This window comes from Budorcas taxicolor, chromosome X, assembly GCF_023091745.1.
Source record: "Budorcas taxicolor isolate Tak-1 chromosome X, Takin1.1, whole genome shotgun sequence".
In the NCBI taxonomy this organism is placed as follows: domain Eukaryota; kingdom Metazoa; phylum Chordata; class Mammalia; order Artiodactyla; family Bovidae; genus Budorcas; species Budorcas taxicolor.
In genome coordinates, this window is record NC_068935.1 from 57,391,066 (window position 1) to 57,463,154 (window position 72,089).

The window sequence follows — 72,089 nt, forward strand, 5'->3', positions numbered from 1 at the left end:
TAGTAGAAAAGACAAATTTTTCTGTTTTGTCATTTACTGGCTATGTGAATAGGTCAGATAGCCTTTCTGAGTCTCTGTTTCTAAAATGGAATACTCGTATTTTGTCATGCAGTTGATGGTGGGAGAGTTTTCATTTCTTGGCCCTTGTCTGTCCAGCCAAGGTCTTTCTCCATTGAGATGCCAGCTCAACCCCCAGGACACTTTGGGGCATATTTTAGACAGAGGGAAAAATGAGTCTTAATATTCACCTCATCTCTGGAGTTAGAGAGCGGAAGATAATGCTTTAATAGAAAGAGCATTTGAAGGAGGAGGAAGATTCTGATTAAATTGAGAATCCATCATATTAAAAGAGTAAAAATGATGTTACCTATGAATCTGTTTCTAGAAGATTAAATCATTTGTTTGGCCATAAACAGAATTCTGGGAGAGGTGTCAGAAAAGAACTTGTGTCAACAGCCTTTTGCATCTGGGGAGAGCTTACCAGGTGGTTTTATCTTCTTTTAGATAAGAGGTTTGTTGCTATTTCTTGTCATCAAAGAAAGCTATTTTTTAGATTCAGATTAGCATCAATATTAGTTTTCCTCTACTGTTTCAAATTTATGAAAAATCTTCAAATAGCACCCGTTGAAACACTGAAATTTCCGCTCTTCTTGGCACTTATTTTTAAAAAAGGAAGAAGCCTGCTAGTCATATTCTAATCTGCCTTGAATATCCCATGAAGTTAGAGTTTAATGAAACTCCACATGGTCAGTTCATCAGTAGTTGGCTGTTCACACTGCTGTCATTTATATAAGGCTTTATATTTGCAGATTGCTTTCTCATACTGTTTTCATAGCTCTGAAGTAGGTATTCCTTTCTTATACAGACAAAACAAGTTAGTGAGTTTTTCCATAGGCCACAACCTCACCATCTGTGAAGCAAAGATAGTGCCCACCTCACAGGGTAGGAGAGGAAGTAGGTTAAAATGCACAGCACTTTTCAGGTGAAACTGATTGTGTGGAGAAGGGTTAGTGTGAGCTGCCGCTGCTGTCATTGCTGCCATAATCATTGTCTCCTGAAATGACAAATCTGAGGGATTTCAAGATCAAGCCCTTAGAAAAGCTGAAATGACAGCAACTAAGTAAGACAGCTGAGGCTCAGGCATTGGTATTTTGCTAAAGGTAGTAGTGAGGAAGTTCAGGGTCAAGAGCTTCTTACAGTGGAAGGGTCTCTGATAGGATACCCATGGTCTGTCCTCCCTAAAATGTCAAAGATGGGGTCTAAAGGAGGACTCCTCAAACTGTAGCATATACATACATGAGAACCCCTGAGAGCTTTTTAAAACACAGATTCCCGGGCCCCAGTCTTAGAGACTTTGATTCCATATGTCATGGATGGGGCCCAAGACTCTGCATTTCTGTGCAGTTCCAGGTGATGCTGATGCTACTGGGACATGGACCACACTTACTCACACTGGTCTAAAGGGCCTTAAAAGTTTGATTCCCTTCAATGTCAGAAAATTACTGAGGCCAGGAGTCTACCTGGTGTTCTGTTTGCCACCTCCATGATGGAAGGACAAACCGAGATGGAAGACCATGAGTATAAGAACTTTATTAGAATTAATAATACTGGAAACTTCCCCTGATTGGTTTCCACAAAGTAAGTAGCAATTGAAAAAGTCGTGAGCATTTGAAACACAAAGGGTCCATGGCAGCTAACCTACTGATTCTCTGTTCATCCCCTGTCCTCTCCGTTTTGTTCCAGTCTACACCTTGGAGGCTGCCCTCTGGATGTTCATCACTAGGGCTCCCTCCATGTGGCTTTGGTTTGGGTTCAGTCAGTGGAAGGCCAGGGGAGGAGTGACGTCAGGGGTGTGTGTCTGTCCCTTCTGCTGCTTCTCCTTTCCATGTAGTGCCGGCAGTGCCTGTGACTGTCTATTACCAGAGTCAACAGGGCAGCCTCTCCTCCATCACTTCAGCTCTCTCCAGTCTCCAGTAGAGCTGTGTCTTCCCTTGTTCCTCCTGCCTGTGGCTGTTAAAGGCTTGTAATTCTCCTAACTCCTGCGTTCTGCAGCCTCTCCTGCTGGGTCTTGGAACCTCGCCTGCACAGCTTTGATAGGCTGTCTTTTGAGAGGACCTTGACTGATACCAGAGCATAAGAAGGGCTCCAAAAAGATGGAAAGATTGATGGTAGAAGGTGTAGCCTTGGATGAAAAGAACATCATGAGTGGAGTGGGCATTGATGGTGAAGTTTTTTTTTTGTCAAGGGGTTCCAAAATCACAGCCTATGGTGACTGTAGCCATGAAATGAAAAGACACTTGCTCCTTGGAAGGAAATCTATGACAAACCTAGACAGTGTGTTAAAAAGCAGACACATTACTTTGCCAACAAAGGTCCATATAGTCAAAGGTTTTTCTAGTAGTCATCTGCAGACATGAGAGCTGGACCACAAAGAAGGCTGAGTGCTGTAGAATTGAAGCTTTTGAATCCTGGTGCTGGTGAAAACTTTGTTGAGTCCCTAGGCCAGTCCCTGGTGGCTCAGAGAGACCTGGGTTCAATCCCTGGGTTGGGAAGATGCCCTGGAGAAGGAAATGGCAACCCACTCCAGTATTCTTGCCTGGAGAATCCCATGGATGGAGGAGCCTGGTGGGCTACAGTCCATGGGGTCGCAAAGAGTCGGACACAACTGAGCGACTTCACTTTCACTTTGCACTGCGGGAAGACCAAACAAATCAATCATAAAAGAAGGCAACCTTAAATATTCATTAGAAAGACTGATGCTGGAGCTGAAGCTCCAATACTTTGGCAACCAGATGTGAAGAGCTGACTCATTGAAAAAGCCCCTGATGCTGGGAAATATTGAGGGCAAGAGAAGTGGATGTCAGAGGATGAGATCATCAGATGGCATCACTGACTCAATGAACATACATTTGTGGAAACGCCAGGAAATGGTGAAGGACAGGGACACCTGGCGTGCTGCAGTCCAAGGGGTCACAAAGAGCTGGACATGACTTGGTGACTGAATAAGACAAGAAGAGGTGAGGAGTGCAGGAAAGGGGTCTAGTCTTTAAACTGATTCTGAATTAATCTCGGAAGGTCCCGAGAGTTCCCTGGGTGAGAAGCTACAACTGCTAGAGTGTGACCCAAGCGTAAACTGGCACAGCGAGGGTTCAGAGTCAAAGGAGCTTTTTTAGGAAGAATTTACATTCCTCTTTGACAATTGCCTAAAAGTTTGTTTATTTCTTTCCTGCCCCTGCCATTTCCCCAGACACCCCTTAGTGTTGTTAGTCTCTACACAGGAGTCATAAGGTGTTTTTGCAGCACTTTGATCTGGCTCAATTTTGTCACAGTATATTGAACATATTCTGAAGTGCCTGCCAGAACTATATTCACAAAGTAACAAGTACTTGAATGGAATAATCACGCCTTCAGTTCCTTTGCCCATGGGTTCCAGTGATGGGCATGTCAATAAGATGAAAAACGCTGTTCGTGGTTTTGGTACACAGCTACATCACCCTCTGCAGTACCCTCACCATGAAGCAGGACCATCGCATAGACTCACGCCCACTCTGTTTATCGGTTCTTTTATATTGAAATGTTATACCCAGGTTGAAACTGTTCAACAGCTTTTAGAGATCTGTTTTTTCTGGTGTTGGTGGGTAGTTAAAGGTTGTCTTAATACTTTGTCTTAAATGTTTTGAAGATAAAACAGGCCCTTGATCTCAGATTTTGTATTGTTACAATTCTTTAGGAAGAAGAAAAGTTCTCGATGAGGAAAAATGGTTTCTGGAATTTTTTCCCTCTCTTTCTGCGTTTCATATCCCTCTGTGTCAGAAAACATGACTTTGTGAGGGAGTTGGGTGTGTGACCTTATACAATTGAGGCAAATCATGGTGAATCACCTCATGTTACTGTGGCACAGATATCATGCACATGAGCCCTTTGTTTCTGCTGAATTTTCCATCCTTTCTGGTTATTTATCCTGAGAGCTTGGTGGCTGTACACCCTGAGAAGACAAGCCACAGAGAAGATCCTGAGTCCACCAGGAAGGCCATGGTGTCTTCCTGGATGAAGGCTGCCTTGACGTGGTGATGTGTGAGTGTCAGCTGTTAGCGGAAATTGACTGGAGGGAATAAGGGGATTCCTAGTGCAGATGATCCTCAGAGAGGCCATATCCTGTCCAGGGAAAAAGGAGGAGTCAGGCATGGAGGATGGGGGCCCCAGTCATAGGCTTCTATTCCAGTCTTGGATCTTGGGGTGAAGATGGTTCTTGCTGAGCTGCTTCATTTCCACCTCCTAGAGTAGGGGTCCTCCCTATCCCCCTCCCTGGGGAAAGAGCCCTTCTCTTGCTAGTATCTCCATCTCTGACTTGGCCTCAGGAAATCTCTGGGAGGCCTTCTCCTGGTGTTTTGAGGACTCATCTCCTTACTCACTTCCTTTGGAATGAGCTATCCATCTTCATTACTGGTTTGGTTTCCTTTGGCTCCACAGTGCCTGTTTTTCTCTCCTCCTCCCCCAAGCTTTGTTCCCTAAGGCTGTTCTGGTGGGCCGCTTTCCCAGCTCATCTTCTGTGAATCAGCTCTCCCTATTGTCTGCTCTCCTTGTTTCCCTGCACAGCCCTCCTTGTTTCTTCATCCTTTTACCATTTACCTGGCTCAAGCTGAGGGCTGTTTCATATAGACAGGGATGCTACAAGCTCCTTTTAGAAGTCTGGCTGATTCAAACCCACTTTTACATGTTAAAGGTCCCCTCTTTTTTAGGCGATTTAAACTCTTACAGCAGTTATATCTGCCTCTCTTCTTTTACTTCCCAGGAGAAGAACTTTTGCATGGGCTTGGATAACCACTGTCTCACTGGTCTGCACTGGGGGATGCAGAGTTTACAAACACTGATTTCTAATTAGTTTTACATTTTCAAAACCATCCCCTTTAAATAGAGACTTCTATCTTAGTCCAAAAGACGCGTACAAGAAGGTGTTGCTCTGGAGAGAACTATGGTTTTAAAATGCAAAATCAATTTCATTCCCTAATGCCGCTAATAAATGTAGAACTTTCATTTAAGTAATTAGTTTTGGGAGTACAAGGCTAGACAGATGAAAAAATAAAGTAGATTAATGATTTTGTTAATCAGTTATTTCAAAACAGGCAGCTTCATAATAATATAGCACTTACCCATCCCATCCCCAGACTGCTGTCCAGTGAGTCATCCTCACTTTTGCATTTCCTGATATCTTTTCTTCCTTCTAAAAATCTGTGTAAAGTACCTATCATCTGATTTGTCAGGATAGTCTAGGTTTTGCAGCAGTAACAAAAATACCACAAATTATTTGTGGCTTAACACCATAGATGTTTATTTCTTACTCACTGAAAGACAGTTTTGTGTCTGGGTGCTCATCATGGGGAGCTGTCCTCCATGTGGTGTCTCTGCCTCCATCATAGGACATTTCTGCATCGTCATCACCTTCCACTGTGAGTGCGAAATGAAGAAAGAATGGAGAACTCCACAAGGGTATTTAAATACACCTCTCTGAAGGGTGTGTTGCTGACATCTGATTGGCCAGAGCAAGTCACATGACCTCATTAACTTCAAGGCATAGGGGAAGTGTCTTCTTCCCAGGAGCTTTGAAGGAGATAGGAGGCAGAGATACTAGGAATGGCTACCTCAGGCTCCAGAAACTGAGAATTCAGAAATGAATAAAGGCATAATCCCAGTCTTTCAGTCCAGCTGGAGAGGTAAACAGGTTCATAGTATTACGGTATAGTCTTATAAAAATGTACAAATTACAATTTGGCATGGTAATGACTGTGATAAAACAGAAAGCACCTAAGAGCACAGAGAAGAGTGGGGCATCTACCTCCCTGGGCTGGAGATGAGGGAAAACCCTCCAGCGGCAGTGACATCAGGGCTGGGCTTTGTTCGCTAGCTTGAGGTCTCCTTACCTTGGTGAGGCTGGTATCTGGCCTTATCTTATGTGCTGCATCCCAGGGAAACTAAGGTTTGGAATAAAGCTCCAAGAAGTAGGCTTATCTTTTCTTTAAGATCTCAAGAAAAAAGTGAAAGCAGGCTGTCAGCAAGAGAAAAGATCTGCCCATTCCCGTGAAAGGTGACACACAGTGTCCTTCTAACGGAGACTTGCAAGCACTACTCTACTTCTCCTAAGCTGTTATGCTCCTGACAGTTCTTTGATCTCAAAAATTAAGCTTGCTGTTACAGTAGGAAAAGAACAAAGCAAGTGTAAAATAACAATCAAGGTTAGTTATTAGGCAGCAAAGGTTGCATGTACCGTACTTTGATTTGCCCAGAGATTCTGACACACTTTACATTAGATATAAATGTGAGTGATGTGTTAACAGTGCAAAGAATTTGCTTTATAGATGGAAGGAGATAGGCTTGTCCTCAGGTCTGATAAAGCCACATCCTTACCCTCTTTCACTGTTCTAGCTCCACTGGGCTTGTTGCTGGTTGTCCATCACAGTGGGCATCCTCCCACCTCAGGGCCTTTGCATCTGGTGTTTTTCTTCGTCTAAAGTCTTCTTTCTCCAGATACCTATTCACCTACTTCAAGTCTTTGTACAAAGGCCATTCTCTTGATGAAATGTGTCAGGCACCCAATTTCAGGTTGAGAACCACTCCGTGCAGTACACATACGGGTTTGGGGACAGAATAATGTGGAGACTATATGTGGATGGGATCTAACAGTTAAGGTTGCAGTCACCATCTATTGACACAAACATTTCTTAAAGTTTAGTCTAGCTGTATGGGGTACAGAATGGAGAAAGGAGAGGTTGAAGGAGCAGAATCCATTGGGGGCTGTTGTCCAGGTAACAGAAGCCGAGGGCCTGGTGTGAGATGGAGGTGTTGGGAGTGAGAGGTCTGAGGGTGGGGGAGGTCAGGATGCTAGGATTCAGTGATTTCCTTTCAGTTTTCATGGGGAGCCAAAAATTAGCAAGAACTCAGAATAAGTTTCTGGTGTTGAAAGGAATATAACTGTCAGAAGTACAACCAGAGGTGGTGTCTATTCTATATGGAAGGACTCTTAGAAATTATGAGAATGTGTGTGTATGTGTTTGAATGAAAAATTGAGTTTATGTCAGCTTTTGTGATGAAAAAAAAGAGGAAAGGGGATTCTTTTAAAATGACTAAGTAGTAGTGTGTGTCTTCAGGACATAGTTTGAAATTTCCACTTCTTGGTTGGGGCAGAAGAGCTGCAGGGCAGACTGCTTGCATTCTGCTCACATTCTGCTGGGTCTCTCAGGGTTGCTCTTGCCTTGTGACCTCGGGCAGATGGAAATGGGGGCCTCCTTGCCTCGTCTCCCTCCCAGCATTGACCTCAGGCTGCATCTGCTCAGCGCAAGGTCTCCACCTTCAGTGCCGGCTGAGCATTGTGCCAGCTGCCCTCCGACCCCACCTCGGGTCAGGCGGAGGAAGGTGAAGTAGGAGAGCATAGAAAGAAGAGTATATCCTTTAATCCTGCTTGTTTTCAATTCTTAAATTTCTCTGTGGAGTCCCAGAAATTGTGGCCTCAAGATACCCATAGCTACTTGTCTCAGTAGACTCAGGTAGAAAATTGTAAACGTTTTCAAAAATGACCTCTCAAAATCCACCTGGTTAACGTTGAGAAAAACAAACACCTGTCTTGCTTTCATAAGTTTCCTGATAGCTCCTGTTTCTTACCCTGTAGGATGAGAGTTTGGCTTATTGATGTGAGCCCCATAAATATGCGTACCCCGCCTCCGAGCCTACCTCCCTCTCACCTTGGTCCTCAGTTGCTGAGTTGCTGCTAGGCCAGAGTTCGGAGGAGCCTTTCGTGTTCACTTAAACTTGACTCTGTAATTGGATTTGGGACCAAGTCAATCGGGGTTTTGATTGCATACAAGAGAAACCAACTCTGAAATTATGAGGGCGTGTTGTAGGTCATCCTACAGAATTATTGGAAGGCTGGAGAGGTAGGCTTCTGATGGGGCAGGAACCAAGGATGTTTCCAGAGAAGAAGGCATAGAATGTAAACAATCATGAGCATGAATGGGGACTTCCCTGGTGGTCCAGTGGTTAAGACTTCACCTTCCAATGCAGGAGGTGTGGGTTTGATTCCCAGTCTGGGAGCTAAGATCCCACATGCCTCATGGTCAAAAAACCAAAACATAAAACAGAAACTGTCATTGTAACAAATTTAAGAAAGACTTTAAAAATGGTCCACATGAAAAAAACCTGTAAGAAAAAAGGCATGAATGTCAAGAACAACCAGCCTGTGTCTCTCTGTCATGTGCCAGCTAAACAACTCTGGACACATCTCTTAACCATTCTATGTCTCCGAGGATAGTTATCAGTGAGAAATGCATTCATATTCGGAAGAAGTAATTAAGCAGTCACTGGCAAATAATAAGCAATATCTCAGTGTTTGGTGAGTATGTATTTCTAGTTGAGGTTGTGCATACCTATACATATATTTTGGCTTTTAGCTGGTAAATATAATTGCTCTCTGGGCTGCAGGCTTTGCTTCTGTGCCCCCAACTGCTTCCTTGCTGGAACTAGTTTCTCCCTTATCACTGATGGCCAAACATTTGTTCAAGGACATTGTTTCAGTTCTTTGTGGTTCCCTCAGAACCATCAATTCTGGGACATTATTAACAACAGAAGCACATAAAAATCAGGGTCTGGACATTTGGGGCTTTAGTTTTACTCAGCCACCCTGAGTGATAGTGTAGTCAACGTTTTTCTGCCAGTTGTCTTCTTTTGTTTGACATTATGTTTTCATGGTCATTACTAACATCCTCTTTACTCTTTCCTCCTGTTATTCTGTTCAGAGAGAACAGCCAAAATGAAGATTGTCATAGAGGATGAACCATCTTACCTCTGAGAATGGTTTAGGAGTCCTCTCCCCTTTCTAAGTGTAGAATTAATATTTAAACATTAATAATTAGCATAATTGCTTATTAGTGTTATTAATTATTTTCATACTAAATATTTTTTAAAAGTAGCTTCCTGTGATACTTACTCTTTTCCCTCTTTGATTTTGTTCAAAGACAATTATATCTATCTATTCTTTTATTGAAAGAATCTTTCCTTTAAAATTATTAAAGAGTGTTGGTTGCTTTGGCAAGCTAGGGCATAGTGCATTTACAAAGGAACTTTACTTAAAAGCAAAAAGTCAATGACCTGGTGTAGTCCATGTGTTGAATATGCTGTTTTGTGTCCCAGGTTTAGTTGGTTACTCTCTCTTTCTCCACACAAACAGACAGATAATATCTAGGTATATGGTCATGCATTTCAGCCTGATTTTGATTATGTAAATATGTTAGTACTCAAATATTTATTTATTGAACATTTTAAATATTTAAATAGCTAAATAGTCCTTTCATTGACTCTTTAACATGAGCATTTTAGAATCGTTTTAATGAAATGTTAATATTTAATATGAATATATGTAAAATAACAATGGGTTCAGGTTTGATCTCATTTGGCACGCTGTATAAAGAAGATGATTAAATGTGTTTTGTTTCTCTTACATACAAATACACCTATGTTTATGTGACCAAGGCCACCACATAAAATGTACTGCCTACTGTGGATTGTAGTTGGAAAAGTTTAAAAGGCAATGATTAAGCAAACAAACAGCCACAGCTTATTCCAGTTTTGTGTGTGCTCACCTTGTAGTGGGTTGCTCCCTCCGGCACAGAAGGGTGAGAAAGAGTTGAAGAGAAGGTGGGTTAAAGGGAAGGCATCACCCGGTGCATCATAGCCCGTGATGGTGGTGAAGTGTTGGTTGTCCAACTTGAGATACACAGGACCTAAGTGAGAGCTATGCGAAAGGAATTGCCTGCCATGAGTCTGGAGTGAATTTGTAATTGGAAAGCTTTCAAAAAGAAGTTTCCCTCTGTGTGTCCAATGTAGTTGGCAGTAAGAAATAGGGAATGACTTTGAAAACCTTCTCTTAGTATGGACTGTTAACTACGGAAATGTGGGCGAGTGGAGAGAGTCAAGTTCGGTTCTCTGCAGGTGGAACATTCCTGGTTTTCACCTTCCTATTTAAGGCTTTATTTACACCAAGGACTCTGACGACTCTTGTGATTCACCGAAATACATTTATAAGAGCACACAGTTGCAGTAATTAAGTTCTGAAGCTTCATTTGCTTGAGATTACATTTCTAACATTGCCATTTAAAACCTCCTTAAAATTAAGAAATAGGTCTGTCAGGGTGTTGATTCACCCCAAGGCCTGGAGGCTCAGGCAATTCACAGGCAAAGTTAGAGCCCAAGAAGATCCTTCAACTTCTTTGTATGGCTTTAGTTATGTTTATTTACTTAGTTTTGATGACAATCATTTTTAAGTAAATTTAGAATTTCAAAATCTATCAAATATGGTTTAAAAATAAATTTTAAAAAATTTGTTTGTTTTTGACTGCTGAGTCTTTGTTGCCGTGCAGGCTTTTCTCTAGTTGTGGCGAGGGGTGGGGGCTACTCTGCAGTGCACGCTTCTCTTCACATGCTCTAAAATACTGGCTCAGTGGTTGTGGCACTCAGGCTGAGTCACTCCACTGGCATGTGGCATCTTCCCAGATGAGGGATCGAACCTGTGTCCTCTGCATTGGCAAGCAGATTCTCTACCACTGAGCAACCAAGAAAGCCCTAATTTTTTTTTTCTTTATTGTGGTAAAATACATGAAATGTGACATTTACCATCTTTACCATTTTTTAATTTTTTAATTTATTTTTGGCTGTGCCAGGTTCTCATTGCTGCACAGGTTTTCTCTAGTTGTGTGCTCAGGGGCTACTCTCAAGTTGTGGTGGGCTTCTCATTGCTATGGCTTCTCTTGTTGTGGAGCACAGGCTCTAGGTGTGCAGGGGCTTCCGAAGTTGTGGCTCCTGGCCTCTAGAGCACAGGCTCAGTAGTTGTGGCACATGGCCTCCCACATGACTCAATGGTAAAGAATGCCCCTGCCAATGCAGGAGTCACAAGAGATGCAGGTTCAATCCCTGGGTTGAGAAGATCCCCTAGAGAAAGTAATAGTAACCCACTCCAGTACTCTTGCCTAGAAAATTTCGTGGACAGAGGAGCCTGGCAGCCAATAGTCCATAAGGCCATGAGGAGTTGGACATGACTGAACGACAGTACACACGCATGGGCTTAGTTGCTCTGCAGCATGTGGGATCTTCCAAGATCAAAGATCTAACCTGTGTCTCCTGCATTAGCACGCAGATTCTTTACCACTGAGCTTCCTGGGAAGCCCATCTTAACCATTTTAAAATATACATTTCTATACTGTTAAGCACACTAACACTGCTATGCATCGAAACTCCAGAATCACACATGGGTTTGAACCCAGAATGGTATAAGAGCTTTAATGTAAGTATATTTTACTCTAGGATTTTAACAATGTTTTAGTATTCTAAGTTTTTCTGTTACTCCACCAGTGTTTTCTAATTTTTGCTTCTTAAATATGTAATAGAAATAGGAGGAAATCCCTGGTTACTTGCTCACTGCTATGCCCTCTCTGAATGCACTCCTTTCTTGAAAGTTCTTGGTCAACTCAGTTTCTTTTGTGATTATTTTTAAAGTAGTCTTGATCTTTTATTTCAGGCTTCCCACGTGGCACTCAGAGAAGGCAATGGCACCCCACTTCAGTACTCCCATGGATGGAGGAGCCTGGTAGGCTGCGGTCCATGGGTCGCTACGAGTCGGACACGACTGATCGACTTCACTTTCACTTTTCACTTTCATGCACTGGAGAAGGAAATGGCAACCCACTCCAATGTTCTTGCCTGGAGCATCGCAGGGACAGGGGAGCCTGATGGGCTGCCGTCTATGGGGTCACACAGTCAGACACGACTGAAGCGACTTAGCAGCAGCAGCAGGTGGCGCTAGCAGTAAAGAACCTGCCTACTAATGCAGGAGACTTAAGAGACATAGGTTTGATCCCTGGGTTGGGAAGATCCCCTAGAGGAGGCAGGGCAGCCCACTCTCATAGTCTTGCCTGGAGAATCCCATGGACAGTGGAGCCTGGTGGGCCACGGTTCCTAGGGTCACAAAGAGTTGGACACAACTGAAGCAACTTAGCATGAAAGCACACATGACCTTTTATTTCAAGAGACAGGCAAAATTTCAGACTCAAAATGGTGTGGAAATATTAATACTTTGTTCTGTAGGATTTGAGCATGTGAATGCATTTTAACATAAACTCTTGTTGCTGTTCAATCCCTCAGTCCTGTCCTACGCTTTGCAACCACATGGACTGCAACACACCAGGTTTTCCTTGTCCTTCACCATCTCCTGGAATTTGCTCAAACTCATGTCCATTGAGTCGGTGATGTCATCCAACCAACTCGTCCTCTGCCATCCTATTCTCCTCTTGCCTTCAATCTTCGCCAGCATCAGGGTCTTTTTAGGCTCTTAGCTCATGGCCAAAGTATTAGAGCTTCAGCATCAGTCCTTCCAGTGAATGTTCAGGATTGATTTCCTTTGGGATTGACTACTTTCATCTCCTTGTAGTCCAGAAGACTCTCAAGAGTCTTCTCCAGCACCACAGTTCAAAAGCATCAGTTCTTCAGCATTCAGTCTTTATGATCCAACTCTCTCATCCATACGTGACTACTGGAAAAACCATAGCTTTAACTATACAGACCTTTGTCAGTAATGTAACTTCTCTGCTTTTTAATATATAGTCTAGGTTTATCATAGCTTTTCTTCCAAGGAGCAAGCATCTTTTAGTTACAAGGCTGCAGTCACAATCTACGGTGATTTTAGAGCCCAAGAAAATGAAGTCTGCCACTGTTTCCCTTGTTTCCCCATCTATTTGCTATGACGTGATGGGACTGGATGCCATGATCTTCGTTTTTTGAATGTTGAGTTTTAAGCCAGCGTTTCCTCTCTCTCCTTTCACCCTCATCAAGAGGATCTTTAGTTCTTCTTTCTGCCATAAGGGTGGTGTCATCTGCATATCTGAGGTTATTGATATTTCTCCAAGCAATCTTGATTCCAGCTTGTGCCTCTTCCAGACTGATATTTTGCATGATGTACTCTGCATAGAAGTTAAATAAGCAGGGTGACAATATACAGCCTTGATGTACTCCTTTACCAATTTGGAACCAGTCTGTCATTCCATGTCCAGTTCTAACTGTTGCTTCCTGACCAGCATACAGGTTTCTCAAGAGGCAGGTCAGGTGGTGTGGTATTTCCATCTCTTGAAGAATTTTTCAGTTTATTGTGATCCACACAGTCAAAGGATTTGATGTAGTTAATAAAGCAGAAATAGATGCTTTTCTGGAACTCTCTTGCTTTTTTGATGATCCAGAGAATGTTGCCAATTTGATCTCTGGTTCCTCTGCCTTTTCTAAAACCAGCTTAACATGTGGAAGTTCACGGTTCACGTATTGTTGAAACCTGACTTGGAGAATTTTGAGCATTACTTTACCAGCATGTGAGATGAGTGTAATTGTGCGGTAGTTTGAGCATCCTTTGGCATTGCCTTTCTTAGGGATTGGAGTGAAAACTGACCTTTTCCATTCCTCTGGCCACTGCTGAATTTTCCAAATTTGCTGGCATATTGAGTGCAGCACTTTCACAGCATCATCTTTCAGGATTTGAAATAGCTCAACTGGAATTCCATCATCTCCACTATCTTTGTTCATAGTGATGCTTCCTAAGGCCCACTTGACCTCACATTCCAGGATGTCTGGCTCTAGGTGAGTGATCACACCATCGTGATTATCTGAGTCATGAAGATCATTTTTGTAGAGTTCTTCTGTGTATTCTTGCCACCTCTTCTTAATATCTTCTGCTTCTGTTAGGTCCATACCATTTCTGTCCTTTATTGAACCCATCTTTGGGAGCCAATAATTGTTTTGACCTATTTCATTTATGTTTCTGTAATATGTCAGTGAAGATGAAAATGTGTCTTAAACAATTTTGAAGGAAATAATATTAAATGGCATCCAGGGGTTATTTGGTTCAAAATGAAAAAATTCTTACTGATAACTGGCTACTCACTCGAATATATTGCTAGGGAGGTTATAGAGCTCCTCCTTCTCTGTAAACTTGATAATTTAGACCAGGATTGCTGAACTTTTCCTGTAGAAGGCCAAATAATAATTTTTTTCATCAGGAAAATGGCCAGAGGCCGTATGTACACATGTGGCACAGCTGTGTTCCAATAACACCATATACCTGGCATGGCAGCTGGATTTGGCCTGTGACCCCCTGATCCCTCCTGCCTCAGATAAAGGCTGTGGAATGGTCTGGAGACCTCCAGGTGTCCTTTCTGGTACTGTATTTCTAAGGTGCTCTGTATGGCTTGGGTGAATCATTGAAAAATAAAAACTTGAACTCGTTTCTAAGTCTTCCTTCTGCCAGAGGACTGTACATTATCACCTTTGTTGTTGTTGTTGTTGTTGTTTTTGCAGCTTTCAAAAACTTGTTTACAAATTAACAAGAAACATTAAAGAGACTGATTTATTTCCTGAGCCAACAAAGAGAAGATACCTACTCCAGGGTATGTTTCTTTTGCACATTTCTGACTTGGCAGTTGTGTAGGAAAGGAAAAGTGAATGTTATTTTCTCTTGAAGACTCCACATAAAGTAACTTATTGAAGTCTTTTCCACTGCAAAGATATAATTGGCATTCAAGTGGATCTTGAAGTTTTAAAGCAAGCACATATATTATTCAGTGTATAAAAATGTACTCTGTATATGTATATATGTTTCATATATATGTATGTGTGTGTGTGTCTTTCATATGTAACCACTTACAACAGAGTTGAGAAAATTGAGAAAGCAAGCTGGGAAGGATAGCAGAGATGGTGGTGGGTTTCATAGGTTTTGAGGGGGTGATATCCTGCCTTATTCCTTGGCCTGGGAGTCTGGGTCACCAGGTTATATGGCAGTGGGGGGAAGTCACAACTGGCTGTCTGGCCCCTGCTGTGCTCTGTAGAAGGTCCTAGATTGACAGAAGGTGAAAGTCCCTCTGGGGGTCTACGAGACTGGTTGAGGAGAGATGAGCTACAAACGCAGATGGAGCCAGGAAACACATCAGTGACAAATACTATGTGTTTAGTGGAAGAGATCGGTCACAGGAAGCTCAAGGCTAGGGTGAGCTTCACACAGCATTTGTGTGGATCGAAGGAAGGGCAGGATGCAGAAACAAAAAGAAATACGGGAGTCAGAGTTCATGGCAAGGGCTTGGGCATGGAGGTGAGAATGCACACTATTTGCAGAGTAAAATTGGACCAACTGTCTGGCTAGAGTGGGGACTTTGCAGAAGAGACAAAGAGCCAGGATTATGTAGACACTGAGAGACTGGCCACTTGGGTAAAGTCTTAGAATATTGTCTGTTAGTGCATAAGGAGCATAAACTATTTTAAAATACATGTTATTTTAAAATAATGAAGTGGTATGTAAGGAGGCGTTTTAGGGAGGTTAATCTGACCTGTGTGAAGGTGTTAGAGGCTAGAGTCGTCAGGGGGCCAGGAGGGTCATTCTGTTGGGCAGCCCAGGATGATAATGTTACAGAGAGAGCAACTTTTAGTACAGAAATAGATACTGTACTTGAAATAATATTTGAATGGTTTTTGAGGCTTTGTTTGTGGTGAGGAAAGAGCTTATTACTTAAACATTTTTTATTTCATTTTGAAATGATTTCAGACTTAAGCATATAAATACTACAAAGAAAGCCTTATAACCATTACCCAGCTTCCCCAAATGTTAACATTTTATGTAACCACAGTGCACGTGTCAATACCAGCACTGACACTCAAAGTAGCTCAAATACAGACCTCATTCACTTTCTTCCAGCTGACCTACTAAGGGCCTTATCCTTGTCCAGGATGGCACTCAGGATCAGATTGTCTTTCCTTGTCAGCTTCCTTTGTTTTCCTCCAATCCAGAATAGATGCTCTGTTTTTCTTGGTCTTTCCTAACCTTGACTATTTTTGCAGAGTACGAGCTAGTTATATTGAAGAATGTCCCTCAGCTTGGAGTTGTGTGATGCTTTCTCATTAAATTATGGTATGCATTTTGACAAAAAGTACCCTGAAAATGCCTTTCTCAGGGTATCATATTATTAATAGCAGGCAAGTGATGTCAAGTCTTATAATTGGTGATAACTTTATCACTTAGTTAAGATGGATCTGCTGAGCTCCACTGAAAAGTTACTGTTCTTTCCTCTATTCCTCAATAGCTTGTGGGGAAACACTTGGACACTATGCAGATGTCCCGTATCTCAGTCATACTTTTGTTCTCTCGTTTTGGCATCCCTTGATGATTCTTGCCTGCAACACTTAGTTCTGTGTTCTTTGCCTAATGGTGGTATTCTTTGCCTCTTCTTGTTACATTTAGTAATTGAAAGAATTCTGTTAGGAAGAGCTGTTTCTCCACTGTGCCCTCTGCCCCATGTTTGTTTATTCAGTGATTTAGATCAGTCTGGACTGCTGGGTATTTATCCTACTGGTATAATGTAATACTTGCATTGTTTTGCTGCTCAAGTCTTAGATTGGGCAGGTGGGGGCTTCTTCACATTGGCTGCAGAGAAAAGGGTTCATCTTGGAGCCCAGGTGTGACTGGGGGTTGATGTTACTACAGGTAGGGAATTCAGTGAGAAATGGAGATATGTAAGCTGCCAATTTAACTGCTGACCCAAAATCTTTAGTCACCTGCTTCCTAAACGTTAAAGGCCCTGTTAGGCAGTTTGTTTGTACACACAATGAGAAGAAAAATACTTTCCCAAGGAATGAAAAAAAAAATCAAGTTGATGACACTTTCCATGGTACCTATTGTATATATTTTCCCAGAAGCTGCTGCTTCCTGCCAACTTATCTCCCTAGACAGGCAAGATTATGAAATATTTAGAAGTATTCCTAGGCCCCCAGATCAGGAAGATCCCCTGGAGAAGGGAATGGCAATCCACTCCAGTACTATTGCCTGGAGAATCCCATGGACAGAGGAGCCTGCTAGGCTACAGTCCATGGGGTCGCAAAGAGTTGGACACGACTGAGCGACCTCACTTTCTTTCTTTCTTTCTTTCTTTAGGCCCCCTTTAATTTTTCCCTTTGGTGTTTAAGTGAGACAAACAGGTTTATACCAGAAGAGAATGCTTCAATCGTGGGAAATATGAATTAAGTGTAATGCTACCAATGCCATTAAAAGGGGGGTGTCCTTTCAGAAGGTGTGTAGGTAGGATGCCTCTCTGCAGATGTAAGGCGCTAAGCCAAGATGGGGTGGATAGAAAACACACACCAAAAGAACAGGTGCAAGGTGTGATTTACTGAGACACTGACTCTTTGATCTACACAAGCCAGAGTCACAAGCTTAGACACAGACTCCAGGGTTATTCTTTAGATGGCCTGAACCTCTGCTGTGCTTAATCTCTGGTGGGCATGTGAGGGAGAAGATGGTCAAGGAGTGCGTGCTGCTTCATAGTGGAGGTGGGTGATGAGAGCTTCGTATAACCGACTTCAACCACTATTTTTTGTTTTTATTTTTTCTAAAACCAGGGTGCATTAAGTTCTATGAAGACATAAAAGACCTTTTAGAACTAACACCCCCAAAAGATGTCCTTTTCTTTATAGGGGACTGGAATGCAAAAGTAGGAAGTCAAGAAATACCTGGAGTAACAGGCAAATTTGGCCTTGGAGAGCAGAATGAAGCAGGGCAAAGGCTAATAGAGTTTTGCCAAGAGAACACACTGGTCATAGCAAACACCCTCTTCCAACAACACAAGAGAAGACTCTACACATGGACATCACCAGATGGTCAACACCGAAATCAAACTGATTACATTCTTTGCAGCCAAAGATGGAGAAGCTCTATCCAGTCTGTAAAAACAATACTGGGAGCTGACTGTGGCTCAGATCACGAACTCCTTATTGCCAAATTCAGACTTAAATTGAAGAAAGTGAGGAAAACCACTAGACCATTCAGGTATGACCTAAATCAAATCCCTTATGATTATACAGTAGAAGTGAGAAATAGATATAAGGGACTAGATCTGATAGACAGAGTGCCTGATAAACTATGGACAGAGGTTCATGACATTGTGCAGGAGACAGGGATCAAGACCATCCTCAAGAAAAAGAAATGCAAAAAAGCAAAATGGCTGTCTGAGGAGGCCTTACAAATAGCTGTGAAAAGAAGAGAAGTGAAAAGCAAAGGAGAAATGGAAAGATACACACATCTGAATGCAGAGTTCCAAAGAATAACAAGGAGAGAAAAGAAAGCCTTCCTAAGAGATCAATGCAAAGAAATAGAGGAAAAAATAGAATTGGAAAGAATGAGATCTCCTCAAGAAAATTAGAGATACCAAGGGAATATTTCATGCAAAGATGGGCTCACTAAAGGACAGAAATCGTACGGAACTAACAGAAGCAAAAGATATTAAGAAGAATTGGCAAGAATAAACAGAAGAACTATACAAAAAAGATCTTCATGACCCAGATAATCATGATGGTGGGATCACTTACCTAGAGCCAGACATCCTGGAATGTGAAGTCAAGTGGGCGTTAGGAAGCATCACTATGAACAAAGCTAGTGGAGGTGATGGAATTCCAGTTGAGCTATTTCAAATCCTGAAAGATGATGCTGTGAAAGTGCTGTACTCAATATGCCAGCAAATTTGGAAACTCAGCAGTGGCCACATAACTGGAAAAGGTGAGTTTTCATTCCAGTCCCAAAGAAGGCAATGCCAAAGAATGCTCAAACTACCACACAATTGCACTCATCTCACACACTGATAAAGTAATGCTCAAAATTCTTCAAGCCAGGCTTCAGCAGTACATGAACCATGAACTTCCTGATGTTCAAGCTGGTTTTAGAAAAGGCAGAGGAACCAGAGATCAAATTGCCAACATTCGCTGGATCATCAAAAAAGCAAGAGAGTTCCAGAAAATCATCTATTTCTGTTTTATTGACTATGCATGCCAAAGCCTTGACTGTGTGGAATTTTCCACAATAAACTGTAGAAAATTGTGAAAGAGAAGGTAATACCAGACCACCTGACCTGCCTCTTGAGAAACCTGTATGTAGGTCAGGAAGCAACAGCTAGAACTGGACATGGAAAAACAGGTAGTTCCAAATAGGAAAAGGAGTATGTCAAGGCTGTATATTGTCACTCTGCTTACTTAACTTATATGCAGAGTACATCATGAGAAACGCTGGGCTGGATGAAGCACAAGCTGGAATCAAGATTTCTGGGAGAAATATCAGTAACCTCAGATATGCAGATAACACCATACTTATGGCAGAATGTGAAGAAAAACTAAAAAGCTTCTTGATGAAAGTGAAAGAGGAGAGTGAAAACGTTGGCTTAAAGCTCAACATTCAGAAAACTAAGATCATGACATCTGGTCCCATCCCCCTCAGGGCAAATAGATGGGGAAACAGTGACTGACTTTATTTTGGGGGGCTCCAAAATCACTGCAGATGGTGATTGTGGCCATGAAATTAAAAGATGCTGACTCATTAGAAGGAAACTTATGATCAACCTAGACAGCATGGCACCCCACTCCAGTACTCTTGCCTGGAAAATGCCATGGACAGAGGAGCCTGGTAGGCTGAAGCCCATGGGGTCGCTAAGACTCGGGCATGACTGAGCGACTTTACTTTCACTTTTCACTTTCATGCATTGGAGAAGGAAATGGCAACCCACTCCAGTGTTCTTGTCTGGAGAATCCCAGGGACGGGGGAACCTGGTGGGCTGCCGTCTATGGGGTTGCACAGAGTCAGACACGACTGAAGCGACTTAGCAGTAGCAGCAGCAGCACATTAGAGTAGAGTGGTGACTTTAGAATCAGTCAAAATTTTCTTCCAGCCCTGGCTGTGTTACTTTCCAGCTCCGGAAGCTTAAGTTCAGTTCAGTTCAGTTGCTCAGTTATGTCTGATTCTTTGCAACTCCATGGACTGCAGCACACCAGGCCTCCCTGTCCATTACCAGCTCCCAGGGTTTACCCAAACTCATGTCCATTGAGTCGGTGATGCCATCCAACCATCTCATCCTCTGTCTTCCCCTTCTCCGCCCAACTTCAATCTTTCCCAGAATCAGGGTCTTTTCAAATGAGTCACAACTTCACAGCAGGTGCCAAAAATATTGGAGTTTCAGCATCAGTCCTTCCAATGAACACCCAGGACTGATTTCCTTTAGGATGGACTGGTTGGATCTCCTTGCAGTCCAAAGGACTCTCAAGAGTCTCCTCCAACACCACAGTTCAAAAGCATCAATTCTTTGGCACTCAGCTTCCTTTATAGTCCAGCTGTCACATGCATGCATGACTACTGGAAAAACCATAGCCTTGACTAGACAGACCTTTGTTAGCAAAGTAATGTCTCTGCTTTTTAATATGCTGTCTAGGTTGGTCATAACTTTTCTTCCAAGGAGCAAGCATCTTTTAATATCATTGCTGCAGTCATCATCTGCAGTGATTTTGGAGCCCCCCAAAAATAGTCCGTCACTGTTTCCACTGTTTCCCCATCTATTCACCATGAAGTGATTGGACCAGATGGCATGATATTAGTTTTATGAATGCTGAGTTTTAAGCCAACATTTTCACTCTCCTCTTTCACTTTCATCAAGAGACTCTTTAGTTCTTCCTCACTTTCTGCCATAAAGGTGGTGTCATCTGCATGTCTGAGGTTATTGATATTTCTCCCTGCAATCTTGATTCTAGCTTATGCTTCACCCAATCCCAATGTTTGTGATGATGTATTCTGCATATAAGTTAAATAAGCAGGGTGACAATACATGGCCTTGACATGCTCCTTTCCCTATTTGGAAGCAGTCTGTCGTTCCATGTCCAGTTCTAACTGTTATTTCCTGACCTGCATACAGATTTCTCTGGAGGCATGTCAGGTGGTCTGGTATTTCCATATCTTTAAGAATTTTCCCTAATTTCTCTGACCCTCACTGCTCTTGTCTCTAGCTGTATGAACAGGTGGTGCACTTCCTAGTATGGGAAAGTGCTTAGTCACAAAGGTGGTGCTCAGTAAGCATTTCTGCCACCTTACCTCTCATTCTGTTTTCTTATTACATCACAAGGCATAAAGACACAGGAGAATCAACAAAAGTTTTAGATCTGTGTTCGAAAAATATACAAGCCTGTTGGATGTCTTGATTCCCTCCCCCCCCCCCCCCCGCCATTCATTGTGGTATATTAGAAATGGCTTTAAACTTAATGAAATTGTGATATGTAGAACCTAGACAAAGCCTCTCTTGGCTTTATAAACTAATCATTCACTTTATAATCTTACAGTCAGGAGTGATGTCTTTCATTATTTTTGAACAGCTTCTTGTACTTTGTGTGGTCGTTAAAGAGTTATGAGAAGAAACATTATTAGTATAAGAAATTATGTTCTTGAGAACATCATTGACTTTGGTTTGGCCAGGCTGTGTGGAGAAGATACTGTTACAGATGGCCTTTGTGGCTGTGACTGACTTTGGGAGTATGACCCTTGGAGCCCTGAGGGATGGTTGTGCCTGAATTGGGACCAGAGTCTGCAGATAGAGGTGGGGTGCCCTGCCCTGCACTTCCATATCAGTACTTGGCTCAGGTCTCCAGTTTGAATTAGGGTGAACTTGGGATGGCCTTGTTCTTCCTAAGCCAACGTCCTGGCTGGGTGAGATTATGTCCTGTTTACCAGAATCAAGCTTTGCCTGAGATGCAAGGGTACCCACGCCAGGTCTTAGAACTCTACTGCACAGCCTCTATTGTTGTAGTCCCTAGTCTCCTAACACATGCACCCTCTAGTTGCTTATGGAACTTTTTGGCTTCTTAGAATTATAAGAAATCTAAGTATACTTACCCATTTTAACATCTTCATTTCTGCTTTGTCAGCCAAAATGGGTAGAGGATGGTGGCTGAAGATGACGGAGAGTTGTGTTGTGAGCTGAACTCTTAACTTACCAACACATCTGGCAGTTCTTGTTGGTTCCTATTTGCAATAGAGCAGGCTCATACTTCTGTGGTGATTGAAGTGATTCAATCTTTTTCTTTTCATTTCTCTCTCCCCTTGTAACCTAGGTTTTTTTAATTCAATCCAAGGAGAACCTTAAAACATGTCCTTTAAGAGTTGATTAAAAAACGTGCCTTAAGTCCAGTGACGCTAAAATGTTTGATTTAGACACAGCCTCACAGACTATTATAGTTTAGCTTTAGTAGGCACTTAACTTAGAAAAAAGTGGAAGTAATATATGATTGCTTCCCAGTTATCCTTCTGAGCTATGCCATTATTTATTTTCTGGAAGTTCATTTGTGAATATTACAGGGTTGCAATTTCCTAACACATGTTTAAAATATGAGATTTGCATGGAATCATTTAGGGAATCATTTTCTATGGTTCATTAAATTGGAAATGAGAAGAAATAAATTTGAATTAAAATCTAATTTCATTTGTATTGTTACTAGTCTTCTCTCTATGGTCCGTATAAAGTCGTGTGTAAAAGAATCATTTCATCTAGCTTAAGTAATTCTAGAAAATTGGAAATAAAGGGGAGAAAAGAATCATCTTATCTAAGGATTCTATTTGAGATATCATGGTGAGAACCATTGCAAAGAGAACACTGCATCAAATGGACCAGCCACCAAACTGATGGGAAATTGGGAAGAAGAGAGAGACTTCTTATGGGTTTAAAGTGTTCTTTAGATCCTGTGTCTTTCAGTAACTTGATTTCTATATAAGAGGATGGTATCTTGTTCACATGTCTATTTCTGGAACTCCCATACTGCCAGAATAGGAGCTCAATAGGTGCTTCATAAGGAACAGAAGGGAAGTTAGTTGCCACAGGAGTGGTGAGATGAAACCCAGAAATGCTGAGAGGAGAAACAAAACCGAAGGAGTCCAGGGTGGGATGAAAACCACTGAGTAATTGAATATCAGGGAAAGAATGATGAATGGAGAAGGTGTGTCATCAAGGTTTCTTGTGCTCCTCTTTCAGGGAAGGACTGGGAGAGCAAGTTTGTGAGGTGCTTTAGAGCAGTGATTCTCAGAGTCATGTAAGTTCACCCGTGGCATTCTCCCCGGAAAATTCCATGACAGTCCTTTCACAAGGTCTGTGAAAAAATGAGGTGATGGATGGTCAGTTCCTCCATGTTCTTTTTAAATAAGTCTTTGGCACTTGCAACTTTTAGTCAGTACCAACAGCTGGCATAAAGTGGTCTCAAAAAAAAAGGTACAGGCTTGTATAGTTATTTTCAGTTGAGCAAATCAGTCCTTTCTGGTGCCATTTGAGAGCTGCTGTCTGGAACGTTTAGAAAACACAGCTCCCTGGGGACGAGGCGAGAGCAGGCTTCTGAGGTGTTTCTGACAACAAACCTAGGTATCGTGTGCTGTCAAAGGCAGTGTTGATTCACTGTGGGCTGTGAGCTCATCTAACATTGTTGTCTAGTCGGCATGGAAGGACCCCATGGCTCTATTGACTCACCTTGCCAATCTTTAGTAACAAACCCCTCACGGGGGAAGTTGATGCACTGTGGGCTGTGAGCTCATCTAACACTGTTGTCTAGTCGGCATGGAAGGACCCCATGGCTCTATTGACTCATCTTGCCAATCTTTAGTAACAAGCCCCTCACGGGGGAAGTTTCTGTGAAATGGAATTGTGCAAGTATAACACTATTGTCAAGACAGCCAGATTGGGGCTGGCAGCAGAGAGAAAGGAAGCCATTTGCTTTCTTTAGTGGAAGTGCTCCCACCTAATTCTTCAGAGCGTGTTTCTACCTGGAAACCTTCTTTTTAACTAGATCATGTGACATAATAGCTTTTCTGAGCTGATTTAGGCAATAGATGAGTAATAAAGATTGTCAGTTTTGGCCTGCCATATTGACTTTTAAAAGGCTGTTTGGGGGGGAAATCACTTATCATGATGATTCATCTTCACTTTATAAATCTAGTGTAGATGCAAATTTCACACTGTTCAGTATTTCAGTAAGTGAGTACAAATGCCTAGGCTCAGATGACAAAAGGCCTAGGAAGGGCCAGTTGAGAGTGTGTGTTAACTAGACCAGAATGGGTGAGTGGATGTTTCATTTTAATACATGACAATTAAAAACGGCCTGCCTGGGGCTTCCCTGAGTGGTTCAGTGATAAAGAATCCACTTACTAATGCGGAAGACACGGGTTCAGTCTCTGGTGTGCGGGAAGATCCTATATACCCCAAAGCAACTGAGCCCGTGTGCCACAACTATTGAGCGCCTAGAGCCTGGGAGCCGCAACTACTGAACCCTGCACACACTAGAGCTCCTGTTCTGCAACAAGAGAAGCCACTGAAATGAGAAGCCCACGCACCACAACTACAGAGTAGCCCCCGCTTGCTGAAACTAAAGAAAAGCCCTCACAACAATGAAGAAACAGACAAATAATATAATTATTTTTAAAAAATTAAAAATGGCATTTCTTAAACAATTTCTGGATTGTTTGGCATCACCCACTAGATGGACATGAGTTTGAGCAAGCTCTAGGAATTGGTGATGGACAAGGAAGCCTGGTGTGCTGCAGTCCATGGGGTCACAAAGAGTTGGACATGACTGCGACTGAACTGAACTGACTGAAACAGTTTCTAGGATTGGTGGGGGGGAGCCACTGCAAATCTTTGGCAGAGTGTACCAACTGACATTAATGGATACAGAGTCCATATATTTATTTCGGTTTAATTAGAAGAGAAGTAATATGGGAGCTGTGTGGAGTGGGCCAGAGGCAAAATGGAAATTCTGTCATAAAGTCTGGTAGAAGGTTCAGAGGCTGGAAGGCACTGAATGGCAGGGAATGTTTTGTAAGTGAGTCTAAGAAGTGGAGGCGGCAGACAAAAAGCTAAGGGATCTCAGAAGATAGCGAGCTTCAGAATAGAAGTGAAAATAACTTTTAAACATAGGGTTGGAAGCTCAGCAAATGTTCCTTTCTCTGTTCATTTTCCTAAACTGCAACAGGAAATGATCATAGTTTTCTATTGTGCTTAAACACATTTGAGTGATGGTGCCACTTACTGGATTGTTGCTGCTGCTAAGTTGCTTCAGTCGTGTCTGATTCTATGCGACCCCATGCGACCCCATAGACAGCAGCCCACCAGGCTCCCCCGTCCCTGGGATTCTCCAGGCAAGAACACTGGAGTGAGTTGCCATTTCCTTCTCCAATGCATGAAAGTGAAAAGGGAAACTGAAGTCGCTCAGTCGTGTCCGGCTCTTAGCGACCCCATGGACTGCAGCCCACCAGGCTCCTCTGTCCATGGGATTTTCCAGGCAAGAGTACTGGAATGGGGTGCCACTGCCTTCTCCAAGGTAGGAAAAATTAGCTCCTACAATTCAAATCACTCAGCAAATACTCAATTGATATAGAGATATAAATAATTTGTAATAAATGAATAGAAAATTCAACATTGTTGTGCACAGCTGTGTGCTAGAGCCTGTGAAAGCAAAGCCGGGTAAGCTGCCAGCTCTCCCTCAAGGAGCTCATGGATTAGTTGGGCAAGTGCACATGTGGAAGGACAGCTAGTAAGGTGGAGTACCCAGGAGCTGCCCTGGAAATAGTCAGAAACAAGGAGCTCCAAAGAGGGACAAACCCCAGTGGAGGGGGACGGAGCCTCACCCAGCAGGTGACTGTACAGACCTGGGCTTCACTGGGGTTTAGGGCCGTGTCAAGAAAGGTGAAGGGCTTTCTGATGTGGAGAAGGGTATGAGTAGAGGCAGGCATGTGTTCTGATAAATGGATTTCATGTTAAATCATAGAAGCCACGTGGGGATGTAGAGGAAGAATACTAGAAATCTTCTGGAGGCCGACTCTGCTGGGCCCAGAAGGGCAAGCGGGGGTTTTTCCTTGACTCCTATAAGCAAGGAGAGAGCCACCCTCAGTTGAGGGGCTACCCGGGGACTTTTGTTTACTTGAGATTTGCAGGATGGCCTGGGGGGGTTGTGACTGGAGCCTGGGGAAATCCACTGAGAGGCTGAAACAGCAGTCCAGGGGTACAGGGATGAGAGCTGGAATTAGGTCGTTGAAAGGATAAATCAAAGGGAAAGGAGAAGTGGAATCAAAATCACATTGAGAGTAAAGCAACAGAGACACAAAACGTCTGTTGTTCTGTCGTAGATTTTAAAGCTGTGGAAGCCATTCTGATAGAATATCCTGTCCCATTGGAGTAAATGTTGACCAGATATTTACCTTGAATGAGAATAAGGACGTTAATCCTCTGTGGCCATTGACATTTTTGGCTTGGACAGTTGATGAACTTGCCACGGTTGCATGTGCTGCTGCTGCTGCTGCTGCTAAGTCGCTTCAGTCATGTCTGACTCTGTGCAACCCCATGGACTATAGCCCACCAGGCTCCCCCTTCCATGGGATTTTCCAGGCAAGAGTGCTGGAGTGGAGTGCCACTGCCTTCTCCGATGGTTGCATGTACTGTGTCCTTAATGGTACAGTGGTACCAAAAACTGTTTAGTTCTAATTTTTCCCTTTTCTTTCCTTCCAAATAGACTCTATCAAGAAGAATTTCGAACCTGTACCTTGAACATACTCCTTCCCAGGAGTGATTCTTTTCTGCCTTACAGCATTTCTGAAACGATAGTTCACAAATCCTGGTGTAGTACTTGCTAGTTAGAAATCTGCCCTTTGCTCCTGATCATGCTGTCTCCTTCACATGGAATGACATGGCCGAAGGTGTTTGAAATGCTCTGATAACTGTATCATGGCAAAAGATGTTCATTAAATAAGGGGAAAAAAAATTCCCCCATTTTCCAAGTCCTTTACATTAATGCATTATGAATACGGCAGAGTTCATATATAATAGAAATACTTCTGACGCAGGATACAGCATGCTTGGGGCTGGTGCATGGGGATGACCCACAGAGATGTTATGGGGAGGGAGGTGGGAGGGGGGTTCATGTTTGGGAACACATGTAAGAATTAAAGATTTTAAAATTAAAAAAATAATAATAATAATAAAAAAAAATAAAATAAAAGAACCCAATCTCCAGACTCAAAAAAAAAAAAAAAATACTTTCAATTTGCTGAATGATAGAAATGCTGTATTTAAAAAATAGGGGATGTTTTACTTTGAAAACTTTATGGAAAGGGGGATTATTTATAGGAATCTAATAGTAGAATATCCCTGGATGCTCACGGAAACAAGGTGGGGCTGCCTTCATTGTGTTGTTAAACAGCTGACTAAAAGGAAAAAAAATCAGCTGACAGGGTTGTGTATTTTAGAAAGACAGGAGACTGTGAGCTTTGTGAGGACAGAACCTCTGCTCTTGTTCACTACTGTATCCCCAGCATCTAGAATGGGGCTGATTGCTGCTCAGCGTTTTTGAATGACTGAGTGAATGCACACGGTCAGGACCAGTCAAGTGTCAGCTGACTCATACTTCTTTTTCAATAGTACTTTTTGTTGTCTGACTTAAGTATTTTTTAATGGTTTTCTCATGTTAAAAATAAAATCATTTCCTGTCATGTTCATCTTCTCATTGAGTTGTGTTTAGGAGGTGATAGTATGAAAATTAAAGGAGCATAAGGATGGGGTTGAAGTGTTCAGGATTAAGTTATAGTCAATATATTATCAATTGTTTGCTTGTCAAACTTTGTGGGTGCAAAAAGAGTTCAGCAAGTAAACAGATGTATATCATCATTTTCATGAGCCTTTTCTTAGGAAGAGAGTTCATTTCATTTCCTTTGTGAGGCAATATTGCCCTGGGGATGAAGTTGCCAATTACAGAAAAAGAGGTAGTTTATAAATTGGGACATAGGCCTCTCAGATCTAAGGGATATCCTCCTTCATCCTCCAAGAATCAGAGATGCATACAGGCAAATCAGAAGATTAAAAAAAGAAGCTATACGAAATTTTTATCTGCTAGATGGAATCGTAAAGTAGACAAACCCAGGATGCTTGGAATTAATTATGAACTCTGTAGCTGAGTGAAGCTTAAAAGCAAAGCAGACAGCAGCCTGCTATCAAATCGTATCATGGTGTGAGATGCTCACTAGATAGGAAAAAATTAATTTTCCCATCTTCCAAAACATTTACATGTATGCATTATCAATATGGCAGAGTTCATACAAAAATGTTCTTCAGTTTGCTGTATTGATAGAAACATTGTATGTAAAACAACAACAACAACAGGTATTTTGCCCTGGAAATTTTGTGTAAAAGGAAATTATTTACAGTTAAAGCAGTTAAGCATTTGGAAAGTTGGGAAGATCCCCTGGAGAAGGGAAAGTCTACCCACTTCAGTATTCTGGCCTATAGAATTCATTGTCCATGGGGTCACAAAGAGTCGGACAAGACTGAGTGACTTTCACTTTCACTTTATTATAGCCTAATAGCTTTAGTGGTCCAATAGCAAAAATAAATAGAAGGTAGCTACATAGCTATTATCTTAGCTATGTATGCTACGATGTAAGTGTTTTAAGCTTAGGGACTTGGCAATAATTTTTCTGTATAATGTGTCATTGGCAGCTCACAAATTGTCACATTATTGTTCTGAGTTCTCAGTGAGTCTTTAGTCTTTTCTATGTAGATTTATGGAGATAATTCTTCTTGTGCAGGAAGAGCATTGTGGAATATTATCATCGTTCAGGCAGCTGACCTGATAAAGGACAGAGCGAACCAAAGGGTTTTATAGGTAACACAGTCTCCTAACACCTTGTCATAAATTTTCCTTGAGAAAAAACCAAACAAACCTGAAAGCGTGTTAAAGTCATAACCTTGATCACAGAGAGATGGTCTGTTATCAAGAGTAGGAGGGTTGCTGGGTTTGAAGTGTCTTCTTGGGAGACTGGTGGTGACTTTTCTCTTGATTAAATGAGCCGAGTGTTGGACAGCTGGACTCCTGGTCTGAAGGTCAGGAGGAGAGTGCTCAGCTGCAGGGGTGCGTGGGCTCTTGAGAGTCTTGGCTCTGCTTCCTCCAAGGCGTGATGTTTTGTAATATTTTTATTGGGTATGTGCTGCGTTGGGCCTTCTGTAAATACAGGTCCCCTATATCAGAGCTCTGTGAGGACCCTTTGGAGGTCCCTGGGGGAGAGGGCCACTTCTCTCACTCTCCAGGTGGGAGTGAGCTGTCCCTTCAGGAGCTTCAGAGGGCAGGGAAGGGCCAGGTGGGCATAGGGATGGTGCTTCTCTGCCTTGGCAGGTGAATAAGGGTGGAGGTGTTAGAGTCAATGGATGGGCGTATGGTCAGCTTAAAGTACATCTGGACCAAGAAGATGGTCACGGAGAAAGTTCAGGACACATGTCTTCATTTCATGGAGCCATTTAAAGAAATAACAAGTGTGAATAAAGAGCTTTTTATGAATATTTTTCCCAGTAAAGGTATTAAACCACAGCAAACAATACTAAAACTACAAACACAAACAAAGAACCACTATCATTTATTATCATTATTTGTTCTTACAGAAATGAGATTACAACACCGTGAAGATTAGGAAAGAATACTCAGAACAAATGATGCCAAAAACAGTAGGAAAGATTCTCAGAAGAAAGGCGTTTCTTTGAGTTAACTACATATAGCTTTATCACCATCTCCTTATGGTATTTTCTTTTTTTTCCCACTTGCTACAGATGGGAAGAATTTCATCATGGCCTAGATTTAGGGGGATAGTGCTTCCTAACCTGTTTGAGTAAGAACTCTCCCTCTTTTCTATTGAGGCATAGCTGACATACAGTAAAATGCACAAATCTAAGGGTACAGCTGGATGAATTCTTAATTATTACACATACCTATTGTGGCTCAGCTGGTAAAGAATCTGTTGCAATGCAGGAAACCTTGGTTCGATCCCTGGGTTGGGAAGATCCCCTGGAGAAGAGAAAGGCTACCCACTCCAGTATTCTGGCCTGGAGAATTCCATGGACTGTATAGTCCATGGGGTCGCAAAGAGTCGGACACGACTGAGTGACTTTCACTTTCACTTTCGTGTGACTGCTATCTACAGCAAGATCTAGGGGGTTGTCACAACCCAGATGATGTCTTTGTGTCCCATCCCCATCAGTAACTGTCCCAGGCTGACAAGTTGTTTCTAATCAAAAACTTGGCAGGATTTGTAATCTTAGGCACCACTGAGCAACTATGTAGTGGAGATGAGAGAACTACAATAAATTAACACTTTAAAATCCATGTTTTATTTATGTAGGTTTTTACACCTTCCACATATGTTAGACATAATTTATTTTTTCGAGAAACAATGCTTTTGTGTACATGGAATTGTGAATCTCTTTAAAAAGCTCCAAGATCACCTCCACCGACTTCCTCCCATAAGGAATTCAAGCTCCTAATTCTGAAAACCACTAGCTTAGGGCCCAGGTCAAATTGTTGCAACAGGCTGAAATAGGGGCTGTGATGATAGTTGCATTACTTCATGTAGAATCTCTTTCTCTCTCTTTTTTTCTTTAATAGATGATGATATTAACTTTAGACAAGTCTAATTTGTTTTTCCTTAAAAGCTAAAACTGCCTGTACAAGCGTACCTCACAGATAATGTAGGTTTGGTTCCAGACCACCCCAGTGCAATGAGTAGCACAATAAAGTGGGTCACATGGATTATTGTGTTTCCCAGTGCATGTAAGTTATTACACTGTAGTCTATTAAGTGTGCAATTGCCTTTGTCTAAAAATAATCTATGTTTCTTAATTTAAAAAATGCTTTATTGCTAAAACTTGCTAGCCATCATCTGAGTCTTCAGCAAGTCATCATCTTTCTGTTATTGGAGGGTTTGAAATGTTGTGAGAAGTACCAAAAAGAGACAAAAAGTGAGCAAATGCCATTGGAAAAATGGCACTGATAGACTTGCTACATTCAGCTTGCAACAAACCTTTAGTTTGTAAACATAATATCTGTAAAGTACAGCAAAGGAAAGTGCAATAAAACGAGGTCTGCCTGTACCAGTCTTTGGGTCTAGTTGCGAGCAGACTCATAGGATTGATTCATTTTTGTTCCAATGTAAGGCTGCGTGTAGAATTGGTCCTTGTTCTCAGTTTTGTTCCTGATTGGATATAAACTGAAAAAGAATTGGAGGATGTATATTAATTGGGTTCATGGAAAAGAACCATCCATCCAAGCAAGAGCATACACTGGGTTTATCGGGAGTAGACTGTGGCGACAGCACAGGTTTATAGTCTAAGGACTGATTAATACTCTGGGTTTACAAAGTGCTAATATGATAGCCTAGGCTGGGTCATTTTCATTTGTCTGATAGCAAATTGAGGCAGAGTACCAGATGAAAATTACTTTCACAATTTTGATATGTTTTCCATTCATTTGGTACTATAGGAAAAATCATACTACTTCTTTGAGTTTTCATGTAAGTCTCTAAATACCACTGGCCCATTGAATGAGATGAGGGTCTGTCTGTACTGCTATGAGCTGATTACTAAAACTGTAACTGGAGACAAAAGGAGGCCAAGAAAAACCAAGTGTTCAGCTTCAGAGATTAGTAAAATTTGTGTTTTGTTGTGGCAATCACATTGGAGTTGGAGCCATCACCTCTGTATCATAATGTTCCTGTGTAGCATCACAGCACTGGTGAGATCTCCGTGCACTCAGAACAGCTTCTAGATTCAGTACAAGACTGAAGATATGTGGGGAGTAAGAACTGCTGTGGGTGTTAACTCCTCCCTTCCAGGCATCTGTGATTTCTCCACCACCCTCCTCTCAGTCGTGTAGGTTCAGGGATTTAAAGTGGATTGTTGCTGACCTGGTCCACAAGTCAAGGAGGTTGTTGGTTAACTGCAGTGGCCACTCACCTCATTTTGTTTGCTTTGGTGGTATTGTTGTTCAGTTGCCAAGTCGTGTCTGACTCTTTGAGGCCCTGTGGACAGCAGCACGTCAGCCTTCCCTGTCCTTCACAATCTCCCGAGTTTGCTCAAACTCATGTCCACTGAGTCGGCAAATTGGTGGTATTAGTGATAGTTTATCTTTATCCCAATGATGTTTTGCCTGGTGCAAATGGATTGTCGAAAGCAATTCAAAACACAATATGATAAATTGCAGGTGGGGGTAGAAAAAGCGTGCACAACTGAAACAGTAGCTTACTCTGAGAGCAGGAGCTTGATTATTAAGTAATAACTATACATAACAGCAGTCATGGCTTTACCATGTTCTAGGAAATCGACTCAGTCCTGCCCACCCCGCTCTCCTCCCTGTCCCTGAGACAGAGCGAGTCTTTCCCATTGAGAAGGTAGGGATGGGTCAGTGGCCTCACCTGGCAGCCCATTAGAAGTGAGGGCTCTGAAGCTGTACCCTGCTGCATTACACCAGAATCTTCATGTTAACAAGGTCCCACTCACTCACTCAGCACAAACATGGGAAGCCCTGTTCTGAGAAACGTCTTCCTGATCACCCGTGAAGAAACAAGCCAGTGCATCTGTCTAGTCACCGTTTGCAACTTGAAAGTTTAGTCTGTTTAGTAAATGTTTTGTTATATCCTGCCACGTTCCAGGTGGTGTCAGACACAGAACAGGCTGAGGAGCTGTATGTATTGTTCTGAGAATGAGGATTAAGATGATAAAAGTGCTTTACAAGCCCAAAGATGCTCCTTAATTGATAGAGGTGTTGAGGAATTAACAATTTGAGCATTTGCTAATGAAAGGTGTCCTATAGAATTAGAAGTTAATATTGACGGTTTGGTTTAATTGCCTGTTTTTTTGCAATCTGTTTTCTTGTGTTATTTTAAAAAAGAGTCATCCATTTATTTGACTGTTAATGTTTCTTTTGTCTTACTGCTAACGTACAACTGGAATTGTACAGTTGGTAAAACTTAGAATTGCCTAAATGTCGTCAGAGTATCTTTCAAATCTTTACCCAAGAAAGTGATATTTTAACTAAAACTAGAATAATTGTTCAGATATCTCAGCAGAAATGTTTACTACCTTATTTTTCCATCATCCACAAAAATAAAGCATCTCATGGCATTTCCTCATTCTGTTGGTTACTGGGTGATTTCTAGGTATTTGTGATTATGCCAGTCATAAAAGATAGGCAATATTTTTCTGTTCTAGAAATACAAATAAATGTTGGCATCTTTTGGTCCTTAAATAAAAAAATATAGGAGAAAGGTAGTCATTTACATGATACAACTGTTTAAAAAAACATTTTGATGTGACTTTTTTCATATGGGAGAGTGAGTTTCAATGAAATTTCTGCAAATTAAAGAACCATATTTCAGAAAGTTTTCTTCATTTGGTTTTTCATCTGAGGCTGATAAAGCTGGAAAGGTAGGCATGAAAATACTGCTTGTAATACCCAGATTGGGGCATTCTTTGAATACAACTGTGTATTTTAAGATGGATTACAGAAAGTATTTCTTCAGGTGGTTAGCAGAATCTGTCATCCAGGTTTGTGGGTTTATGATCCAAGCTGCTTGGTGAATTGCTTAGACCATATTAACAGTCAAATTTATTATTCTTTGAGACAGATATTAGGCTTAATCTCTGTTTGAAAAGTAGAAACAAAACATTTTACCCCTCACAGTGGTGTAACTTGGTCTAATCTTGGAATTATTTTGTTCTCAAAAAGATGAGATAAAAATGTGTAAATGGTTGCAACAAAGTTGACCACCACTTGTCTTATCAAGTCAGAAACATTGTCTTTCGGTAAAGGACTGCTAAATTAATTCCTTAATTTATTCAAATATGTATTCAGAGAACTTGCTGTGTGCCTGGACTGTTCTAATGTTGGGGTTTAGTCATAAGTTACATGTACATAGTCCCTGTTCTCCTGAAATTATTCTCAAGGGAAGAAAGCAAGTATTATTCATTTGGAAAGATGGGATATTGTTATATGTTAGGTGACATAAAGAAAAAGTGTAGGAAGATATGTTTCTAAGCTTCTGTAAGGAAGTGATATTTGAGCTGAAATCTGAAACATGAATAAGAAGTGCATGTCATTTATTCTTCAGTTGCTTGTCTAAAAAGCACATAAAAGGGATGGTATTAAATTTCTTTCTTTCTCTTTTTTTGGCAAATGGGTGGCAACCATGTCTTATTGTAAATGGCTTTGCTTTCGTCTAGGAGAAGCTGCATTGGGTCAGAACTGGTAGACCAGCTTCTAGAACACTGTCCTTTCGTCCAGTGCAGATCTACAGCCACAGGGGTCTGGCAGCTCCTACTGGACATGGGAATTCTGTCATCAAGTTAGTATTATGTGTTCTGAAGGCACAGAATCCTGAAGCTCTTAAGCTGCCTGACCAAAATGTTTGGTTTTCTAGATGATATTATAATCAAGATGGAAATTGTTTTTGCTGGTAAATATTTGTGTTCTCTTATAAATGAAAGTAGCAGGTCATCTTTTGTTATTTCTCACACCTTTTGGTACTTGCTGATTCATTAACTATAACCTGTAAGAGTTTTTCCCTTACCCCATCTCTTCTCTACGCAAAATGATGCTCACAATCTTTTAAAAAGATCAGTGGACATCTTTAGTTGCTCTAAATGTGTGATTTGTCTTGCTGTACTTAGAATACTCATCAGAAACTGACTATATGAATAGAAGGCACATAGCATTTTAACTGTATAAGGAGTCATGAACAGCTAGAAATACGATCTATGAAAATAAACTGTTTAAATAGAAAAGGAAATTGATGTTAACCAGACGCTAAAATTGGAGAAGGAAATGGCAGCCCACTCCAATATTCTTGCCTGGAGAAACTCAAGAACAGGGGAGCCTGACGGTCTACAGTCCATGCGATCGCAAAGAGACATGACTGAAGTGACTTAGAATAGACACTCAAATAGATGGTGAGTATCTCTTTTCTTTGTTGAGTCCAGGGAATTGAAGAATGAGAAGTCAAGAAGATTGACAGCAATTAAGATCCAGCACAGTCAAACACACATAAAAATTGTAAAACTTATGCGGAAAACAAAGGGATATAGGCTTCTGAAGTCTTAGTCATTCCTCTACTTTCACTGCTAGATGTGGACAATGCTGCCTATTTTCAAAGTGAACTGCACAGAAAAGTTCATTCTTCTTGGTGAATGCTTCGTGGTTTTTAGGAGAGCAAATTCAGATGAAACCGATTTTGTTTCAAAGCTGAGGTCATATACTTGATGCTCTTCTGTTACCAAAACCATTGAAAGAGCTAACAAGTCCTGATGCTTGTTTATTTAGGGGATTACATCATTCATAATGGTTGAAATAGTGAAAGTAAAATATCTAGAGGGTTAAAAAGAAGACAGATTCTCTGAAGGAGTAGATTTGAGACCAAATGTTAAGAGGATGTCTACTCAGAAGATCCAGCAAAAGCCAAGTCTACGGACCAATTGCCTACCTGGGTGCAATTTGCCTAAGTGCATTCAAAGCCTTTTTTCTTTTCTTTCTGTTTTTTTTTTTTTTTTTTTTGCAGTTGATCCTGACCTTTCAATACAGTATTCCTTTTTACAGGTAGAAAAATTGGGTCTTCAGTTAGGAAGTTGTCCAGAAAGACAGATCCCAATAATCAAACTGCAGACTTTGTTCGTATAACTGGAGACACAGAGAACCAGAGACACAGACATAAAGAACACGAGGGGGACAGGGGAGTGGTGGGATCAATTGGGAGATTGAGATTGATATATATACACACACACACACACACACACACACATACACTATTGATGCATGCACACTAAGTCACTTCAATGGTGTCTGACTCTTTGCAACCTTATGAACCATAGCCCACCAGCCTCCTTTGTCCATGGGATTCTCCAGGCAAGAACACTGGAGTGGGTTGTCGAGCCCTCCTCCAGGGGATCTTTCCCAACTAGGCATCAAACCCACTTCTCTTACGTCTCCTGCATTTGCAGGCAGGTTCTTTACCACTAGCACCGCCAGGAAGCCCACACTATTGATACTTTGTGTAAAATAGATAACTAATGAGAACAAAAGGCATAGCACTGGGAACTCTGCTTGGTGCTCTGTGATGACTTTTTTTTTTTGCTGACAAGTGCTCGGTCGTGTCCCACTCTTTGCAATCCCATGGACTGCAGCCCTCCAGGCTCCCCTGTCCATGGTATTTTTCCAGGCGAAAATACTGGAGTGGGCGGCCATTTCCTTCTCCTGGGAATCTTCTCGACCCAGGGATCAAACCCATGTCCCTCACATCTCCTTCATTAGCAGGCAGATTCTTCATCCCTGGCGCCACCTGGGTGACCTAAATGGGAAAGAAATCCAAAAAAGAGGGGATATATGTACATGTATAGCTGTTTCATTTTGCTGTACAGCAAAAACTAACAGCATTGTACAGCAACTGTACTTCAATTAAAATTTATTTAAAAAGACGTCAAGCAGCTTGGATTCTTTATTTAGCTCTACCGCACAGGTGCTGGGTCACTGGGAAGCTCTTTTCTTCTCTAGGTTATAAATATTGAGGGTCAGAGAACAAAATAAGGTTCAGAAAGTGCTGGAGACGGAATGAAACACCAACACTGCAGAGTGGTTTAAATCTTTATATTTTAACACTTGCTTCTTACAGCTACATTATTTTATATCCCTAGCACAACAAGCTACAGGGCAAGCTGCCAAGCACTATGATTCAGAGACTATACAGTGCGCAGGCGCAGGGCGAGATAACCTTTACCTTGACTTATTTACTGCAGCTAAGACTGTGTTTTGGGGAACTTCCTTATCAACTTAGAATCCGTTTTGTCCCAGGGTCTGTTCCTTTTGAGGAATCAGAGAAACATCCTTGTGTGCAAGAAATGTTCTTTTCCCACGGGAACAAATAGGATTCTTAGCTGAACATCTCGTTTGCAAGAATGTTCAGCCCTGGTTGAGAGTCTCCTTTGCAAGCACTTCTCAACCTTCCTTAAACCTAGTTCCCTACACTGGGCAGAACATCTCGTTTGCAAGAATGTTCAGCCCTGGTTGAGAGTCTCGTTTGCAAGCACTTCTCAACCTTCTTTATACCTTGTTCCCTACAAGAAAGGCATACCCAAGTCCCATTGTGGGATAGTGGTACAGATGGGGATGTGGTTGTCATCTTAGTTGGTCACACCTAGCACCTGATGCTCTTATTTAGAAGAGCAGTTAACTGCCTTTGAGGATATTTATCAGCTTGCTTGTGAGGTTCAGGTTTCTGGTTTGCAAAACATTTTATGCTAATATTTTAAGGAAACGTCTCCACTTCTTGACCCCAGCCTTGGTAGTGTTGGTATTTTCTGCCAGATAATTCTTAGTTGTGGAGGGCTGTCTTGTACATGATAGGATGTTTTGTAGCATCACTTTCTTCCAGCCTCCAGTGCCAGTAGCACCCCCTAGTTGTGGCAACTCAGCATGTCACCAGATGTTGTTAAATGTCCTCAGGGAGGGGAACAGTTGCTCCTGGTTGAGAACCACCAATCTAAAACTTGGCATAGTTTTGTATTTGTGTACCATTAAAGTAATTAAATGCTTGGAACACTACTGCTTTGGGACACTAAAAAGAAAAAAAGAAAGAAATTTCTTATGCTCCCTTGGAATTGCTATTGATTTCACCCATCCCTGAAGCAGAACAGTTGTACAATCCACGTGAATACTGGCCAAAGTTTCAAATAATAAAAATAGGTTGGTCAGTAAGTCCTTTCTCATTCTATGTGACTGTGAGCATGAATGGACTTAATTATGGTCCTCTCCTTAGCTTCTCCCTAGTAATTAGTAGGCCTTTCAATTTATTACTCGATTTATGACTCTCTAAATAATATACTTTACAAAACTGAGCCACACCTTTTTTGCTTCCAACAGTGGGCCAGCATTTATACTTTCAGGACACCTATGTTTTCTACCAGTTTTTGTCTGATGAGTGTAGCTACTTGCTTGTGCCTCTCGTTCCCAGCCAAGCTGGCATCTGTGAACTGTAAGTAGATGCTGTTTTGTTTCGTTGTAAAATTATTCTCACTTCGAGAACCATCCCCATGTCTGGGGACTGTGCTCTACTTTTTAAGACTATCTCCTTTAAAAAGGAATTGTTTCATTCCCATTTCTCAGATGTAGGTTCAGGAAGCTAAAATGCTGAAAATTCAGTACAGCTAGTAAATGACTGTTCAGTGTTCAATCCCCAGAAGTCCACACCCTGCCAGCTGCACCATACTGCTTCTAATTTAATCATTGCTATTTGAGTAGATTTAAGTCTGAATTTGGCAATAAGGAGTTCATGGTCTGTGCCACAGTCAGCTCCTGGTCTTGTTTTTGCTGACTGTATAGAGCTTCTCCATCTTTGGCTGCAAAGAATATAATCAATCTGATTTCAGTATTGACCATCTGGTGATGTCCATGTGTAGTGTCTTCTCTTGTGTTGTTGGAAGAGGGTGTTTGCTATGACCAGTGTGTTCTCTTGGCAAACCTCTATTAGCCTTTGCCCTGCTTCATTCTGCACTCCAAGGCCAAATTTGCCTGTTACTCCAGGTATTTTTTGACTTCCTACTTTTGCATTCCAGTACCCTATAAAGAAAAAGACATCTTTTTTGGGTGTTAGTTCTAGAAGGTCTTGGAGGTCTTCATAGAACCATTCAACTTCAGCTTCTTCAGCATTACTGGTCAGGGCATAGACTTGGATTACCGTGATACTGAATGGTTTGCCGTGGAATGAACAGAGATCATTCTGTAGTTTTTGAGATTGCATCCAAGTACTACATTTCAGACTCTTTTGTTGACTATGATGGCTATTCCATTTCTTCTAACGGGATTCTTGCCCACGGTAGTAGATATAATGATCACCTGAGTTCAATTCACCCATTCCAGTCCATTTTAGTTCACTGATTCCTAAAATGTTGATGTTCACTCTTGCCGTCTCCTGTTTGGCCACTTCCAATTTGCCTTGATTCATAGACTTAACATTCCAGGTTCCTATGTAGTATTGCTCTCTACAGCATTGGACTTCCATCACCAGTCACATCCACAGCTGGGTGTTGTTTTTGCTTTGGCTCCATCTCGTCATTATTTCTGGACTTATTTCTCCACTGATCTCCAGTAGCATATTGAGCACCTACAAACCTGGGGAGTTCATCTTTCAGTGTCCTATCTTTTTGCCTTTTCATACTGTTCATGGGGTTCTCAAGGCAAGAGTAGTGAAGTGGTTTGCCATTCACTTCTCCAGTGGACCATGATTTGTCAGAATTCTCCACCATGAGCCGTGCATCTTGGTGGCCCTATAGGGCATGGCTCTATATAGGACATGGCTCTATAGGCCCTATAGGGCATGACTCTCCTATAGGACATGGCTCATTGTATCATTGAGTTTGACAGGGCTGTGGTCCATGTGATCATGTTGGTTAGTTTCCTGTGATTGTGGCTTTCAGTCTGTCTGCTCTCTGTTGGAGAAGGATATGAGGCTTATTGAAGCTTCCTGATGGGAAAGACTGACTGAGGTGGAAATTGGGTCTTGTTTTGATGGGCAGAACAAGAAAGAAAGAAATACCAAAGAAAGGCAATGCCAGAGAATGCTCAAACTACCATACAATTGCACTCATCTCACATGCTAGTAAAGTAATGCTCAAAATTCTCCAAGCCAGGTTTCAGCAATATGTGAACCATGAACTTCCAGATGTTCAAGCTGGTTTTAGAAAAGGCAGAGGAACCAGAGATAAAATTGCCAATATCCATTGGATTATCGAAAAAGCAAGACAGTTCAAAAAAAACAAAAAACAAAAAACATCTATTTCTGCTTTATTGACTGTACCAAAGCCTTTGACTGTGTGGATCACTACAAACTGGAAAATTCTGAAAGAGATGAGAATACCAGACAACCTGACCTGCCTCTTGAGAAATCTGTATGCAGGTCAGGAAGCAACAGTTAGAACTGTACATGGAACAACAGACTTGTTCTAAATAGGGAAAGGACCAAGTCAAGGCTGTATATTGTCACCCTGTTTATTTAACTTATATGCAGAGTACATCATGAGAAATGCTGGGCTGAAGGAAGCACAATCTGGAATCAAGATTGCCAGAAGAAATAGCAATAACCTAAACCTCAGATATACAGATGATACCATCCTTATGGCAGAAAGCGAAGAAGAACTAAAGAGCTTCTCAATGAAAGTGAAAGAGGAGAGTGAAAAAGTTGGCTTAAAGCTCAATATTCAGAAAACTGAGATCATGGCATCTTGTCTCATCACTTCATGGCAAATAGATGGGGAAACAGTGGAAACAGTGACAGACTTTATTTTTGGAGTTCCAAAATCACTGCAGATGGTGACTGCACCCATGAAATTAAAATTGTTTACTCCTTGGAAGAAAAGTTATGACCAACCTAGATAGCATATTAAAAAGCAGAGACATTACTTGACAATAAAGTTCCATCTAGTCAAGTCTACGGTTTTTCCAGTGGTCATGTATGGATGTGAGAGTTGGACTATAAAGAAAGCTGAGTGCAGAAGAATTGATGCATTTGAACTGTGATATTGGAGAAGACTCTTGAAAGTCCCTTGAAGTGTAAAGAGATCCAACCAATCCATCCTAAAGGAAATCAATCCTGAATGTTCATTGGATGGACTGATGTTGAAGCTGAAACTCTAATACTTTGGCCACCTGAAGTTGTGACTCATTTGAAAAGACCCTGATTCTTGGAAAGATTGAAGGCGAGAGGAGAGGGGGACGACAGAGGATGAGATGATCGGATGGCATCACCGGCTCAATGGAGATGAGTTTGAGTAAACTCCAGGAGTTGGTGATGGACAGGGAGGCCTGGCATGCTACAGTCTGTGGGGTCTCAAAGAGTCGGGCAGGACTGAGTGACTGAACTGAACTGAACTCAACTGAACTGAACTGATATGAGTAGATGATCCGAATTGGGAAAAAACATGATTTAGCTGAAGCTGGAATAAAAAAATAACCGACATCTTATCCTCTAGCTTAGTTGTGACTTTCCTAAGAAAAAGCTCATCAGACATTTCTGCAAATAATCTAGAAGCAACATATGACAAATTAAAACCCATGAATGATTATCACATGAAGACAATGAGTCACTATATGATTAAAATGAATTAAAATGAGTCTATTAGAGGAGGTTTGGGAACAGGACTTGAGTCATGATATGATGACTCTGACATGCGTTTGTTTATCCACAACATTCATGACAAGATTATTTCAGTATAATCAATCACAGATTAAAAATTTTAATTAGTAACTTTTGTATATTCAGTTTCTAGAATACATTGAGATTAGAGGACAAGTGGTATTATCCTCACCTCATGGGTAAGAAAAATAGGTTCAGGGAGAAACACCTACAAACATAGCAAAGATGAATTACTCTTGATTATAAAAAGACGATATTGAACAGTTAATACAGGCTTTTAGAAAAGATAGAAATGTCAGAATAAGACACTAATAGGTTGATTGTAGAGAATGCACTTTGTGTCAGGAACTATGTGACATGCTTTATAGTTCTTATTTCATTTTTAGATGAATTGTATAAAATAGTTTCTATTATTTTAAAGTGAGGAAACTGAGGCATACAGATCAGGTAACCTATCTAAGGTCACACATGTGGTGTGTGGCACGTTCCATGTCTCTCACACCTGCACTCTCACACCTGCCTAAGAGTTATGGGGGTCATTCTAGCTTCCCTTCTGAGATGTGATATTCAGAAACTATAAAATTGTTAGACTGACTCTGAAATGGTTACAATTCAGTGCCACTGGCACCACCACTGTTCACAGAACACCTTGCAAAGTTAAAGCAAATTCAAATAGAATGCATCATTCGACTAAGTATGGAAAATGTTCCTTAATGTAACATGCTTTTAATATAGGCCAGAAGTTTCCCAGGAAAAGTCAAGGAGCATTTCAGCAAATTTTAAAAAGCTTTCTAAGAAGGAGTTGAATTATGCTAGAGGTGGCTGTGACTTTCTGTGACTCCATGGACTGACATTCTCTGGCAGCTCTTCTTAACCGTTTCCTATCTGGAGCTCAGAAGTGTGTGCAGTCCTGATGGGTGTACCCAGAGTAATGGGGGCATAAGGGGGTCTGCAGTAAACTTGCAAGCAGTCCTCATGGTTTAGCTCCACTCCTTTCTCCCCCACTGAGGAAGTAGATTGGAATGCCAGTGAAAGGACCTTGTTACAGGGAACCCCTAGGTCTGCTGCAGGTTCTAAAAATGAAACTATTTGAAAAAATTTGGTTCCTGGTATCAACTGCATATTACTTGCTGTCTTTTGTCACTCTGATCACCATACACAGTGCCATGCCTGTGGAGTTGACAGTCACTGTAGTGTGCCTTGTCAGCACATTCTTTTTCTCTTGGTGTGATTGTGTGCATTTGGGAATGGCAATTCCTCTGGGAAAGTTCGTATACTATAAGTACAAACTATGAAAAGATAAAATTAATGAACCCACTGCAAGTCTCTTCTGGAGAGAATATATCTTTTTTTTTTTTTTTTTTCCTCTGTACTAGAGTTATAAGCAAACTTCTAAGCTCTGGTAAAATGTTTTGGGCCAATTTTTTTTTTAACCTAATCAAAGATCAGAATGAACTATAGTTAGAGAAAAGGAAGGTGTCCAGGGACATCATCCTTTTCCAGTTGTGTTGTCACAGCCCTTCCTAAGGTTCAGTGCATATGATCCCATCATAACTTCTGTTCCAATCTGGTGATCTCCATTCATTGCAGCCTGAATCCCTCGGCTGTTTATTTCCTCATGCCCTTGTAAAGTTCTGTTTCCTTGTCTGGTCAGGTTCTTCCCACCCCTCAAGGGGGAGCCCGACTCCTGCCTTGACCATAGAGCTTCCGTGATGTCTGCAGTCTGTGGCAGCCTTGCGTAATGTGTGTGTTAGTCGCTCAGTCATGTCCGACTCTTTGCAACCCCATGGACTGTAGCCCACCAGGCTCCTCTGTCCATGGAATTCTCCAGGCAAGAATATTGGAGTGGGTTGCCATGCCCTTCTCCAGGGGATCTTCTTGACCTAGGGATCGAACCTGAGTTTCTCACATTGTAGGCAGTTTCATTACCATCTGAGCCAGCGGGGAAGCCCTCACTTTTAGTTCTTTACTGCTCTTGCTGTTTGTATCAAAAAAAATTTTTTTCCATTCTCCTGTGTCATTCTTGGTATCCTATGGTATCCATTCCACTATATTATCCATTTATTTTTACCCATTCTAGTGAAATGCCCTCTAAAGTCCTCTTGACTCATTAACTTACATTGTATGTCCACAATCTGAAAACCCAGTCCTGTGGTCCTTTCAATACCTTTTTGATATCTGAAGGCTGAGACGTTCTGCCTGTGCAGTTCCACTCTGGGGTCCCTCTAATTTGCTGTCTTCTCTCTAATCCCTTTAACACTATGTGAGGAAACTACCCCTTGTCACTATGTAAATATAATTCTATTCTTTAAGGATGCGTTTTTAAAAAGAAAAAAGAAACACTTTTTTCCATTTAAAATCAAATGTTTAAATCAGGAAGGAAAATGGAACTATTGCAGGTTTTTAGTCTGATGTGAAGAAACAAAACTATATAAAATAACTTTTAAATCTAAGCTGAGTAGATCATTTGAAAGAAATGAGTGCATTGGTTGTCAAGGGTAATCTCGGGGAGAAGAAAGAACAGTTGTGGTAACTTATTCAAACTGAAAGCTAAATCAAGTCATCCAGAATGTACTTTTTTTCTAACTCTTTTTTACTGGTGTGTGGAGGGGGAGGAAAAGTGGGGGAGGGTAGGAATACTGAAGTCTCACTGTAGGGAGAGGCAGCCTAATAATTCCTTCAGGAAGAGTAAGACACGTTTCTCTCTTAACACTGACTTGTTGGAGAATTTAGGCTGTGTGGGATCTTGGCTGTTTTGATTCAACCACCTGTGTTACAGCCCTCCCAGCTTGCGCAGGGGAGGGAGTGGTGGTGCTCTGAATAACTGAGTCTGTGAATCATGATACATAAAACTGTATTCTACCAATTACAGGGCAGCTAACATTTATGCTGCTGTTAAAAGAGTCATAGAGGACTACTAAAATTTAAATCAGCTGCACTCAGGCAGGTAAAGAAAAATGTAACTTTGTTTTTCTCTAAGTGGTCTGTTATTTGCTGTTCACATGAGCCTCTGTCCTGCTGAATCACCAGAAAGAATGAAAAGAGAAGCCCCATAATTTTAGCCTAATCAAGTAAAATTATTCTAGCAAGCAGATTTTTATGGTGGGTGCTGTGGGCCCTTGACCCTGGGCTCTCCTGTCAGGGTGGCTCTTCCCCATTCCCACTGATCTTGCCTAGTGACCCTGGAGTGTAACTGGGGTGAGCTGTTATTGTGGAGCCAGGGCCTGGCATCACTGGGTCAGTCTCTCTGGGCTTGATCAGTGCCCCGTGGTCCTGGCATATGTGCCCTCCTGGATGTGTGCTGGCATTGTGATGCTCCTGAGGCCCACAGACGTCCGTTCACTCAGCTGCTCTCTGCTCTCTCTCCCTGACCTTCCCTCTATCCTGTTTAAAAAATCATGCCTGTCCATTGTTGTTCCTATTAGTGAGCAGAGCACTTAACTGGATGGCACCTTCAATTCCTCGCTAACCCACTGTAGGGAAAGCTCAGCCCAGTGGGTTAAGAGGATTTTGTTGATATTCATGACTCCATGTTCTAAATAGAGAAGCAGACGGGTGGGTGTTTGAGGTAGATGGTACAGTGAGGGGAGCAGGAAGTCAGGAAGATGGGTGGCATATTGAAACAATGCAAGGCAGCTTGATATGTCTGGAGCGGTAGGTCACAACCAGTGGAACTCAGAACCTTAAGAGGGGTGGGGAGTAGGCTCAGATTGGTTACAGGGGTCTGAAAATCTACAGGAAAGCCAAGCATTATCTTTGTATTCAATAAAGAGAATGACTTAACTGTATATAGATGCCAATGAAATAAGTAAAAGACAATTGACTTGAATTCACAGTAACATTTTGGTCATATGTTTTCTCAACAAGCACAGAGTTTATGTGCCTTTGATCTATTTCTATGTTAAAGGGGACCCCCCTGCTCTAGTAAGATGGCCTTCCCAGGTGATTCAGTGGTAAAGAATCCGCCTTCCAGTGCAGGAGCCACAGGAGATGTCAGTTTGCTCCTTGGGTCAAAAAGATCCCCTGGAGAAGGGAATGGCAACCCATTCCAGTATTCTTGCCTGGAGAATCCCACGGACAAAGGAATCTGGTGAGCTACAGTCCGTGAGGTCACCAGGAGTCAGACACACCTGAGTGACTGAGTACAGCACGCAACTACTTAAAAATGGGAAACAAATGGCTTGGCCTAACCTAACCCACAGTGACAATAATAATAATATAAAAAGATAGCAGTAATACTTAACACTTACAGGTACTTACCACAGTCTGAGCATTCTACATGTGACTCATTTAATGCTCACAACAGTGGTTTGGAGCTGTTCTGACTTTACAGACAAGGAACTATTAATATGTGTAACTTGCCCAAAGGGCAGGCCTCTGTATTTGGTGGCAGCATTGCAAACTGAAAGCAGAAAGTGAACCATGGTTTGCAACCATGATACCTTAAAAATTAATCAGATATAACCTGAGATCTACTGAATCGAGTTTTGGTTAGAGAGAGAAGACATGGATATCAGTGTTTTGTTTTGTTTTGTTTTTTTCTTTGAACAAAAGGCTGAGGCACACCAAGGTTGAAATCTACTGTTCTATGACATTAAGTGAAGTCGCTCAGTCGTGTCCGACTCTTTGTGACCCCATGGACTGTAGCCTACCAGGCTCCTCTGTCCATGGGGTTTTCCCCCCATGGCAATAGTACTGGAGTGGATTGCCATTTCCTTCTCCAGGGGATCTTCCTGACCCAGGGATCGAACCCAGGTCTCCCGCATTGTAGACAGATGCTTTACCATCTGAGCCACCAGGGAAGGCAATTTTAGTCCTACAGAAAGAGCTCTGCTAAATGACAGGGAATGTGAAGGTTAATTAAATCACAGTCTCAAAATACTATGTAAAGAAGCCAGATTAATTTTATCAGGATATAAAGATTTTATTGAGCCAAATCTGTGACATTTGGCTGACACTTCTGAAATTCTGTAAATTTAGCTTCATAAACATTTATATCTGGAAAGGAATTTTCTAGGTAATTGAATTTGCTCCTCTTAGTTTTCAGGTAAGGAAAAGGGACAGGAAATAGAGAGATTAGGAAAAGACACCCCCTTTTCACAAAGACTCTCCACTGAGTGACTTACTTAACAACATTTACTCACCATCAGGTTTGTGTTAATAACTGTGCTAAAGCCTTGTGAACGATGTGACCATATATATGTGAATAATGGAAGGCCTCTTATGAGACCAGTATTATTATGACAAAGTTAAGAAAAGGAGTTTAATCCTTTTTGTGTTTACTAACTGTAACAAATATTACTGAATGGGATCTGGCAATATATAAAAATGATAATACATCATAAAATGATATGTATCCAAGGAATATAAGGGTGATTCAACATCTAAAAATCAATCTGTAATCCACCAGATCCAGTCCAAAAAAAAACACCAAAAGTATATGACAAACTCTACAGATGCACGGAAGCATTTTTAAAAATTCAATATTCATGATAAAATTTTTCAGAAAGCTAAGAATGTTAGGGAATTTCTTAGTATAACCTTACATAAAACATATAGCTTACATCATACTTAATAGCAAAAGACTGAATGCTTTTCCACTAAGATTGGGAACAAGGTTAATATACTGCTTCTTATCACTGTTTCCAACATGAACCAGTAATAAGGCCAGACAAAGAAAGAAAAGGTATACAGATTAGAAGGAAAAAAATAAAGCCATCTTTCTTTGTAGATGACCTAATTATAAACATAAATTATATACATAGAAGATCCCAAGGAATCCACGAGACACCCACTAGACCTAATAAAGGGTTTAGCAAGATCACAGGCGTAAGATCAATGTACAGAATCACGTTTTTCTGTACTGGCACAAAAAGAACCTATGAAATGCTTAGGTACAAGTCTAGGAAAGTCTGTAAGAGCTGTATGTCACATATTCATAAGCCTGATTGTAAAAAATTGGGAATTAAATAAGTAGAGGATCTATTCATGTTCATGGATTGGGAGATTCAATATTGTTTAGATATTAATTCTCCTCATATTGACCAATCACTTCTATGGCTGTCATCTCCTGACCTGTTGCCCTCACTATACCTGCATAATATAAAACCCATGTTTGGAAACATTGACCTCTAAGCAGGGAGTGTCTGGAGCTCAGTCTTCTTTTTTCTTCTCTCTCTCTCTCTGCACCATCACTCAGGCATATTTTTAATATCAGCTCCACAGTGATGACTCCCATAATTCAGATCCCTGTCTTCTCTGAGGACTTTATTATACAATAATAGCACCGTCACCAACTTCTGCATCACCTCTGCACCTTTATTCTCCTTATCCTGCCTAATTTGACCTTCTTTACCTGACATGTTTAATCACCATGAGAAATCCATTGGCATCCTTAATATCTGAGATGGTGCTAGAATAACACCTTCTAACTGGAAAAGATCAACTGCAGGTCTGCCATTCCTGTATCCCAAAACTGCACTTTGTATTCTTGACTTTTTTTTATTAGATTCTCATTTTATGATCCTTGGAGAGGACGAAATACTGGATGAGTAAACAAACCTTTTTTGAATATCTCTCAAAAAGTTTTTCATGATGAAATTTGGCATAAGTTTTGTATTAGCATCATAGGTGAAGAAAAGTGTCCATTTATCACTAAATTGTATAAAAATGCTGTGAAATCAGCTGGTCTCAGTCTCTTATTACTTATCACTCCCACTCTTAAAGAAATACTAAGTCCTTCAAAATTTCCATTGTTTACAGTTAAGACTTACTCCAGGTGTGGAAACTTACTCCAGGTGTGGAAACTTACTTATCTCTCAGAGTACATCAGTTTAGGAATAGTACAGGAATTTTAACAAAAATTAAACTTTTAGGCTTGCTTGGGCCAGAGTTTGAAATGTAGCTGTTTAATTAAATAGTAAACATTAGTTCTCAAATCTTCAATGTGAAATGTGAAAAAGAGACATCACTAATATTTTATTCAATTTTAGACGAATGTGTCACCATCTGCCCTGGACCCTTAATGAAACCTGTCACATTCACAACTTTCTCCTGTTTGGTACATTTCCTCTATATGCATAACTAGTAGCCTGATGCTATGAAAAGTCACCTTCTCTTGAGAAGTTTGAACAGGTATTTGTATTCATGATATCAGTGATCTCAAAAAAATAAAATCCAATTTTCACACATTCACCATCCCACGTTTTCTTTTTGTCATCTGAATTTTCTTTGTTAAGCAAAATAGACCTATCTGGTTATAGGTGTTATGGGAAGATCTAGGTGGGATAGAACTTGAGTGTTAGATATCCTCTTGGGGTCCACAGGTGTTGGATGTGGTAGAGATTGACTCTGTGCCCCTTGAAGAACATTTTGTTGTGGTGTCAAGGACTTGGTGGAAATGGTTTCTTAGGAAAAAAAAGAAAACTTTAAATCTGGCCCAGGAAACATTTCTGGGGAAAAAAAAAAAAAAAGGTCCCTAATGCTTTTCCTTGCCCGACATTCAACAAGGATGCAATGGACTCTGGGTTGTCGAGGAGAAGGTGGATTCGGGCATTGTCAGCTGACCTGTCCTTTCTTCCCAACATGATGGGGACAAGTCCCTTCTTCTGCTCCAGACTCACTCTTCTGCCTGGGCTGCAAGTCCTGCCCCTCCATGGTGACTTTTCGTGCTTGCTTTCTCAGTTCCTCACCCTCTGTTGGTATTCTCCTTACTTTCGCTTCTATCCTGTTTGCTTTACAGCCAAACGCCTCAGCATAACACCCAAACTCATTAGCAGTAGTGGACATGCCCTGACTGTCCTGGCCTTGGCTTTGCCTCTCACCATTTCTCACTTCTCTGTGCTGGTCATCCTGCCAAGTTCCAGGGCCACTCCTTTTCCATCAGAATCTCATCTCAGATATCATTTCTCCCAAGACGCCTCTGAATCACAGATCAGGCGAACTGACTCTTGCTTATGTTGGTAGAGTATTTCAAAGAAGGATTTTTCTAAGCCCACTAAATATTCTGTAGAGTTTTTTTTTTTTTCATATATGTGTGTGCTGTGCATCTTCTGTTTGTTGTGGTATCATGTTTGAAAGATTCCTGTATAGTTTTCTTGATTCTGGTTTGTTCCATGGCCCAGAATTTCACCAGCCTCTCACTGGGTTCGTCTGAGATTCATGCTAAAAACTCGCTTTTCCTCAGCTCCTTCCAAACAGGGTGGGGTAGCAGCAGCCTTGCTTGGGATGGGAGGTAGGGACAGGCCTGCCCCAATCCCCAGGACCACCCTCTTCCTGACAGAATTCTGATTTGGAGACAGAGTGTTCCCTACCTTCATTAAATCCCAGTCTAGATTGTCTGTTTAAGATGAAGGTTGATGAGTAGTGTGTTTGTAAAAAGCACTCAGAAGCTAATGACAGGCCCTGGGGTGGCACTAATGGCAACGTAACATAGAAACTGACTGAGGCCACGTCTCACATTGTTAGCGTCCTCTGTGGGATGCAACACGCCCATGCCCAAGATAGTGCTGGCTCACGTGTGCATGGAAGTTCATGCGTGACACCTCCACTGGATTAGCATGTGCCAATTATTCATGGCCTACACCTCTTGAACCGCTAGACTCCAAACTTTTGTCTATTTTATGGCTGTTGGATGCATTTAACACGTTTTCCTCTAGGAACCATGTTATGTGTGGAGTGGTAGCTCCTGGCAGCTCAGTGAACATGCTATGCAATATTGAGACAGACATAGGTAGGACTTGTGCATTTTAAAAGTTACATCAATATACAAATGTAAAATCGTCTTATTTAGATAATATTTCTGTAAGAAATACTTCCAGCTTTACATCCTGAAATTCTAGGAAATTTCTTCCACTGTTGAAAAGGAAGTAGAGTTTTCCAACTCAAAATGATACTGCTTGCTCTTGAACTTTGAGGAACAAGTATTTTGGTGAAAACCTCAGTAAAGTATGTGGGTTTTATCTGTTATATGGAAGATGTATGGTAGCTTCATTTTGAAAGACTTCATTTGAAAAGACTTAATTGGAAACCCATTACACTAATTCTCATGAAGGAATTTTCACTAAGAGAGTTCTGGAAACGCTTGTAGGGATACCAGTTAAACTCAAGTTTCTAGAAATTGTGCTAAACCTAACTGGTGTAAAACAAAGTCTATTATCCAGGTAATGTCTCTCATGCATTGCTGCCTGAGGCTTTTTGTTGACACTAAACAGCACTGACTGTTTAGCCCTCTCAGAGCTGAGAGTCTCTGTTGGGAGATCTTTTGGGGTGGGGAATTTTCTGCTTCTTCTCTGGTGCAGTTTGAATTGTGTAGATAATTGTCAAACAGTTGGCCGGGTTGGAAACTGTCACCAAGTCTGCACTAATTATTTCTTAGGGGAAGATGAGTAGTGATTGTGACCATCAGTTACTGTTATTTCGTTTAAGATATTTGCAAAGTCACTATCTCTTTAGTGTTTGATATGAGAAAGTTATTCATGTTGGATTTTAGTGACAAGGGTGTAAGAGGAGGGACTGCTGCTGGAAGCTGGGAGGATGATGAAAGTGCTGAGGGGAATAGCTCTGGGGTATAAGCAGGGTCCCTTAGTTGAGCTGACTGCAAAGAACAAGTTGAAGTCTTGTGCAGCAGTTGTCTGGCGAGGTTGGCATAGTACTCTCTGAAATTTAAGGTCCTCAGTTAATTTCTTCTACAAAGACCTATTGAATGTTTCATATGGATGATGTTGTGCTCTAAGTGTTAGGACTGTTGGTGGTGTTGTTCAGTTGCTCAGTCATATCTGACTCTGCGACCCCATGGACGGCCGCAGACCAGACTTCCCTGTCTTTCATCATCTCCCATAGCTTGCTCAAACTCATGTCCATTGAGTTAGTGATACCATCCAACCATCTGGTCCTCTGTCGTCCCCTTTTCCCACCTTCAGTCTTTCCCAGCATGAGTCTTTTCCAGTGAGTCAGCTCTTCATATCAGGTGGCCAAAGTATTGGAACTTCAACTTCAGCATCAGCCCTTCTAATAAATATTCAGGACTGATTTCGTTTAGGATTGACTGGTTTGATCTCCTTGCAGTCCAAGGGACTCTCAAGAGTCTTCTCCAACACCACAGTTAAAAAGTATAAATTCTTCAGCATTCCCCCTTCTTTATAGTCCAACTCTCACATCTATACATGACTACTGGAAAAACCATAGTTTTGACTAGAAGGGATCTTTGTTGGGAAAGTAATATCTCTGCTTTTTAATATGCTGTCTAGGTGGGTCATAACTTTTCTTCCAAGGAACAAGCGTCTTTTAATTTCTCGGCTGTAGTGATTTTGGAGCCCAAGGAAATACAGTTTCTCACTGTTTTCATTGTTTCCCCATCTATTTGCCATGAAGTGATGGAACTGGATGCCATGACCTTCATTTTTTGAAAGTTGAGTTTTAAGGCAGCTTTCTCATTTGCCTCTTTCACTTTTATCAAGAGGCTCTTTAGTTCAACTTTGCTTTCTGCCATAAGGATGTGTTATCTGCATATCTGAGGTTATTGATATTTCTCCCTGCCATCTTGATTCCAGCTTGTGCTTCATCCAGCCTGACTTTTCACATGATGTACTCTGCATGTAAGTTAAATAAGCAGGGTAACAATATACAGCCTTGACGTACTCCTTTCCCAATTTGAAACCAGTCTGTTGTTCCATGTCTGGCTCTAACTGTTGCTTCTTGACCTGCATACAGATTTCTCAGGAGGCAGGTAAGGTGGTCTGACATTCTCATCTCTTTAAGAATTTTCCACTCTTTTCTGTGATCCACACAGTCAAAGGCTTTAGCGTAGTCAATGAAACAGAGTAGATGATTTTCTGGAATTCTCTTCCTTTTTCGATGATCAAACGATGTTCACAATTTGATCTCTGGTTCCTCTGCCTTTTCTAAATGCAGCTTGAATATCTGGAAGTTCTCAGTTCACATACTGTTGAAGCCTATCTTGAAAGATGTTGAACATTACCTTGCTAGCATGTGAAATGAACACAATTATTTGGTACTTTGAGCATTCTTTGGCATTGCCTTTCTTTGGGACTGGAATGAAAACTGACGTTTTCCAGTCCTGTGGCCACTGCTGAGTTTTCCATATTTGCTGGCAAACTGCATACAGCACTTCCACAGCATCATCTTTTAGGATTTGAAATAGCTCAGGTGGAATTCCATTAGCTCTACTAGCTTTGTTCATAGTGATGCTTCCTAAAGCCCACTTGGCTTAGCAATCACAATGTCTGGTTCTAGGTGAGTGATCACACCATCATGGTTATCTGGGTCATGAAGATCTTTTTCGTATAGTTCTGTGTATTCTTGCCACCACCTCTTAATATCTCCTCCCTCTGTTAGGTCCATCACCTAACAGAAACCTAATGATTTCTGTACTTTATTGTGCTCATCTTTGCATGAAATGTTCCCTTGGTAGCTCTAATTTTCTTGAAGAGATGTCTAGTCTTTCCCATTCTGTTGTTTTCCTCTGTTTCTTTGCCTTGTCCACTTAGGAAGGCTTTCTTATTTCCCTTTGATATTCTTTGGAAGTCTGCTGTAACCAGGAACAAAACAGGTGGAAATCTCTATTCTCATGTCTAGGAGGGAAAGACAATTTCATAAAATAAATAGATTGATGTCAGTTAACAGTGGTGATACCCCCATCCAAGGGCAAAAGAGAAGCCTCAGCAGGAAGATAGGAGGGAAGAATTCATATTTACAATCAAACCCCATTCTCACCAGAGACACTCAGAGGGTTCAAACAAACCTTGTGTGCACCAGGACCCAGGGACCCCACAGAGACTGAGACAGAACTGTGTTTGAGCATCTCCTGTGGAGGTACAGGTCAGCAGCCGACTGCCACAGGGACAAGGGCTCTGGATGCAGCAGACTTGGGTATGGCATAAGCCCTCTTGGAGGAGGTCACCATTAACCCCACCTTAGAGCTGCCAGAACTTACACAGGGCTGGGAAATAGACTCTTGGAGTGCACAAACAGAACCTTGTGCACCAGGGCCCAGGAGAAAGGAGCAGTGACCCCACAAGAGGCTGAGCCAGACTTGCCTATGAATGTCCAGGAGTCTCCAGTGGAGGCATGGATTGGTGGTGGCCTGCTGCAGGGTTGGGGGCACTGAGTGTAGCAGTACATGCATGGGATCGTTGGAAGGAGGTAACCATTATCTTCATTACCTCCACCATACTTTGGCCCCAGGTAAATAGCAGGGAGGGAACACAGCTTCACCATCAACAGAAAATTTGATTAAAGATTTACTGAGCATGACCCTGCCCATAAGAACAAGACCCAGTTTCCCCCTCAGTCAGTCTATGCTATCAGGGAGGTTCCATAAGCCTCTTATCCTTCTCCATCGGGGGCAGACAGACTGAAAGCAACAATCACAGAAAACTAACCAATCTAATCACATGGAACACAGCCTTGTCTAACTCAATTAAACTATGAGCCATGCCATGTAGGGCCACCCAAGATGCACGGGTCATGGTGGAGAGGTCTGACAAAACGTGCTCCACTGGAGAAAGGAATGATAAACCACTTCAGTACTCTTGCCTTGAGAACCCCATGAACGGTATGAAAAGGCAAAAAGATAGGACACTGAAAGATGAACTCCCCAGGTTGGTAGATGCCCAATATGCTACTGGAGATCAGTGGAGAAATAACTCCAGAAAGAATGAAGAGACAGAGCCAAAGCAAAAACAACACACCCAGCTGTGCATGTGAATGGTGATGGAAGCAAGGTGCAATGCTGTAAAGAGCAATACTACATAGGAACCTGAAATGTTAAGTCCATGAATTAAGGCAAATTGGAAGTAGTCAAACAGGAGATGGCAAGAGTGAACGTTGACATTTTAGGAATCAGCAAGCTCAATTAGACTGGAATGGGAGAATTTAACTCAGATGACAATTATATCTAATACCATGGGCAGGAATCACTTAGAAGAAAAGGAGTAGCCATCACAGTCAATAAAGAGTTTAAAAATACAGTACTTGGATGAAACCTTAAAAACGACAGAATGATCTCTGTTCATTTTCAAGGCAAACCATTCAATATCATGGTAATCCAAGTCTATGCCCAAGTAATGCTGAAGAAGCTGAAGTTGAACAGTTCTATGAAGACCTCCAAGATCTTCTAGAATACCCAAAAAAAGATGTCCTTTTCCAACCCAGATAGCATATTAAAAAACAGAGACATTACTTTGCCAACAAAGGTCCATCTAGTCAAGGCTATGGTTTTCCCAGTGGTCATATATGGATGTGAGAGTTGGAATGTGAAGAAAGCTGAGTGCCAAAGAATTGATGCTTTTGAACTGTGGTGTTGGAGAAGACTCTTGAGAGTCCCTTGGACTGCAAAGAGATCCAACCAGTCCATCCTAAAGGAGATCAGTCCTGGGTGTTCATTGGAAGGACTGATGCTAAAGCTGAAACTCCAGTACTTTGGCCACCTCATGCGAAGAGTTGACTCATTGGAAAAGACCCTGATGCTTGGAGGGATTGGGGGCAAGAGGAGAAGGGGACTACAGAGGATGAGATGGCTGGATGGCATCACCAACTCGATGGACATGAGTTTGGGTAAACTCTGGGAGTTGGTGATTGGCAGGAAGGCCTGGCATGTTGCGATTCATAGGGTTGCAAAAAGTCAGACATGACTGAGTGACTGAGCTTCTTTTTTCATTATAAGGGACTGGAATGCAAAAGTAGGAAGTCAAGGAATCATCTGGAGTAATAGGTAAATTTGGTCTTGGAGTACAAAATGAAGCAGGACAGAGGCTAATAGAGTTTTACCAAGAGAACGCACTGATCATAGCAAACACCCTCTTCCAACAACACAAAAGAACACTCTACACATGGACATCACCAGATGGTCAACACCAAAATCAGAATGATTGTATTCTTTGCAGCCAAAGATGGAGAAGCTCTATCCAGTCTGCAAAAAAAAAAAAAAAAAAAAGACCGGGAGCTGACTATGGCTCATATCATGAACCCCTTATCATCAAATTCAGATTTAAATTGAAGAAAGTATGGAAAATCACTAGACCATTTAGGTATGACCTAAGTTAAATCCCTTACGATTTTACTGTGGAAGTGAGAAATAGATTTAAGGGCCTAGATCTGATAGACAGAGTGCCTAATGAACTATGGACAGAGGTTTCTGACATTGTACAGGAGACAGAGATCAAGACCATCCCCAAGAAAAAGAAATTCAAAAAAGCAAAATGGCTGTCTGAGGAGGCCTTACAAATACCTGTGAAAAGAAGAGAAGTGAAAAGCAAAGGAAAAAAGGAAAGATATATTCATTTGAATGCAGAGTTCCAAAGAATAGCAAGGGGAGATAAGAAAACCTTCCTCAGTGACCACTGCAAAGAAATAGAGGAAAACAATAGAAAGGGAAAGATTAGAGATCTCTTTAAGAAAATTAGAGATACCAATGGAACTTTTCATGCAAAGATGGGCTCAATAAAGGAAAGAAATGGTATAGACCTAAAAGAACCAGATGTTAAGAAGAGGTGGCAAGAATACACAGAAGAATTCATGACCCAGATAATCACAATGGTGGGATCACTTACCTAGAGACAGACATCCTGGAATATGAAGTCAAGTGGGCCTAATAGAGTATCACTATGAACAAAGCTAGTGGAGGTGATGGAATTCCAGTTGAGCTATTTCAAATCCTGAAAGATGATGCTGTGAAAGTGCTGCACTCAATATGCCAGCAAATTTGGAAAACTCAGCAGTGGTCACAGGACTGGAAAAGGTCAGTTTTCATTCCAATCCCAAAGAAAGGCAATGCCAAAGAATGCTCAAACTACCACACAATTGCACTTATCTCACATGCTAGTAAAGTTATGCTCAAAATTCTCCAAGCCAGGCTTCAGCAGTACGTGAACCATGAACTTCCAGATGTTCAAGCTAGTTTTAGAAAAGGCAGAGGTACCAGAGATCAAATTGCCAACATCTGCTGGATCATCGAAAAAGCAAGAGATTTCCAGGAAAAACGTCTGTTTCTGCTTTATTGACTGTGCCAAAGACTTTCACTGTGTGATCACAATAAACTGGAAAATTTTTCAAGAGATGGGAATACCAGAGAACCTGACCTGCCTCTTGAGAAATCTGTATGCAGGTCAGGAAGCAACAGTTAGAACTTGACATGGAACAACAGACTGGTTTCAAATTGGGAAAGGAGTACGTTAAGGCTGTATATTGTCACCCTGCTTATTTAACTTATATGCAGAGTATATCATGAAAAATGCCGGGCTGGAGGAAGCACAAGCTTGAATCAAGATTGTTGGGAGAAATATCAATAACCTCAGATATGCAGATTACATCACCCTTATGGCAGAAAGTGAAGAGGAACTCAAGAGCCTTTTGATGAAAGTGAAAGAGGAGAGTGAAAAAGTTGGCTTAAAGCTCAACATTCAGAAAACGAAGATCATGGCATCCAATCCCATCACTTCATGGGAAATAGATGGGGAAACAGTGTAAATAGTGACAGACTTTATTTTTTCGGCTCCAAAATCACTGCAGATGGTGATTGCAGCCATGAAAATTAAAAGATGCTTCCTCCTTGGGGGAAAGTTAAGACCAACATAGACAGCATATGAAAAAGCAGAGACATTACTTAGCAAACAAAGGTACATCTAGTCAAGGCTATGTTTTTTTTTTTTTTTTAGTAATCATGTATGGATGTGAGATTTGGAGTATAAAGAAAGCTGAGTGCCGAAGAATTGATGCTTTTGTACTGTGGTGTTTAAGAAGACTCTTGAGAGTCCCTTGGATGGTAAGGAGGTCCAACCAGTCCATCCTAAAGGAGATCAGTCCTGGGAGTTCATTGGAAGGAATGACGTGATCCAGTTATACATATACATGTATCTCTTCTTTTTCAGATTCTTTTCCCATTGAGATTATTTAGCTTCCCAAGGACATAAGGCTTGCTCATAAAATTTCCAGTCATAATATCCCCCCTTCCCCAGGAGTTTCAAGTGACATGTAAGGGTCTCACAGTTTCCCTACTATTTCACAATGGACCTCCCTTTTATATTTCAATCTGTGACATACTGACTCGAGTGCAGGAAGACTGTCATCCAGAAAGCCGATCCCATAAGAAAACACGCTGCCGTCTGTCCCCCGCATTTGGAGAATTGATTTAACATCCTGGCATATCTCTGCTCTTCATGGATGAAATAGCCAGGGAACTAGATGTCCTCACCTCTTCCCAGAAAAAGGAGACAGTCAGTAGCCCTCTGTCCCAAGGCCTCAAAGGGGCCTGCACACCAAGCCACTGTCTCCACTGCCACCACCGTGGTGCTAATATTCTAGTTCATGTCATCATTCCCTTCTTTATGGCCTGTCCAAGGTCTCCCTGCTGTCAACCTGGACTTCGGCTGGCCTGGGTGGCTCACCTGGTGGGGTAACACCAGCCTTTGACCCCGAGGTTTGACCTCCCTCAGTGGGCTCACTGTGTCAGGCATGTGGTTGTGGACAGTCCTGTTTTTGGCCTTTATGGAGTGTGGAGCTGCTTTGAGGGGCCAGTTGGGTCCTTCAAGCACAGATGGCAGAAGCAAAGGTATGGGGAGACCTGCTGCATTTCCAAGTCATGTTTCACAGCTTCATTTCCAAGGAGCAACAGAAACAGAACCACATTTGAAAACCATCACCCCTGGCTTCTCTGCTGATGCGTCAGCCTCTTCAGTCAGCCTCGACCCCATGATATGTGTCTCCATGATGTTTTCCGGCTCTCAGAGCATCCAGCTTACTGGGGTTAAACCTCTGCAGGATCTTTCTAGCTGGACGTTTGAAAGTCAGGGAAATGATTACATCTGAGGCTAAGAGATCCACTCGACGTTATATCAGCTTGGAAAATGGAGAATAGAGAAAATCTCAAAACCAGACATCTCTATCATCATCTAAACTTGCCTTAAAGATTAAAAAATAATTCCAAAGACTCAAAATGACCTAATTTAAAGATGTGATGACATGTCTGGGCTCAAAATAGGACTGGATGGCAAGTAATTTGTGATCACATTGGAATATTCCCTTATTTATACCTATTTTATTGAATACCTTAGTGTTACTAGCATTTCTATGAAAATAATTCTAGATGCGGTTAAAGGAACATTTAAACTACTTCAACATCTCTTACTTCTATCATTAGGTGATGTAGAACCAGTGTGAATTAGGTGCTTAAAAATTTAGTATGGATGTGGTTAGGTGTGTTAGAAAGGGGCTTGGATGCACTGAGATAGATCGTTTAAGATTCAATGACTAGCCTCCTCTCCTAAACACACACACACTCTCTCTCTCTCTCTCTCTCTCTCTCTCTCTCTCTCTCTCTCTCTCTTTTCTCTGGAGGTAGAGGTGGGAAAGAGGAAAAGAGGTAAATATTTGCTTACAAGCATGTAATCATAAACTATTTTTAAAAACACCATACTCTAGAGGTTTCTGATTTAGGTAGTCAAGCAAATTAGAATCATTCACACTAGAAATCCTAAAGTTAAAATCACAGTTATTTAATACCTCATTAGTAAGGCACGTTTTTCTTTTTAGTATTTTATTTAGTATTCAGTATTTTTATACACTAGCCAATATCATCTGATGATTTCACATGCTGAATGTATTCCCTGTGCTGTGCATCACACCCTTGTATTTGATTTTATACCCAGCAGTTTCTTCTTCTTCATCCCCTTCCCCTATTTTACCCCTACCCCTTTCCCTACTGGGCCACTAGTTTGTTCTCTGTATCTGTGTGTCTGAAAGCACTTTTAACTGCTTCCCCCCGCCCCCAAGAATTTCACTATTCTTGCTGGAGGCACTGATGAATGGCTGATGTGGAGCCTTCTGAAAGGCATGCAGTACTTAGATAATAAAACAAAAATTTTTGGTGGAGAGGAGATTGTTTATGCTTTTCTTTTTTTGCTCACTTAAGGACAACATCTACTTTAGAGAGATCAATATTCCTGAACTGCAAACTTCGTAGAAGCTGAAGGAAATGGTCCTTGTCAAGCTGAAATGTTAACCCTCTCTCTGCTTTGCTATCCCAACCCACCCTCTCTGCCTCCTTAGAAAACATGAGCTGGGTCTGGGCTCCTGAGAGATCAGTGCAGGGTGGGAATATCTGCTGAGGCAGATATTGAATGCTTGGTTGATAGTAAGAGGGTGCAAAATGATATAAACTAGAACACTTTCTAACACCATACACAAAAATAAACTCAAAATGGATTAAAGATCTAAATATAAGACCAGAAACTATAAAACTCCTAGAGGAAAACATAGGCAAAACACTCTCTGACATAAATCATAGCAGGATTCTCTATGACCCACCTCCCAGAGTAATGGAAATAAAATAAAAAATAAACAAATGGGACCTAATTAAACTTAAAAGCTTTTGTACAATGGAGGACATCCTTTTAAAAGCCATTGATGGCTTCAGAGGGCAGAAGGAAAAATATTGAAAGTGTAAACACAAAAAAAAGTTCTAGAATCACTTACCTGACAGCACTGTTTTCTCTCTTGGTAGTGAAGTTGCTTGTTCTGAATAATGTGTATCTACTAGTCTGGCAACTTAAACAAAGGATTTTGAGGCTTTAAGGATTATTTAGAATGTACTTAGTTGAGATGGAGTTTCTAAACATTTAAGCTCAGTCACCTTGCAGACGATTTGTGGTGAGGGCCCCTTTGGCCTTGCTGAAGAGTGTTGAGGAAGAGAGAACATATTTTTGCTAAAAATTCAGCTCTGAGGGCACTTATTTTTAGTAACATAGTCTGAGATTATTGCCTTCAATTATTGTGGAATTCAAAGTGTGCATTAATCTCTTTGTGATCGTATAATATATTGTAAACTAATACACGTGTGTTGCAATACAAGTAGTTTTTATAAATGTTATGTGGCCATCTTAAAAACTTCACATTTGCAAGAGAGTTTCTCTTTTCCTATACTGAGTAAACTCTAAGTTGTCAAAGTCACATCTACATTTTTTTCTACTCAGAAAGTTTTCCTGAACTGTCTATCTGTTTTCACCTCTAGAAAATGAAATTTGTTAATGAGACCAGTCCTGTTGTCTACAGTTCAAATGGCTGTACTAATGTTGATAATGCTCTTTACTTGATAACTTGTTATCTTGCAGTTTCTAATTGTGAGCTCTCTAAGCCTGGCAAGGTCTCTTTTTGGGAAAATTCCTGCTGTCATTCTTGGAGGGAAATTTCCACATAATTTTGGATGGTTGAAACCAGGTAGAAATAGTGGGAAAGAGTGCATTCTTAGCTAGAGTGAAGAATGTTTTTCCCTAGAACACCTTGATCTGTGTTGTAAAAACTTGTAGTGTCCACAGTAAATCCCTGAGGCAGAGGACTGGGGACCAGGTGCCTGCATGGCCTCTGAGAGGTGTGGGTACTGGCATCCGATAGCTTTTTACAAAGGCAGGGTGTGTGCTCCGTGACTCCGGGTCATGGACCATGACAACATCACACTGGGTAAGAGAGTGTTGCTGTTTGCCTGCTGAGGCTTTTCTAGCTTGAGAGTGCCTTGCTGACAAGTTCAAAGGCATATTTTGCCCGTAAGCTCAGGTGACTCCTGGGTGGCAACTTCACACATAAAATAAAGCAGAAAATTCAGCAATTAGGCCACTGTCATCAATCAAACTGGATAATTTCAGACAAAAATAAACGAAGGTGGATTTTTAGAAGTGGCTTGATTTTTTTACATTTATTTTTTTAATATAAATATATTTATTTTAATTGGAAGCTTATTACAATATTGTATTGGTTTTGCCATACATTGACATGAATCCGTAAAGTGGCTTGACTTTTTTTAAATGAAAGTTTGGGTATTAGTCATCTGTTGCTGCATACAGATTACCCAAACATTTAGCAGCTTAAAGCAACAAACCCTGCTGCAGTTTCTAGGAGTGGGGAATCTAGGAAGGTTCAGCTGGCACCTCCGGCTCAGGCTCTCATGGGCTGCAGTCAAGGTCAGTCAGGGTGTAATCAAGGTTGGTCAGGGTGCAGCCTGTGAGGCCCTCTTCCAGGCTCACCCATCTCCTCCTTTGCTGGTGCAGGCTGGGTGCTGGCTGGAGACCTCAGCTCCTTCCTTTGGGTCCTTTCCTTCGGACAACTTGCAGCCCAGTGGCTGGCTCCCCTCAGGGACCAGGGGTACCCAGGATAGAAGCCCCCAAGAGGGATCCTGGTACTTTCACTGTCTCTGGTCACTCGGAGCCCCAGGTCCAGCCCACTCATGGGAGCAGGGGATCACATATGTACGGATGTGAGAGTTGGACCATAAAAAAAGCTGAGTGCCAGACAATTGATGCTTTTGAACTGTGATGTTAGAGAAGACTCTTGAGAGTCCCTTGGACAGCAGGGAGATCCAACCAGTCAATCCAAAAGGAAATCAGTCCTGAATATTTGTTGGAAGGACTGATGCTGAAGTTGAAGCTCCGATACTTTGGCCACCTGATGCAAAGAACTGACTCACAGGAAAAGACCCTGATGCTGGGAAAGATTGAAGGCAGGAGGAGAAGGGGACAACAGAGGATAAGGTGATTGGATGGCATCACCAAATCAATGAACATGAGTTTGATCAAGCTCTGGGAGTTGGTGATGGACAGGGAAGCCTGGCAGGCTACAGTCCATGGGGTCACAAAGAGTCGGACAGGACTGAGCAACTGAACTGACTACCCCCTGGGTCGTCCCTGCCTCTCCTTAAGCATTTGGGACTTTGTGATAAATAATGGGAACTAAAGGCTCTGCCCTGAGAACCCAGGATTGGGCTCATTTCTCCCTCTTCAGAGTTAGTGTTTGGGAATGTCCTCAGTGTACACATTTCCAGTGTGAATGATTTGATACCTTACAGAATGAGGTTATATAAAACCAAAACAGTGACAAGCATCCTGTGGAAGGAATGTTCTGGCCCCCTGAGCCCTTGATGGTTTCCTGGGGATAAGTCAGACAGATGAGGATGCGGAGTGGAGGCTGCCAGATTTCCTGGTGGAGATGCAAAAGCGGGACGAGCTCACAAGCTCCAACTTCAGCCTGGCTGTGCTTCCTACTCCTGCTGCTTTGTCATGTGTAGAGAGAATAAAAACAGGATTTGTGGAAGGAGGGTGGTGAGAGTGAGAGGTAATGCATGCGGGGCAGTGCTGGTGTGAGCTGACACTGACGTGAACTCACGTCATGTGTCCTGGGCACGTGTCTCCAGAGTAATCTGTCTGAAATGTCTTCTTTTCCTTGTGGTCAGGGACTAGTTATGTCAGCTCCACATTCTCTCTGATGAACGTTCATCCCCACACTTCTCCATCCTGTGAATCTCTTCAACGGACCAGCAAGTGAGTGGGGCCTTGAGCCTGGGAGCCTGTCTTGTCAGACAAGGTGCCTGAGATAACTGGGGTTGAGCCCAGCTGCAGAGCTTTTGACAAAGTCTTTTTTCTCTCATCTTTCCCTTCAGTCTCACCTCTCCTTCCACCCACAGCCTTCCCCGAGCACCTCATGTGCTCGCAGTCCATCGCCCCGCATCTTTGCAGCACTTATCATCTGTGATGGATTTCGTGCATCCTTCCAGGTGTGCTGGTGCTGCCTCCTGGTTAGGTGATGGGAGCAGGGACCGTGCACTGTCATTCCCCAGTTCTCACTATGCTCCACGTGATGATGGGCATAGACGGATGCAGCTGTGTTTTCTTCCTAACAGAAGATGCACTGGGGCCACATGGCCGCCAGACGCCTTGATGCCAGAGGCCACCATCACCATCAGTAATGCCCTCTTCTCTCCCTGCAGCCTGCGCCTTCCAGTACAACAGGCTCTCCTTGGTCTGCCTCATCTACCTCCTGTTCATCCCCCTGTTCTTGGAACCGACTAAAGCCACCATGCAAGGTAAGAGCCCCTTGTTCTCTGCTCCAGGGCAGGGTACATCTGGGGGTCCCCAGGGTGTCATTATTGGATGGAAGAGATGCCAGTCCAGTGGGGAGCTGGGGCACATGGTGATGACATGTTTCTGTCACTCACAGTTGTTTTCCCGTACATGTTCCCCAGCAGGCCTGCATTTGTAGGTTTGCAGAGGGTCTGGAAGGTTCTGGAACTCAACGTGTGGTCATGAAAATGAAGCAGATCTGCAAGTTCTCTGTGCTGGGAGTAGGCAGTGGGAAGTGCAGCTAGGACAGGAGCTGGAGGCTTGGGGAGGAAGCTGGCAGTCGTGGCTGCTTCACACGTCAGCTGGGATCTGACACGTGTGCCTCAGTCAGTTACAGAAAGACACAGATTCTAGTTCTAGTCTTTCAAGCGTGCGATTGCAAACCTGTAGCTCCTTCCCCATTGCTCTTCAGGAACCCAAAGGTGTACAGAGAAATAGTGACTGTTTCCTGAGGCTCCAATGAGGACGCAGGTCTGGTTTGAAGTTCTTACACAAAGAGAGAAATTAAACTGTGCTGAGTTAATCAAATTAATTGGCTTTCGAAATGATGACATTACAAGAAATCAGGACTGTGTCCCGCGTCTTAGGTGAGAATGATGGCAGTGTGTTTACAGCAAAAGACAGGAAGTCAGGTTTGGCTGTGGCTCCATGGTACCAGCTCACAGTGCTGACTTCTCAGGAAAAGCAGTCAAGTCCTGGTGTAAACACAGCAGTAAATCCTGACTCTGTCTTTCCCATTCTCCCCCAACTGTTAAATAGATTGTTCATCCTGATGGTTAGGACTGCAGATGCTCTGTTGGTTTTCCTGCCTTAGGAAGAATCTAAATAATAGCTCTTCTAATTCACTTAAATCTTAATACACACAGTGAAGAAGGGCTAGAGAAATGCGAGTCTATACAAATCCTTATCAGATCAAAAATATGTTGTTTACAGGACCCCACCCACCCTCGTCTCCTTCCTAGAGTCCAAAATAAGCAAAGACATTTAAATATCATAGCTTCTGGCCTCAGAACCAAGAAGATAACACACAGGCAACTCCCACCTCATAGCTGGGAGCTCATATATTAAAGAAAGGTTTCACCTCTAGAATTAAGTGCTTTAGAAATGAGTACCTGTTTGTCCTCAGTTAAATGATCTGCTGCTTTTCTGTCAGGGTGTCCCCAGTTTTATCTGGAACCAGGTCACAGGGTTTCCTTGTCACACTCAGTGATGAAGCCTGGCTTTGTTTCTTCCCAAGTGACCCAGCCCTGCTCTGCCCAGGGCCTTGGCTCTGTCAGAGTGGGCGTGTGTGACATGGCTGCCCAAGCACAGAGCCGGTGATTCAGTCAGGAAACACATAGGTGAAGCATGAGATCAGATATACAGAGCAGCTTCTGTGTGTGGGAAGAAATGTCTGAATCCCCAGAGTGTTACATATCAGAACACAGACAGCATCGTGTGCCCAGGTGTCTGCCTCCCCACCACCCCCACCCCCCAGACACACACCCTACCCACCCAGGGCCAAGGGACCAACAGCTCAGAGGGACCCCACAGGCATCTTTCCAGATGGTACCTGGGGACAGGGCTTGGGATTGTATGTCCTGTCCTCCTGTCCTTCCTGTGTTTCAGCACTGAGGGGCATGGCCGAGACTCATAACCTTATCTATTTGCTGTGTCTGGAATCACACAGGGACTGGAGGGAGAGAGGCCCCACGTGGTCTGTTATGAACTCATAGGACTCACAGTCTGGCAGTTCTACGTCTGTGATTGGAGGCACCTAGGCCAGGTGTTTCTGGTGAGGCCACAGTCCAGGGTTCAAGCCACATGGTCCAGGAAGATGCCTGTGTGGCATCCACACAGATGGTGGTAGACCTGGTGGACCTGGAGGGGTGGTGCCCTGCAGCTTTGCAGGGTCTCCGGGTCACATACATTTGGCCTTTCATGTTTCTGTTCACACACATTTCTCACAAATGGGTAGGAAGGTCCAGTATCACCTGGGAGATAACTCTAGGGCATTTGCTCTGCCTGCCATACAGGGCCTCTGCCACATGGACGCACACACATGCACATGCATACACCTGCATATACATACACACACATACACACACACACACATATACACCCACATATGCACACACATATCCCCCACATATATACACACACACATGTGCATGCACACACACATAAACACTTGCACACGCATGCACATGCCCCCACATGCACACATACCCCCACATACACAGACACAGGTGGGCACGCACAGTCAGGGCTCAGAGGATGGGAACCCTTAGTAAGTCAGTGTGTAAACTGCTTCTCCTTTCTCTTTGGATGTTTCAGCAGGAGTCAGATGTCAATGTAGTTCAGACTCAGGGTGGTCTTAGCGAAGCCCGTCTCCCTGGGCTGGGAATATCCACCCTCCCAACTCTTGGCTCCTCTGACATTCTCCTTGTCCCCTGTCCACTCCGGTCGCCCCAGAGGCTGAGCTAGGGCCCACTTTAGTGCAGTTATTTATGGAATCTCTCCTTATGCACCACCTTGAAGATGGCAAGGGCTTTGCTCTTTTGTTCATGACTGTGTTTCCAGGACCAGGGACAGTGCCTGGTGTCTAGCCATCTGTCCATCAATTTTTACAGAATGAATGAATGAGTGCATTTGTTTCCAGAGTCTAGAGTTCTTGGCATCTAGGAACTCAGCCCTAATCCTCTGCTTCCCTGGGCCTCCACGAGAGCCAACATCGCGGGACAGTTGATCACTCACACCTGTCTCTCCTCTGGGGACAGAAGCTAGGGGGTGGGGTAATAGGTCCTGGGAGTTTGCTACTTTAGATTTACTGGGTATTAGGGGATTATGAGTAATTGAAAAAATCAGAATGTTGTATGCTTTCCTTACAACGTTAGGGATTTTATTGCATCCTAGGATACTGAAGGAAGGTCAGGAAATCTTCACTTGCTGTTTGCTTAGCAGTGGGCTTTGCATTTAAATTGAGACTTCACTCCATTAAATAGGAACTAATATGTAGTTAACTTCAGATGGCCCAAATATTCCAAGTTGATGAGATATTAAGTTCTTTAACTAGACATGTATGTATTAAGTTCCTTATGCCTATGCATAATGCATATCCCCATTTTGGTGGAACAGTTGGTATTTTGTTTGGATGGAACATAAGTGGTGAAATGTGTGAATGTAAAAGTCCGTATACTGTGTATACTCAGCACACACTGACTAATGATAACATGACTGTTGTTTTGAAGGATAATATTATTACTTTGAATGTCAGAGTGAGCTAGATTTAGAAATCTCAATCTCATAGCTAGTCCTAACCTCACGATTTTTCCTAGTGCTCTGTAAATATCAGCTAAGAATTGTGTTATATACGGGCTTTCTTGTTAACAAGCCCAAGACACACAGGTACCATGTAGATGGTCATGCTCTTAACCCCTGTGTTGTCTGACCCGTGCCCAGGACAGAACACTGTTCTCAGTATTGCAAGCACAGAGGGAAGCCTAATCACTGAATATAGACTTGTTGGCTGATAGATTACCAAGCCTTGGGCACAAGGGACTGAAGAGATGATATGGGTTTGTTGAGAGGAGATATTTTAATTTGCTTCAGTGCAGATTGATGACATATGTGGATATTATATATAAAATACATCTTATAGAGTATGATTATTTATTTCTTTCAACAAATGTTAATTGAAGGACTTCCCTTCACAAAACACTATGTTTGGGTTTGCAGAGGATAAGAATGAGAAGAAAGCATGGTTCTTCACTGGCATGGTCTCCCAAGCATGCTGGCTCTTGCATGTTTCGTTGAAGGGTAGTTCTGTCAAAGAAGCTGTCTTTGGAAGCCATGGACTTATTCCACTGAGGTTGTCATTTCTTTATACGTATCTCAGATTAATCCTCTGCAGTCTCCTTTGGACTTTGCCTTAAGTAGGTTCAATGGTGGGCTTCCCAGGTGGCTCAGTAGTAAGGAATCTGCCTGCCAATGTAGGAGACATGGGTTCAATCCCTGGGTTGGGAAGACCTCCTGGAGGAGGGCATGGCAACCCACTCCAGTATGCTTGCCTGAGAAATCCCACAGACTGAGGAGCCTGGCGGGCTATAGCCCATAGGGACGCAAAGAGTTGCACACGACTGAAGTGACTTAGCATGCACACATGCAGGCTCCATGGTGGCAAACCACTGTCCTTTTAAGGTGGGTCTGATGTGATAGTATTTGGAGTCAACTTTGATGGGGGAAAAACTGGTGATGAATTAGTTATGTCAATTTTAGAAAAGAAAAAAAAAAGATAAAACTCAGAGTATTGAGTATAAAACAGTGTCTGAAGGCCATGCCTCAAGATCAATGAGGAGGTTTAAGATTTATTGGAGTGAGAGCACCGTGGATGATATACATGAGTGACAAAAAATGGAACATCTTTCTGAGATGGGTTCATGTGGATGTGTGGATGTATGAGACTAAAACATCAGGCAAAGTGAGATGGGGGAACCAGGAAGCAGCATCCTGAAGGAGGTACTGATTAGCTCAATCTACCTGAAATCTTGACCACAGCCATCTGGCCGCACCCACCTGGCCCAGACCAGAGAGTCAGGTGGAGTGTCTTCAGAGGCCTAGGAACTGAGGGTGCTAAGAGCAGGTCAGTTTCCTATGTGTCAGGAGCTGCGGTGAGTACTCCCTATACATGACCTTGTTTAATTAGTGGATGGAAAAATGATTGACATGTCATGAACTCCCCCACCCCCCACCCTGCATTCTGGAAAGAAAAAACCCACTGGGTTATAAATCCACTTAACCAACTAGGAACCTGCATGGTGAGGGGCTGGTGTGACAGCACTCTCCTCCTGCCATGGAGATTGGTGAAACTCAGCCACTTTTAGGACACTCTAGACTCCTAACCAGTTCCTGTCCCACTTCACCAGCCTTTCCACCAGTCAGGGAGCACTTCTCCCATAAGGCTGGGATTCACCATCAGGTTCCACACACCTGATCATACTTTCTTAGATTTTGGTTCTGTAGATGTTCAGAGTCCAGAGTCCTTTTCAGTTGGTTTCAACAGAGAGTTTTACATCCTTGCATGCAAGGACAGCTCTCACTTGATCAATAGAGTGTCGGGGGTCTGGGGTGAGAGCCACAGTCTGGTGTGGGATGTGGACTTTGCTGTAAATCACTCTGTCTCCTTGCTCAGTCCGGCCAGCATCTTGTCTTAGTTCTCATGCCCTCCTGTGGGCTGAGGTGGATAAGAGGGCCTTCTCTATTCTTTTCTTTTTTGGTGGGGAGAGTCATTTACTTATTGGGGGCTGTTTGAGAAGGAGTTCTGTAAATGTCAAGACTACAGTGCTTTTGGGGCAATACTAGCCATTGACCTGCAGTGAAGATATCTTAGAAGCATCAGCATCTAATCAGTTCACAGGTGAAATGCTGTGTCTCTCTGTCTCACACACACACACACATGCACACACACACAAGCAGAAGGACCAGAGATATGGGTCATCTATGGTGGGCAATTATTTCTAATAGCAAAGATGTTGTTTGTTTCAGGAACCCTCACTCACTGGAAGCCTTCTCTGAGACTGAACGACTCATAGGTGGGAACAGAGCCCTGGGGGGGTGGAGGGGGATGGAAGGGCATTGGGTACCTGGGTGGGTCTTCCTAGGTCTCCCTGTTCAGTCACGGAAGCCAGGTCCTTCTGAAGCAGGTGAAGCTCACATGAGGATCCAGACCTGGCTAAGGCGGTCAGGTTGCCAAAGGAAACCAAAAGGACCAAACTTTCAGGATATGGCTTCCAAATATTTTTCAACATGTGGTTTTTGTGGAGATTTTCTCCTTTTGTAAAAGGGGAGGGTTTCTAAAGTATCTTCTTTTTTCTACATAATTTTTCTGAGTTATTTTGGGCAAGGTAGCAATTTTCCCGCTGTGTTTGCCTATGTTTGAAAGTGAAAGTGAAAGTGAAGTCGCTCAGTCGTGTCCGACTCTTTGCGACCCGGTGGACTGTAGCCCACCATCCTCCTCCGTCCATGGGATTCTCCAGGCAAGAATATTGGAGTGGGTTGCCATTTCCTTCTCCAGGGGAATCTTCCTGACCCAGGGATTGAACCCAGGTCTCTCACATTGCAGGCAGATGGTTTAACCTCTGAGCCACCAGGGAAGCCCCTTGCCTATGTTTACAATAACTCAAAAGTCATTAAGAAGGTCTTTTTCTCGTAATTTAGATCTCTTTCAACATTTGGGAGGAGGATAGAGTAAGAAAGGGGTGGTCAAGGAGAGGCTTCATTGTGCTTTGAGGACAAAGGTGAGCAATTTAGCAGGTCAGGTTCACTGTTGACAAAGTTATTCAGAGATAATAGGGAAAATATTTTATTCTCTTCAGCTCTGAACAGGGTCCGAGTTTAAGAGGAAATTGTAATCATCATAGGATACTGTGTGTGTGTGTGTGTGTGTGTGTGTGTGTGTGCGTGCATGTGCATGTAAAGTAATCACCAGTCCTCACCCTCATGTTCTGACCCAGGAAACACTTTACCAGAATCACTGAAGGCTCCTGAGAAAAGAAAAATGATACTGCATTTGCTGACGTGAAACAGCAGAGCGGTCTGTAACTTGTAAAGCTGTGTTTAGACGTCAGAGAGGAAATAGTAGCAGATATTTTAAACTGCTGGCATCTGGTTTTTGTTAAAAACACTGTTACTCTTTATACCATTAAGCTTATTATTGCTGCTGCTGCTGCTGCTGCTGCTGCTGCTAAGTCGCTTCTGTCTGACTCTGTGCGACCCCATAGACGGCAGCCCACCAGGCTCCCCCGTCCCTGGGATTCTCCAGGCAAGAACACTGGAGTGGGTTGCCATTTCCTTCTCCAATACATGCAAGTGAAGAGTGAAAGTGAAGTCGCTCAGTCGTGTCCGACTCTTAGCGACCCCATAGACTGCAGCCTACCAGGCTCCTCTGTCCATGGGATTTTCCAGGCAAGAGTACTGGAGTGGGGTGCCATTGCCTTCTCCGAAGCTTATTACGGTGGTTTATTATGTCATCACAAAGCAAAAGGCAAGGAAATACTTAATTGAGCAAATTATTTGGGGGTAAGTGCTTTATTATCAATATCAACTCAAAACAGAATGCTACCAAAATGATGAGACACTTTCTTCTTGAATTTTTGAATAAATTAATGGTAAGACTTTTAGGTTATTTTATCTCTTCTTTTTTGGGAGTGGTTATTTTGAATTTGGCAAAGAGCATTCAGTGACACAGAAGAACTTTCAGACAACACATATAATTCTCATCTCAGGAAACACGGGGTCGTATTATTATATGAGTCATTTTCAGAAGTCCTGAACTTTGCACTTTATTTGGCTGTGATCAACCAAATCTGCAGGGTAAGCTTACCTGTGATTTAGGTGCTGTTCATCATGACAAGGTTGGGGGTGGGGGGGTGCTGAATTGGATGTCAGTTTGCTGGTTCAGGCTGGAAATGACTCTTCTTTTGTTTATTCACTTGATGGACACACACTGGTGCCCTGTACCAGCACTGTCCTGGGCATTCGAACACTTAGGAATAGCACAGGATGTACATTAACAACATGGGTCCTGGGCAACAGGTTCCTTCAGTTCCCAGGGTCCTGATTAATCCCCCCATGCCGAGTCCACATGCTAGTCCTAGACAGAACGCTAAGTCATCTGCCATGGAGTCAAGTTCATGGATACCGTGTCCCGTGTTTGTGCTGAATAAATGGTTAAAGAGCTCAGAGGAGGGGGTCATCCCTTTTACTTGAAAAATGTATCTTCCCTTCGAAAGGATTCAGCTGATTCGATTTGCTTCTCTTTGTATCTGGAGTATATTTACTTCAGTTTTGAAGCTGATTTACTTCACAGTCTGGATGAGACTAATTTTTGATGGATTGACTTGTTAGAGTCTAAGCTTTGCTTTGCATATAACTATTTCTCTTAAACAGACCCACGTATGTTTGCATGCTGCTGCTGCTTCAGTCGTGTCTGACTCTGTGAAACCCCAGAGACAGCAGCCCACCAGGCTCCCCCGTCCCTGGGATTCACCAGGCAAGAACACTGGAGTGGGTTGCCATTTCCTTCTCCAATACATGAAAGTGAGAAGTGAAAGTGAAGTCACTCAGTCGTGTCCGACTCTTATAGATTCATGCAACAGAACCCTTTCAGATGAAGACTTACATTTAACTTTCAAGCAGTGCTAATTACTAACTGAAAGAACCACTAGGTAACACATGCAAGGCTTGTGTCTGCCGGGCGGCTCTTCCAAGCTTTCTACACCTCATTGAGTCCTCCCAACACCCCATGAGATAGGAATCCATACTATTTATGTTTTACAGAAAAGGAAGCTGAGAAACACACAGAGGTTCGTGAATAATTCCTGAAATGAACATTTTAAAAAATTGATCCAATAAGTAAAAGCTTATAATATAAATAATTTAGTTACTGACCAAGGCATTTCCCACATTCTACTGGTTTTATTACAAAATTAATACAGAATGAAAATAAGTGGAGAGATTTTTGCATATAATCTAGCCGCCTTGTGACAATGTAAGTGGATGGTTATTGTACTGCAAACATCATTTAAAATATTCTCTCAGCACTGAGCAGAAAAGATCCCAAGGATTTTTTTTTTCTGAATGCTTAAAAGTTATTCATTTATTCTGAGTTAACTAAAAGACCATTCACATTTCTTTATCTCTTTCTATAGATTATGTTGTTTATAGACATCTAAGGGTGGATCACTAAGAGCCTCTGACACAGCGTCCTGGACAAGAGAGGGTGTCAAACCTGAATTCTAACCCCTGTTTTGCTGACCAAGAGAAAAAATACTCCAGTACAGGATCGTGTGCTTCCAGGGGAAGGGGTCCCGTGGGGCAGGCAGCAGCAGTGGCCCTGCAGGGAAAAGGAGAGAGCACAGAAAATACATGTTTTACAGCAACACATGGGCTCCTGAAGATGAGTCCTATTTGTTTACTCAACACAATCCCATCAAACCCACTCCTGACCCCCCAGCATCTTTGAGACGAGCCCTGAGTGACCACCAGGCAGTGGTTAGCCTGTAAGTTTCTGCTTCACCACCCCAGAGAGACCCGGCCACCCTGAGGCCACAGAGATCCATCACTGCTTCATCTCAATGGAGATGCAGAGGCGAGTGGAGGAAGCGCTAATGGCCAGGCCGGGTCTGGAAAGCATAGTGATGGGCACTGTAGCCGCAGGACCAGGTCTTCTGGCCCCAGATGCCATACCGCTCTGCTTTTCCTCTGTTTCTCAATTACTTCCTTGAGGACTGTGCAGTAGGTGAGGATTTATCATCTCTTTGCTACCA